General features: G+C 37.2%; 1 protein-coding gene across 1 annotated transcript; it reads left to right on the plus strand.

Annotated features, from left to right (window-relative positions):
* The first annotated feature begins 2,892 nt into the window (after window positions 1-2,892).
* LOC112618488 (phospholipid scramblase 2-like) lies at window positions 2,893-37,250 on the plus strand. The gene is given in 7 exon segments (XM_025375534.1): window positions 2,893-2,968; window positions 26,892-27,127; window positions 28,533-28,575; window positions 31,539-31,759; window positions 32,858-32,990; window positions 32,993-33,018; window positions 37,010-37,250. Coding segments are annotated over 7 exon segments (909 nt in total). The 5' UTR covers window positions 2,893-2,940; the 3' UTR covers window positions 37,232-37,250.
* Window positions 37,251-67,425: the final 30,175 nt, after the last annotated feature.

Consider the following 67,425-nt stretch of genomic DNA (forward strand, 5'->3'; position numbering starts at 1 on the left):
GTTTCTCCATGTTGGTCAGGCTAGTCTCTAACTCCCCACCTCAGGTCTCCCAGGCCGCCTGCCCTGGCCTCCCAAAGTGCTGGGATGACAGGCATGAGCCACTTCACCCAGCTATTATTTTATAAATGTGAGAGGGAACTAGTATTTGAACTTTGAAAAACTGGGTGATTCGAGCTACTGTCTGATTTAAACCCATGAACTCACCAAATGTAATAAAATGTAATAAAATCATATTACACTTTCTTATCTTGCTGAAAATATAGGTATGTTTTATTGAAGCAACTACATTCTTAAGAGAAGGAATTAATTCTTTTCACTGTTAATGTATAGAGTGTCTCAGAACATAAAATAATCTAGGTGTTTCCATGTGGCCAAATTGTAAAACAATATGTTCTAGGATTCTGTCAAGTCATCAGACAGTGTTCCCACATCTCCCATTCAAGATCACAGGATATCAGCTTTAAACAAACAGAACTGTGAAACCCAATTAATCTAAAAGGTGGTCCATTTTTGTTAGTTTCTTGGTTTAGGGCACCATTCTGTTTTATTGTACAGGTCATAAAACTCATGTGAAATCTGTAACTGATCCAGCTTTTCCAATTGAAGAAATAAGTACCCAGTTCACCTCCTTGCCTCTGAACGGCATTTTGAAAATTATTAATCAAACTACTCTTCTAATAATAAATTGATTTCATCCATCTGTAGCAAAAGTAAGTGCTGGATAATTAAATTTGATTATATTATCGACCATAAGAAATAAGTAAAAGTAAATCATTGTTGCTTCTGAAATCCAAATATGACAAGGATTTGATTTCAGGCACCTGAACTTTGTAGCTCAATTTGAACAAAAATATTAATGAAGGTTATCTAAGCTTTGGTTTTCTTACCTCTAAAATTAGGATAATAACTTCTTCATTTTAAAGTTTTTATTAGGATAAAGTAAGCATGTTTCACCATTATTATTCTTATTTTTATTATTAATGCACCATTAATTTTCAGTTCTACTTAGATGACATTATGCTGCAAACCATTTTTTATTAATTTCATATAATGTAGGTAGTACTCTAACTGATGAATAATTTTTTAAAAGAATGTTTATTCATTCTTGCTATTGGATATATCTAATCTAGCCTTCTCCTTCTGAGGCGGTAAGAGCTCTCTTCAACTACTGGTGCATGTTTGTGACATAATTTCAGGTCTTGATATGTAATGAAAAGTATTTATTTGTGTGTATATCTACTTACTTAACAACAGACACATGCTTCAGCTTTGTTTTCCAATTTTAGATTTCCAAATTTTAGTTTTTTTGTTTTGTCTAAAATTGTAAGCTTACAATTTTAATTCAGTTTAATATCTATATATCAAAATATGATCACTTCCTTTAGAATTCAAAAAAAAAAGAGTGTTTGAGATTATATGCACTACCAGGGAATTTTATTACCAGAAGAAACCCTGCAGTATAATTTATAAATACAAAAACTGAAGTTTTAATGTTACTAAGTTAATGTTAAAACTCATTATATTAATATTACTCGTTATATATTCTGGACTTTGAGGTGTCTATATTACCTCATGATTCTGATAAAAACAGAGAACATAGAATATTCTTTTTGGTGACTGAAAAAAGAGAAAAGTAAAAGGGCAGTTTTGGGTGAAGAAGCTTTTGAGGCACTTTCTCTTTAAAAAATCTGAGTATACTAGTTGTGAGAGTGAGACACTGTTGTTTCCATATTTCATTTCATCACTTTTATGTCAGTGTTCTGAAACCTATATCCTAAGTTAGTGGGTACAAGAGGGCCCAGTTCTGGGAGGCTAATTTGCTCTTTACTGATCCAGATAAAGGGGAGGGCTTATGAGACTGCTATTTGCCTGTGATCTATTTGACCTCTCTTGTCTTCTCCATGGGGAAGTTACACAATTTATTTTGGACAGGCTAAGCTCATCTTTCATGAAGTGGCAGCCTTTATCCTTTATTGTTTCCATTGATTAATGCCAGTAGGTTCTTATCTGTCTTGACCAGCTGCTGCTGTGAGGTGCGAAACCTGTGCCCTTATTCACAGGAAATGCAACTCCCCCACCACCACCCTGGGTTTCACTGACATCATGGTCAGTGGAAGAAGTAACTTCATGCCCATGTATCTTCACAGGAGGCCAGATCCCTTCACTTTGTTCAGAGGAGATTACAAACACCCGAGGCTGTTGTGTTGTCCATAGCTAAGCTTGGCAAATGGGCTCACACAAGAGAGTGACTTACCATAGTATCCTTACCACTCTACTTCTAGAGCCTGTAATCGAAATGTATCCAAGTTGTTTCATCTTTCATACATTGTGAATACTTTTCCCTCCTATTTTGAGATACCAAAGAGGTACTTTCCTCTTACTCAAACCCTACTACAAAACATAATGTTCTAATTTACTTTCCACTGAGGCTTTCTCTCTTTCTATATGACTGAGAAGATCTCTCAGTAAGTGTCTTCTTGCACAAAGTGCAAAGTAATGAAACTAGTACAACAGAGGACAATGTACAATGCTCTGAAACCATTTTATACACCATCATATAATTATTTTATTGTTCCATTTATTTTGTTTAACATGTAGTGGTAAAGCCTTAGGTATCAGAAACTTCATGTGGAACTGGCTCCAATTGATCAATTATTGGAATATAGGAGGTGTGACATACTGCTTTGAGGTGTGAATACTGCTTTGAGGTGGCACACTGCTTGCAGGAAGCATGGCCACTGCTTTGAGCCTTTGCTGCCATTCCAAAACCATGGGAGAATTATAAGCTTTATATCCTGGTATGCATACAATTATCCATAGAACTAGTTAGCTTCAAAGTTCTAAATGGAATGTATATTGTTGTGGTTGCTTGTATCTGCCCATGTTAGATTCTTCCTAGCAATAATTTTGAGAGACTATGGATTGTGGGCTGAATGGAGGATGAAGCCTTTTCAAATTCGCCTCCCAGGTAGACAATGACATGTAGTTTCCAGAGACTAACATGCTTCAAATGTTGGTCTCTATAACTACTACGTACTCCCTTTTGTTTATGTATATGTTCCCATTCATGAACTACCTAATAGGGGCCTTAAACTCATACTCGGTATGTTAAACAGTCTGAGCTGCTGTAACAAATACCATAGACTAGGTGACTTATAGTAACATAAACTGGGGGTTTCTGTTTCTGTTTCTCTTGGTTTCTGTACTTCTGGAGGTTGGGAAGCCCAAAATTAAACAGATTCGGTGTTTGATGAGGGTTCACTTCCTCACAGATAACCAACATCTTACTGTAACTTCACAGGGCAGAAACGGGGAGGGATCTTTCTGGGGTCTATTTCTATAAGGGCATTTCTCCCAATTCTGAGAACTCCTCCCTTGTGACCTAATCATCTGCCAAAATCCCTACTTCCTAAAACCACTGGGAGTTAGGACTTTAACATATTAATTTCAGAGACATGTATTCAGTCCTTTGGACTGGGAAACTGTAGTATTCAGAATTTATTACTTTGCTGATGCTTCATTGCTACACATATAATACAAAAGAATATTTTTATGTATTTTTAGAGACATTGCCTAGGACTCCAGGTTTGGGACGAATCTCTAAGCTACCACTCAGTACAAAGTATCCAAAACTAGGAAGAAGACATTCATGTTCCTCTCTAGAGAGAACAAAAACGAATGCCATAGTTGGAGTGTAACAAAGCCTCCAACTTCATCTCACATCTAACTTGAAAATCACCATGTACATGAGATATATCTGACCCTCTTCTCTCCTACTCTAATTGATACCCCTCTTTCCTAATCCATTGTCTATGTCAACTATTCCTGCTATTCCTCTTCTTTAGGATACCTGGATTCACTTTATAGCTCTTCCATGTATAAATCTAATGGATAACACAACATCTCTGAGGCTCATATTTTGATCTGTAAAACCGGGATGAAGGTTAACCTACAAATGATCTGCAGGTTTCTACAGTGAACCCACTAGGAAATACTTCTGGAGAGAGAGTGTTTCATAAGTATGAGACTTCACAATGGAAAGTCTGAATTTTCTTCCCCAAATTAAGACACCTGTATATTTGGATGAAGCATAATGCAAAATGCATTTTCCTTCTGAGACTTCAGGAGAACTCTCCAACTAATATAATTATGTGATTATTACTATTCTTTGAAGATCTGTGATTTAGAAAGTATTTAAACCATGAGTGTTTATAAACAGTGTTTGTATTTTAGGTTCACTGACAGCAATATATTACTTTATCAAATTAAATAGACTTATGAATAATACAACAATGTAACATTGAGATTATTTGGCAAAACAACTAGAAGACCACCTGTTTGTCTAGCATAATTATATATTTTGTCTGGTGACATGTATGTTTAAAAATCAATATAGTTATACTTATTAGCAAGTATTAAAACATGTATACATATATGCACTATATATGCACACATGTAGACAATATGGAAAACAGTAATATAGTTAATAAAACATAAAAATTAATAAATACATATTTGGGATTTTTAAATTAAGTACATTGTCATTCATGTATATGAAATATTTATGTACTTACCAATGTACATAGATTTGACGTAGTTCTTATTTGTTTTCATTTCAAATAATAGTCTCTGTCTATATACAATTTCACATGCACAAAAAAATTCAGAGTAAGGGCTCCAAAAATCTGTGCCTCAAACAAAGCAGTAAGAACCCAGGAAAAAATGGGCAAAATCAAAATTTTAGAACTCTGAACATTAAGCAGTGATCTCAAACAATCTAAAGGTCATTTTGAAAACTGTGAAACTATCAAAAGAACAGTGAGCTGTGGAATTTTAACGTTCTAATTCCATCCCCCAACCCCCAGGTTCACAGAAGACTTGCAAACCAACAGCTTTGTAGTCACAGTAGCCATAATGTAATCAACAGAAAAATTCCACCTAAAGATGTGCATGTCGTATTTCCCAAAACCATAAACATATCATCTTACACATTATCATATATGTCAACATAATGTCTAATTGAATGAATCCAGTGACATATACTTTAGAGACACAATGTTATTAAAGTTTTTACAATTGCCAAAAAAAAAAAATATATATATATATATATGCCACCTTGGACTGAAAGACAAAAACAGAAAGAAGAAATGAAAGAAATTCGCTGGACTACCGAAATTCTGTAAACAGAATATTGCCTAATAAAATTACTCAGCTGAAAATACAGGCTTACTTTTTTTTTTTCAACTTTCATTTTAGGTTCAGGGGGTACATGTGCATGTTTATTACATGGGTAAATTTTATGTTGTTGGAGTTTGGTATGATTTTGTCACTCAGGTAGTGAGTATATTGCCTGATAGGTAGTTTTTCAACTCTCACCCTCCCGCAAGCCTCCCCCTTCAAGTAGGCTCTGGTGTTTGTTGTTCCTGCCTTTGTTTCCATGTATACTCAGTATTTAGCTCCCACTTACATGTGAGAACACACTGTATGTAATTGTCTGTTCCTGCATTAATTCACTTATGATAGTGGCCTCCAGCTCCATCCATGTTACTGCAAAGGACATGATTTTATTCTTTTTTTATGTCTGTAAAGTACTCCATGGTGGGTATGCACCACATCCTCTTTCTCCAGTCCACCATCGATGGACATCCAGGTGGAATCCATGTCTTTGTTCTTGTGACTAGTGCTGTGATGAACATAGGCATGCATGAGTCTTTATGGTAAAATAATTTGCATTCCTGTGGGTATATAACCAGTAATAGGATTGTTGGGTCGAATGGATTTAAGTTCTGTTTTAACTTCTTTTGGAAATATCCAACTGCTTTCCACAGTGGCTAAACTAATTTACATTCCCATTACCAGTGAGTACAGGAACCTCACCAGCATCCATTATTTTTTGACTTTTTAGTAATAGCCATAATGACTGATGTGAGATGGTATCCCGTTGCAGTTTTAATTTGCATTTCTCCGTGGTTAGTGATGTTGAATATTTTTTCATATGCTTGTTGGCTGCGTGTGAGTCTTCTTTTGAGAAGTGTCTGTTCATGTCCTTTGCCCATTTTTAATGGGGTCATTTGTTAATTCCTTGTTGATTTCAGTTTCTTATAGATTCTGAATACTAGACTTTTGTCAGATGCAAGGTAGTTTGTGAATATTTTTGTCCTATGCTATAGGTTGTCTCTTTACTTTGCTGACAGTTTCTTTTGCTGTGCTGTGCAGGAGCTGTTTAATTATGTCCCACTTGTCTATTTTTGTTTTTGTTGAAATTGCTTTTGAAGTATTTGCCATAAAATTTTTGCCAAGGCCTATGTCAAGAATGGTATTTCCTAGGTTTTCCTACAGGGCATGTAGTTTTGGTTTTGCATTGAAGTCTTTAATCCATTTTGAGTTTACTTTTTGATATGGTGAAAGGAAGGGATCCAGTTTCAATCTTCTGCATATGGCTAGCCAGTGGTCCCAGCACCCTATATTGAATAGAAAGTCCTTCCTCATTGCATTTTATTGTTGACTTTGTTGAAGATCAGATGGTTATAAGTGTGCAGCTTTCTTTCTGAGTTCGTTAACCTGGCCCATTGGTCTATGTGCCTGGTTTTGTACCAGTACCATGCTGTTTTGGTTATTATAGCTTTATCATATGGTTTGAAGTAAGATAGCATGATGTCTCCAGGTTTGTTCTTTTCCCTTAGGATTGCTTTGACTATTCAGGCTCTTTTTGGGTTCCATATAAAATTTAGAATAGGTTTTTCTAATTCTGTGAAAAATGACATTGGTAATTTGATAGGAATAGCATTGAATCTATAATTGCTTTGGGCAGTATGGCCATCTTAACAATATTGATTATTCCTAGCTATGAGCATGGAGTGTTTTACCATTTGTTTGTGTCATCTCTGATTTCTTTCAGCAGGGCTTTTTTTATTCTCATTATAGAGATGTTTTCACTTCTGTGGTCAGCTGTATTCTTAGGTATTTTATTCTTTATTAGGATATTTTTAAATGATATTGTGCTCTTGATTTGACTCTCATGTTGGTCATTATTGATGTATAGATATACTACTGATTTTTGTATATCTATTTTGTATCTGGAAACTTTACTGAACTCTTTTTTTATTTTTGGTTTTAGTAGTCTTTGGGCCGATACTATGGCGTTTTATGGGCATAGAATTATATCATCTGCAAAGAGAGATAGTTTGGCTTCCCCTCTTCTTACTGGAATGCCTTTTCTTTCTTTCTCTTGACTAATTGATTTGGCTAGGATTTCCAGTAAAATTTTTATTGTTTTGAGATCAGATTGTTCTCTGTTGTCTAGGCTGGAGTGCAGTGGTGCAATCATGGCTCAATGTAGCCTCAACTTCCCAGGTTCAGATGATTCTCCCACCTCAGCCTCCCAAGTAGCTGAGACTATAGGTGTATGCTACAATACTAGCTAATTTTTGCATTTTCTGTAGAGATGGGGTTTTGCCATGTGGCCCAGGCTGGCCTCAAACTCTTAGGCTCAAGCAATCCCTCAGCTTCCCAAACTGTTGGAATTACACCAATACTATTTTGAACAGGAGTGGTGAGAATGGTCATCCTTGTCTTGTTCTGGTTCTCAAGGGGAATGATTACAGCATTCACTCTTTTGTTAATAGTGGGATGTTGACTGTGGGTTTGTCATAGATGGCTCTTATTATTTTGAAGTATATTCTTTCACTGCCTAGCTGTTGAGGGTTTTTAACACGAAGGAATATTGAATTTTTAGCCAAAGCCTTTTCTATGTCTATTGAAATGATCATGTGGTTTTTGTTCTTAGTTCTGTTTATGTGATGAATCACAAATAGTGAATTGCATATGTTGAACCGATCTTGCACTCCAGGATTAAAGTCTATTCAATCATGGTGGATTCGTTTTTTGATGTGTTGCTAGATTTGGTTTGCTTATTTTGTTGAGGGGCTTTACAACAGGGATATTGGCCTGAAGATTTTCATTTGTAGTGTTTCTGCCAGGTTTTGGTATGAGAATAATGCTGGCCTCCTAAAATGAGTTAGAAGATAGTCCCTCTTCCTCAATTTTTTGCAATAGTTCCAATAGGACTGTTATTATTTCTTATTCATGTATCTTGTGGAAATAGGCTAGTCCAAGGCTTTTTCTTGTTAGTAGGTTTTTTATTACTGACTCAGTTTTGGATCTTGTTTTTGGTCTATTCAGGATTTCAATTTCTTCCTGGTTTAATGTTAGGAGGTCATATATTTCCAGGAATTTATTTATTTCTTCTAGATTTTCTAGTATGTGTACATAGAAGTGTTTGTAACAGTCTTTGAGTTTTTTGTATTTCCATGGGGTCCATAGTAATGTCCCCTTTGTTATTTATGATTAAGTTTATTTGGATTTTCTTTTTTTATCTTTATTCATCTAGCTGGTGGTCTATCAAAGCAAGCTTCATTTTTCTTTTAAAAAACCAAGTTTTGGTCTAAGTTAATCTTTCGTATGGTTTCTCACATCTCATATTCATTCAGTTAGCTCTGGTTTTGGTTATTTCTTTTCTTCTGCTTTTATTTCTCTCTCTCTTTTTTTTTTAAATTCCTTCAGGTGTGTTAGGTTGTTAATTTGAGTACTCTCTTCTTGATGTACGTGTTTGGCACTATAAACTTTCCCCTTAACACTTCTTTAACTGTGTCCCAGAGATTCTGGTGTGTTTTAACTTTGTTTTCATTAGTTTCAATTTTTTTTTTGATCTGGCTTAATTTTATCCTTTACCCAAAAGTCATTCAGGAGCAAGTTGTTTAATTTCCACGTAATTGTAGGGTTTGTATGTATCTCCTTATTATTGATTTATATTTTTATTTCACTGTAGTCCAAGACTGTGGTGAGTATGATTTTTTTTTTTAAATTTGTTGTGAATTGCTTTATGCACAAGTATGTGGTCGATCTTAGAGTATGTGCTGTGTGGAGATGAGAAGAATGTATATTCTCTTGTTATTGGGTGGAGTGTTCTGTAGATTTCTGTGACATCTGTTTGGTCAAGTGTTGAGTTTAAGTCCTGAATAGCTTCATTAGTTTTCTTCAGAGTATTGTTGCCAGCGGACTGGGAACACCTCAGCCTCTCCAATGCAGTCAGTACTTGATCTCAAGGGGCCAGCACATAAAACTAAAGGCCTGTTTCCAGGTCAGTAATGTCAGAACATACAGCTGAGAAGTGCTGATCAGAGCCTTGGCGCCATGTAAGCATTCAGAAATGAAGCCAATTGACTAAACCCAACTTATAACACAGTCAAATCCTTCAGGGCATCAAATCTCATCTAACCTTTTTTCAAGGTTTTAATTAGCTTCCTTGTGATGGGTTAGAACATGCTCCTTTAAGTTGGAGAAGTTTGTTATTATGGACCTTCTGAAGCCTACCTCTGTCAACTCATCGAAGTCATTCTCCATCCAGCTTTGTTCCGTTGCTAGTGAGGAGCTGCAATCCTCTGGAGTAGAAGAGGTGCTCTGACTTTTAGAATTTTCAGCTTTTCTGCTCTGATTTCTCCCCATCTTTGTGTTGGTCTTTGATGTTGGTGACCTGTAGATGTGGTTTCAGTGTAGATGTCCTTTTTGTTGATGTTGATGCTATTCCTTTCTGTTTGTTAGTTTTCCTTCTAGCAGTCAGGTCCCTCAGCTGCAGGTCTGCTGGGGTTTGCTCGAGGTCCACTCCAGACCCTGTTTGGCTGGATATCGCCAGTGGAGACTGCAGAACAGCAAATATTGCAGAACAGCAAATATTGCTGCCTGATCCTTCCTCTGGAAGCCTCGTCCCAGAGGGGCACCTGCCTGTATGAGGTGTGTGTCGGCCCCTACTGGGAGGTGTCTCCCAGTTAGGCTCCACGGGGTTCAGGGACCCACTTGAGAAGGCAGTCTGTCTATTCTCAGAGCTCAAATGCCATGCTGGGAGATCCACAGCTCTCTTCAGAGCTGTCAGACAGGGCATTTAAGTCTGCAAAAGTTTCTGCTATCTTTTGTTCAGCTGTGCCTTGCCCACAGAGGTGGAGTCTATAGAGGCAGTAGGCCTTGCTGAACTGCGGTGGGCTCCGTCCAGTTCAAGCTTCCCGGCCACTTTGTTTACCTAGTCAAGCCTCAGCAGTGGTGGACACCCCTCCCCTAGCCAGGCTGTGGCCTCGCAGGTCGATTTCAGACTGTCGTGCTAGCAGTGAGCAAGGCGCCACGGGTGTGCAACCTGCCAAGCCAGGCACGGGAGAGAATCTCCTAGTCAGCTGGTTGCTAAGACCCTGGGAAAAGTGCAGTATTTGGGAGGAAGTGTCCCTTTTCCCAGATACAGTCTGTCACGGCTTCCCTTGGCAGGAAAGGGAAATCCCCTGACCCTTTGTGCTTCTCAGGTGAGGTGATGGCCCTGACCTGCTTTGGCTCACCCTCCAAGGGCCACACCCACAGTCCAACCAGTCCCAGTGAGATGAACCCGGTACTTTAGTTGGAAATGCAGAAGTCCCCCACCTTCTGCGTCAATCACGCTGAGAGCTGCAGACTGGAGCTGTTCCTATTTGGCCATCTTGGAACGGAACTCCAGGAACACTCTTGTATAAAGTGCCTGGTGACCTCTATTGGTGGTGGTTCTCACCCAGTTGGGAGGCACAGGATCTGAGACCCAGTTAGCAGAGCACTCTGGCTGTCCCTTTGTCAAACAGGTGTGCTCTTCTGGTGGGAATCCCAATCATCTGGGCTGCCTGGATTCCTCAGAGCTAGCAGGGGGAAAGACTAAGTCAGCTGGTCCATGGAGACCATGGCTACTCTTCCCCCTAGGGGCTCAGGCCCAGGGAGACCAGAATTTTGGCCCTAAGTCCCTTGCTGGAGTTGCTGAAGTTTCTGCAGGGAGGCCCCACTCAGTAAGGAAGGATGCGTCAGGGTGTGGCCTAAAGAGGCAGTCTGGCCATGATCTGCCACACACTGTGGGGAATGCCTTTTGAGTCTCCCAGGTACCAGCAGGGGAAATACAGTGGGCTGGAGCTGTAGTGATGGCTGCCACTCTTCCCTCCCAGTAGTTCAGTATCTTAGGCAGCTGGTAGCTGCAGTGACGGCTGCTGTCCTTTTCCTGGGGAGCTCAGTTGTCTTAGGCAGCAGGCAGCTGCAGGGATGAAGGCTTCCCCTCCCCCTGGGAACTCAGCAGTCCTAGGCAGATGCCAACTAAATAGCTGTTGAGAATCTATGCAACTCTGTGATTGAGACCCAAAGCCCTGGTAGCACGGACTCATGAGTGGGATCTTGTGATCCATGGGTTGCACAGATCCATGGAAAAAGCACATATCTGCAGGCTGGGTAGCATGATCACTCACCGCCTGCCTTGTCTGGGGTATGGGAGCTCCCCTTGCCCCATGTGGCTCTCAGGTGAGGCAATGCACCACCCTGCAGTTCCTTGCTCTCTGTGAGTTACACCAACTGCCTAGTCAGTCCTGATAGAACCCGGGGATATCTTGGTTCCCAGTGCAGGATTCACACATTGTCTTGGTTCTTCTTGGTGGGAGCCTTTGATTGCAGCTGCTTCTTGTCAGCCATCTTGGCCCTGCCCTCCCCTACCCCCACTATATAACAGTTTTGGGAAATAATTAGTGATAATTGTTTAACATGACAATTGAGTGAGGCCTTAATAATAGTTGGGGCATAGAAGAAGCTGACCAAAATCTTTTAAAAAGACAATCTGGAGAATGAGATATTAATAGGGGCTTTCACGAGTTCTGACATATTCCTGAAAATTTAGAAGGAAATGTACCTGTACAGAACTGTGCACATACCCAGAAAAGACCTGAAAAAGAAATAATCTCTCTCCTCTGGCTGACCTTAAGTTTCTGTGCCAGCAATGAGAGAAAGCTAAGCCAGTATTGCAAATCATCTATTGGATTTTTGAAATAGTGCCCCCAAACACACAAAAGACCTTTTGGAAAAGGCTGGGAGATACACTTATGCAGCATATTTAAGGAAAACGATATCCATTTATTGAATGACCACTAAGCTAACTGAAGAGATGTCAGTGGTCACACATAATGAAGAATATAGATTAATATAATTAGTTGAGGAAAGTAACCAAACAAATGCACAATAGGAAAGACCCCACCAACAACAAAGCCTGGGGAAGAGGCAAATACAGTTTCCAGAGTTGTCATATTATATTATTCTAAATATACGGTTTTCAACAAGTTATGAAGCATGTAAAGAAGTAGGAATGGAAGATGAATAGGTCCTGAAGTGAACCCCCAGCAAAGTGCAGCAGCCCTACAGAAGAGGGACCTGACACAACAACAAAAATGGCCCCCACAAAAATGGCCCCCACAAATTGGCCCCCACAAAAACCCCATCCAAGGGTCAGCAGCCTCAAAGACTGAAACTAAGCAAACTCATGAAGATGAGAAAGAATCAATGAAAAGATACTGAAAACCCAAAAGACCAGAGTGCTGCTTCTCCCCAAAATGATTGCAACATCTCTCCATCAAGGGCACAAAACTGGACGGAGGATCAGATGGATGAATTGACAGGAGTAGGCTTCAGAAGATGAGTAATAAAAAACTACACTGAGCTAAAGGAGCATGTTCTAACCCAATGCAAAGAAGCTAAGAACCTTGATAAAAGGTTAGAGGAATTGCTAACTAGAATAACCAGTTTAGAGAGGAACAAAAACGACCTGATGGAGCTGAAAAACACAGCATGAGAACTTCATGAAGCATACACACGTATCAATAGTCAAATCAACCAAGCAGAAGAAAGGATATCAGAGTTTGAAATCCACCTTACTGAAATAAGACATGCAAACAAGAATAGAGAAAAAAATGAGTGAAGAGAAATGAACAAAGCCTCCAAGAGATATGGGACTTTACAAAAAGACTGAATCTAAAATTGATTGGAGTACCAGGAGAAGACAGGAAGAATGAAAACAAGCTGGAAAACACACTTCACAATATCATCATCCAGGAGAATTTCCCCAACTTAGCAAAACAAGCCAACATGAAAATTCAAGACATACAGAGAACACCATTAAGATATTCCATGAGAAGATCAACCCCAAGACATATAATCATCAGATTCTCCCAGATTGAAATGAAGGAAAAACTACTAAGGGCAGCCAGAAAGAACAGCCTGGTCTCCTACAACAGGAAGCCCATCAGATAAAAACAGACCTCTAAGCAGAAACTCTACAAGTGAGAAGAGAGTGGGAGCCAATATTCAACATTCTTAAAGAAAAGAATTTCCAACCCAGAATTTTAACTCACATGTTAGAACCATGATGCAAAGTGAAATCGTCCTCTGCTACTGTTTCCCATAAAGCTGTGTTATACCAGTTACCCCCCAGTGCTGTGGAAGTCTTGGAGCTATTGAAAAGAAATAAAACCCTCCATGCAGAAGAGGACAACAGGTAAAAAAAAAAAAAAAAAAAAAAAAAAAAAAGCGTGTTTTGAAATTGTGGAAAGAACAAAAATAAATATCCTCATAGATTCTATAGCCACAAGTCAGTCTTCACATAAGTGTACATATGGGCTGTACATGTACATGTACTTACACACATCACAGATACATATTAATACATTCACATACATATACAAAAGTAAACAGGAAACTCCTAGAAATTCCCAATATGACTCTTCTTTAGTCAAATCTAAGTAATATAACCAAATGCATGCCAATAACAGAGAAAGGAGCTTGGATTCATTATGATTGACAACTAACCAATATTTGTTCTTTGGGTTAGGACATTCCTTTTATGAACACATTGTTCTTCAAGAACTGAACAAAATAGAACACTTAGCAATGGTTCTTAAAGTGAAGTCCCTGGAAAACAATCATCAGCGTCACATGGGAATTTATTCGAAAAGCAAATTCTCAAGCCCCATTTCAAATATATTGAATTAGAAACTCTGAATGTGGGGAACACATATAGAGTTTTAACAAGATTTCCAGGTGAATCTGAGAGATACTAAAATTTGAAAACCACTATTTTACCACATAAGAGCAGATACTGAGTTTTGGTTAGTCAACCAACAGTGTATTTATGTTATACCAAGATGTGTTCTAATTTAAGATAGTATTTTTCAGCCAGGCACGGTGGCTCACACCTGTAATCTCAGCATTTTGGGAGGTCAAGATGAGTGGATCACCTGATGTCAGGAGTTCGAAACCAGCCTGACCAACATGCTGAAACCCCATCTCTACTAAAAATACAAAAATTAATTAGGCATGGTGGCAGGAGCCTGTTATCCCAGCTCTGGGAGGCTAAGGTAGGAGAATTGCTTGAACCCGGGAGGCAGAGGTTGCAGTGAGCCAAAATCGTACCATTGCACTACGGCCTGGATGATAGAGTAAGACACTGTCTTAAAAAAAAAAAAAAAAAAAAAAAAAAAAAAAAAAAAAAGATAGTGCTTTTCTTCAGGATTATAATACAATGAAAGTGATGATAGTCAAAACAAACAAAACCCAAGGCTGTAATAAGCCAAGTATGACAGAAAGATGAGATTGTATAGCAGGACATAAGATTTCAACTAATTTGAGAATATGAAAAAAGGAAGATGTGGCAAATCATTTTGCAAGACACAGAAAGTCACAAAGGGTGTCTAGACAGATATAATAAAGAGATCCAATTTATTTCCACAGTACCCCAGAGAGAAGGAGGGATTGGTGATGCCAAATTAAGGAAAGGTTAAAATTCTATGATGGGATCAGTGTTCTTATAAGGAGAGGAAGAACCAGAGCTCCTCCTCTCTCTGTCATGTGAGGACACAGCAAGAAAGGGACTGTCTACAAGCCAATCGGAGAGCCTTCAACAGATGGTGATTTTACTGGCTCCCTGTCCTTGGACTTCTCAAACTCTAGAACTGTGAGAAATAAATGTCTGTTGTTTAAGTCACCCAGACTATGCTATTTTGCTCTTGCAACAGGAACTAAGACAGATGTTGCTATTGTCTGAATGTTTGTGTCCCCTCAAAATTTATACGTTGAAGCCTAATCACCAATGTGATATATTAGGAGATGGGGCCTTTGTGAGATTAGGTCAAGAGAATGGAACTCTCATAAATGGGATTAATATCCTTAAAAAAAAAAAAAAGAAAGAAAAAACACCTTAGAGAGACCCCTCGTCCCTTCCCCTTTGTGAGGACACGGTGAGAAGATGCCATGTATGTGTCAGAATATAGGCCCTCTGCAGACACTGAATCTCCTGGCACCTTGGTGTTGGATTTGTTAGCCTCCAGGACTATGAGAAATAACTTTCTGTTGTTTATAAGCTACCCAGGCTATAGTATTTTCTTTTAGTTGTCCTAATGAACTACATGAAAAGAAGTCAAAATGTAAATAGATACTTTCTCAATTTTAATACTTCTTTGAATAATTGATAGATCAATCAAGCCAAATATTTAGCTAAAGTAACAGCAAAATTAATAAACTGACCCAGCCCATTAGAACAAAAATACATCACTCATACACAACTGCAGAGTACACCTATTTCTCATATAAAATATTTATAAAAATTGACTGTGTACCAGAAGGTCATAATGTAAGTCTTAAAAATTTCAAATGACTGGAACCATACACAGCATGTGCTTGCACTACAATAAAATTACAAATAATAAAAAGACAACTAGATATTCCCAACTACTTGGAAATAAGGAAATGAACAGACATCAAGGAAGAAATATAAAAATGTCCTGGGTACAGCAGGCAGTTTAAAATAAGATTCAAAGACCAGAAGTCAAAATGAAAAAATAAAAGTAAAAATCACTGAAAATAAAAATTTCTATATGGTGAAAGCAACCTCAAATAAGGTTCAAGCCAGAGACCCAGTGGGCAAATGAATTGTATCTTGGCCAGGCATGGTGGCTCATGCCTGCAATCCCAGCACTTTGGGAGGCCAAGGTGGGTGGATCACCTGAAGTGAGGAGTTTGAGACCAGCCTGGCCAACATGGGGAAATACCATCTCTACTAAAAATACAAAAATTAGCAGGTCATGGTGGCATATGCCTGTAATCCCAGCTACTTGGGAGGCTGAGGCAAGAGAACTTCTTGAACCCAGAGGGTGGAGGGTGCAGTGAGCTGAGATCATGCCACTGCATTCCAGTTGGGGAAACAGAGTGAAACTCTGTCTCAAAAGAAAAAAAAAAAAAAAAAAAGAATTGTATATTATTTCACATACCCACAATATATAAAGAACACTAACAAATCAAAAAGACGGAAAAAAATCCCAATCCAATAACAACAACAAATGAGCATTATATTTCAGACAAATCACAGAATAAAACTATAAAATAATTAGTAATCATATGAAAAAGTCCTCATTCTCATTAACAATCAGAATCAACAAACAAAAAATAATATAATACTTGCCATTCACAGCAGGAAACATTTAGAATTGGTATTTGAGAATTGAAGAGATGTGGAAAAATTATCAATCTCATGACTTATTGGTAAAAGAATAAAATGATATGGTTTTTTGTATTGTATACAGAAAGATATGTGCAAAGATGATGACTACAACATAATTTATAATTGATAAAACTTAGAAACAGCACCTAGATTATTATATCAATGATACAGTTCTGTATTAGAGGGATAGAGATATCCAAGATGCATAGTTAGGTGAAAAACACATCAGAGAAGAGTTGTGTAAAATAATTCTCTTTGTGTAAAAACAAACAAACAAAAAAACACACAAACAAAATACTGTGTAGCTGTGTATATACATATCTGTATGTATATAACATTTACTGAGCGCTTACTCTATGGCAGGCATCATTCTAAATTCTTTATATATTTTAACTTCCTTAATCATCATAAAAATCCTATGTGGTAGACACCATTACTACTCTCATTTTACCTATTAGAAAACAGGCACAAAGATTGTAAAGTAATTTTTCACAAGTCACAGGCACAGGAAGTAAAAAAGGAAGAATTCAAATTCAGGTAGCTTGATTTTCCTTCTTCCCTTTTCTATCTTATTTTCTCAATTTCTTTCTCCACCTTCCTCCCTTCCATTCCCTTTTTTCTTCCCTCCTCCCACCTCTTAGTATGTCTTCAAATGTTTGTGTCAACCTTCGCTAGCAGGGTAATCGGGAGAAAATGGAGAGGAGAGGTTTAATTTTTCTCCATATATGGTGTTATTGTTTGGAAGACCACGTGTTACTTTTTTTTTTTTTTTTTTTTTTTTTTTTTTTTTTTTTTTTTTTTTTTGAGACGAGTCTTGGTCTGTCTCCCAGGCAGGAGTGTAATGGCACGATCTTGGTTTACTGCAACCTCTGCCTTCCGGGTTCAAGCGATTTTTCTCCTGCTTCATCCTCCTGAGTAGCTGGGATTACGGGGGCACACCACCACACCCGGCTCATTTTTGTATTTTTAGTAGAGACGGGGTTTCGCCATGTTGTCCAGACTGGTCTTGAACTCCTGGCCTCAAGTGATACGCCTGCCTTGGCCTCCCAAAATGCTAGAATTACAGGCGTGTAAATAAATTTTTAAAAAATCAGTAAAAACGTCAGAACAATGTGTATTTATTTATTGCATGAGGGTGTGCCAGTTGAAGGCACACCCTGAAAAATCAAAGGCACGCCCTGAAAAATTAAACATTCCACACACCTCATCATTTTCACTTTTAAAACAGATTAAAAATGCCTTTTGATGAAAAGAAAAGGGAAGAGGGTAAAGGCTACAAACAAAATAATCTCGACCGCTCCTCATTTGTAATCTAAGCTCCCTCACCTTGAAAAGCCGCAAGCTTCTGAGGGATGCAGGTCAAGACCAGAGTTAAGGAAGTTCCCGGGGGAGGCCACTCCCTGCCTGCCTGATAATTTTCCAGTTCCAGCTGGTGTCGAGGTCCCAGTTCATCGCTGCTCTTCTGCCCTTAACCACCGGACAAACGTTTCCGGAGCCTCTCCAAAGAGCAAGAAAGGGGACGGGGATGGGGAGGGGGAGACGGGACGGGCTGGACGGCAGCTCCGCGTCGCACACGGGGTGGTGGGTTCAGTCGTACCCCCAGCTCGGCCGCCCTCCAGCAGCAAAGCCGGATCCCGTGTGCCCGCGCAGGGGCCAGGGGAGGGAAGCCTTGTACCCTTGGTATCCAGAAAGCTAAACGAGGGGCTGCTGCAGGTGTAGATTCTGAGGCTGGTCCAGGCCGCTTTCCCGCCGACTTCAGGGAGGATTGTGCAACAGGTGTGCCTGGCAGTCAAGGGGCGGAGGGGAGGAAGCCATGCAAGGACCTCGACTCCCTCAGGGCTGTGCGGGAACAGCTGCAGCCGCGGGTGGTGGTGTGGTAGGGGGGAGGCTTTCTTAGTCGCCTCCTTATGGCACTGGGGTGTGCGCGGCTTGTGGGGACGATGCTCCGCCCCATAACTGTGTTTGCGTCAGAGGGCGAGACAAGGGCCGATGGGCCTCGGGAACCGACACCTGAAGTGGAACCGGAACTCGGCAAGGGGCCTCAGGCGGCCCAGCGGCACCCGGACTCACCCCAGAACCATTCGAATGAAAAGGGGTGTCCTGCCTGAAAACGCCTCGCGGGGCTCGGCTTCCCCTTAGCTACACTGCTTTACAGGCAGAGAGCGGCCGTGAAACCTGGGCAGAGGCTGGGCTCAGGACCATGTGCCAGTATAGTGGGGCTATTAGAAGGGACGGTTAATACAGCCTGCAAGCTGTCATTTATCAGTAAGTATTCACTGAAGTCCGCCTGGAGCCCACATCTATGCTAGGCCCTCTACAATACCAGCTTGGAAAAGATAGCGGTATCTAGCACCGTTGCTAAGACAATTCGGCCTCTACTGGTTCCCATCTGTGGACTGTCAGCCAATTTCTTCATATATGTTCTTTCCATTGCCTCATCTCTGAAACTGTGTAACTGTTAAAAGAGCTACAGAGTATTACATGTGTTAATGTAAAGTTCTGAGAGCAGTGCCTGGCACTACAGAAAGTACTCGGTGAAAGTTAGCTTTTATTATTTTAAATATTTGACAAAGTCTCTGCTTCTGCAAACTGACTCTCTGGTTCCCATGTGGTTTCATTCATTCACTGTTATTTCTGTACGTCTTGCCATGGCCACTTCCCAGTTCCAGGAACAGGCAGTCGTTGTTTCTTCCAGGTTATCACATTGAGATACATGGTTAGTACCAGTGACACTTAGAAGTGTCAGGCGGTTTGGGGGCTCGTTTCTTTCTTGAACTTTTCCTAAGAGCAAACCTTTCTCTTATTGCCACCCTGATGTTTACAGTAGAAGGGTTTTGAGCAATGGACAAGCACAAGGAAATGAAAAACACATACAAAGGAAAATGAGTGGATTGCTGCAGTTGGATAGACAAGTGTAAAATACCTGGGTTTCACTGTACATCAAGCAGCCTTCAGATCTTTAAGGGAACTATTCTTACTGACTGAAAAGAACAAAATAATACTGTCCACTCATTGTTGAATTAACAAACACAGATTAAATGGCCTGTCTTGGACAAGACAAACCAAGCTCTGGCCTTTGAGGGCTTAAAGTGCAGGTGGAGCGACTTTAAATATTTATGAACTGGCCCTTGTGCACCTTTCCATCCTCATCTCTGAGGGTCTCTCCATCTTTTGCTCTGTAATTTCATAAATTTTCATTTCCCGAATGAGCCCTGTTTCCTGCAGCTTAGGACTTCTACCAGTGAATTTCCCTCTCTCTATAAGGCCCTCTCGAGGCCCTACCCCGCACCTCACACATCTCCATGGTCTGGCTGATTCTAGACTTTTTTCAGCTCTCTGCTCTGACTTTCCTGACAATGCCGCCACTACTCCATCTAAATCAATGACTCCATAACCTTTTTATTGCACCATTATTTGTATTCATAGTACTTAATATATTTGTATATATACAAATACATTTGTATTGTTATATATGTGTTATCCATAATATATTTATAATGAATTTAATTAATATGATGTGCTGGAATATATTTAATTGTATTAGCTGCCCGTCTCCTCCATTTTTAGTGCCTGTATACTGCCTTTCATGCTCTATGCCTTTGATTAATATTCCTTGAAAAACAAAATAAGCTTTATGTTAAGTATTTATGTACTTACATATTTATATATGTGTACATATATGTGGATATATGTAGGTACACATATGTGTACCTATACACACGCTCTATAGCACTGCCTTGAACAGTGCTAAATTTAAAAGCCAAAGCACTTATTAATCAGTAGTAACAACTGTGCTTTTCATTTCTCAAATTTTGTTGCTAAAAACTGCTTTTAAAAATTTTTTGCCTATCCTAGTTAAAAACTAATTGGTTGTGAGACTAAATTGAAATTCAACATAGTTCTATCTTACATAAGAAAGATACCTTAAAGATAACCTCTAACAGCTTTCACTGAAATTTGGCACATTGGGAGAATGTGGGGTTTTTTGTTTTCTTTTTATTCAACGAAATGGGAACATGAGTGCAACAGATACGAATCATAAATAATTTCAATTCAGCTAGTTAGTGAGCTGTACAGCATTAAGTAAACACTTTATCTTTATGGGCTTAGTTTTCTCATTTATAAAGAAGAAAGGAAAACTCAGATTTGTGAGGGAGGTCTGCGTTGTAAGGAAAGGTTTTTGAGCAGTAATAAAGCAATCAAATGAGAATAACTGACTTTAAGACTCATTTTTGTTTCTTTTGTCTCCTTGGTTTACTTGTTAGTTTTGTAGAACACTTTACTACTACAGTTTTAGTTGGGTCTAGTTGATATACTATCTACATTTTGATTCAAGGTTTAATATAAAATTCTATAGCCCAGGTGTAGTGGTTCACACCTGTAATCCCAGCATTTTGGGAGGCTGAGGCAGGCAGATAACTTGAGACCAGCCCGGACAACATGGGAAAATCCCATTTCTACTAAGAATACAAAAATTACCCAGGTGTGGGGGTATATGCCTGTAATCTCAGCTATGCCGGTGGTTGCGTCACGAGAATTGCTTGAACCTGGGAGGCAGAAGTTGCAGTGGGCCGAGATCATGCCACTGGACTCCAGCCTAGGCAACAGAGTGAGACTCTGTCTCAATAAAACCAAAAGACAAACAAACAAAACTGTAAAAGGCTATCTTACATCTAAGCATATGTGTTTTGTTTTCTTGAGCCTGAATGCTGAAGTGGATTTTTATGGTAAAACTCCCGGTTACGAGGTACTTTGCATTAATAACTGGCCTCAGTCACCCTACTTCAATCTCATACCTCACAGATATGGTGGGCTTTGTACTCAAAGGCTCACCGTCTTCTTGCCCCACATATTTATATAAATGCATCTGTGCTTGCTCTGCTTTACTTTGACTGAAACCACAATTCAACGGATGAAATGTTTGTCTTCTTAGATGGCAAGCAAATCTTTTAAGTGCATAAAATTTACATGTCATGTAACTGAATGATGTGAAAGCTATTTAATTTGTGACTTACCTCAATAAATGTTGCCTTCTCCCTGGGCTAGTCACAGTTCCCCTCTGGCATAGCATAATGTCTCATTCTTACTTACTGGTAGGAAGTTAGGCACCTAGAATTCTTGTGATCGTTTTCAGAATGGTAGAATTTTACTAAAATCATTCAGAACCTATGTCTCTGCTTGGGGCTTGAGAAGAATGTGAACTGTTTTATATCGTGATTTTTTTTTTTTTTTTGAGGGTGAATGTGGCTGGAGAGAGTTGTTCTTAGGCATAACTAGATGTAGGTTATTAATCTGAATTTATTTGTTAATTGTCTATGTTACAGGCATAGTAATTTTAGGATCTTCCAGAATTAAGTATGATTTCCCTGTGGGTTCCGGGTTTTACTTTAGTTATGTTTGAAAGCAGTAAGACAAAAATTTCAGACCTTAAGAAATGGGTCAAACGGCTTTAGTTGTGTCAAAAGATAAATTACAACAAATTTAAAGATGTAATTAACTTATGTTAGGAATTCGTGAATATGACAGCATCTTATCTAAAAATAGAGAGATGCTACATGGGGCATTGCAGAATAGTCAGTTTTTATAAGGTACCTTGAGCAGCAATGAAGAAATAGCATAATACAAAAAGTGGATTAGTTAACATTAAATTAGTTCAGGTTACTCTCTTTATAAGGGCTAAAGTGTGGGAACTTCTTTATTATGTAAGTTGAAACTGCCCTGTTTGGAGGCTAGACTTTCATTTCTCTCCTGATTTCTTGGAAGGTCAAATAAACAACTTAGTTTCAATTTGCTAATGCGGAACTTTAGCATTAGTTACTCCATTTTGATTTGATCTGTTGAAGCCTAGTGCAGGAGCTCAAACCAAACCGATGTCGTCCTATACAGTTGTTAATATTTAACAACTGTAATACAAATTGTGAAGTCAGAACTGGAAATCCTCTGTGCTGCTTCTCCCTCTCCCTGAGTGCGGAGGTTTATAATTATCAAATAGTCCAGAGCAGACATGATTTCTGATAGAATTACTTTAAAAGAGAGGTACTAATGTGTATATAGTATGTGCTACCTCAATTTACTCCAAATTTATCACTTAACAGAGAGTTAGAAAGAAGTGTGTAGTAATCAGATTGTAACTTGAAGTTCTGTGTTTGTTTTGGAGTAACTATAATTCAAATGGTACAATATATAATATGACTTTATCACGAACATTTATTTTCTTTTAGTACAGCATAAAAATATGATTTTCTTTTACTCTGAAGTTATTTCTGAAATTTACCTTTTAGTAAAAGTGCTGGAAGCAATGATTTAAAGTTATCATGTTAGATTAATTAGCTAATTTATTCAGGACACAGCCCAATCATTTCCTAAACTGAGTTATGTCATTTCTTGGAATAGACTCATCATATTAGTCAGAATTCTCTAAAGAAACAGAACTAGGATGGAGATATATATATACACACACACACACACATATATACACACACACATATATATATACACACACGAAGAGATGTATTATAAAAAATTGGCTCATGCAATTTTGTATGCCGAAAAGTCCCACCACATTAGAAGTCTGTAAACTGGAGACCCAGGAAAGCTACTGGTCCACCCTAGTTAGTCTACCCTAGTTACACATGTTTACTAGCTTATTGTTCACCTTATAGATTAATTGCAGAAAAATATGATTTAATATTTCTACTCTTCTGACTTGATGAGGTCCACAGCATTGATTTCTGACCAGTTAACGCAAACTGGATTCCTATTGTTCTAAGACAATCCAGGAAGTTAAATCAGTAACACAAATACATCTTTTGATTTATTTCAGGGACAAATAAACCCACTTGGAATTATTCAACCTTTGCTGAACTTCTTAGATGTAACTAAGAGGTGACTGTAATTGGAGCATTCTTAAGAGTTTCACTATATTATGAAAATGTGTGCTTAAAGTTGGTAATCATAAAAAATAATTTTGAAATGGCAAGGAAGGAGATGGTTTCTTCTTGAGAACTCTAGATTTTAGTTGAGGATGTGGTGGGATCAGTTGACTTATTTGCCACTTACGATTGCACAGTAGGAGGAGTTGGTGAAAGGGCAGCCAACACCAGAGTGGGCCTGAGAAGTGGGAGGGCAGTTTGCATTAGTGCATATGGGTCAAAGATAAAAATGTTGGGTAATGGAGATTTGCCTGATGTGTTCATTGTAATTAACAGTCATGAAAAGCACTGGGATCTACAGTAGATGGAGAAAATAGTGACTGGATAGTAGTGGGAAAGACTAGGATGGGGTCAAGGCATGAGAAGGCAGAATTACTGAGTAGAATATTTGCTGTCATTTATGTTTCTATAGAAATACCAAGTACAGGCAGGGAGCGGTGGCTCATGCCTGTAATCCCAGCACTTTAGGAGGCCGATGTAGGCAGATCACGAGGTCAGGAGATCAAGACCATCCTGGCTAGCACGGACAAAAACATTAGCCGGGCGTGGTGGCGGGTGCCTGTAGTCCCAGCTACTCCGGAGGCTGTGGCAGCTATAGCTGTGACAACTCCTGAGACTGGGTTCTCTGATTAAAAAAAAAAAAAAAAAAAATACATCTCTTAATGAACAGAGTAATATCGCAACTTCTCAAATTTGCAGGTCAGGATTGGCATGACAGGTTCACAGGACCTGAAATTTTACGAGATAATTGCAGTGGTGTGATCTGATAATTAACCTTTCTTGCTCTTTACCTGGACCATTCCTGGAGCCCAAGTCCAGAGGCTTGGAAATGAACCACACACTTCATTTAGGTTGTGCAGGCCGTGAAGACTGAAGTTTTAGCTCAATTACCCTTTGGGGTCTTAGCTCGCAGCATTTCTTCCTGATTAGACTCTCTTCCTAAAGGCTTCTAGAAAGTGTTCACCATCAGCCAAGTGCAGTGACTCACGACTATAATCCTAGCACTTTGGGAGGCCGCAGTGGGCAGATAACGGGGTCAGAAGTTCGAGACCAGCCTGGCCAACATGGTGAAACCCCGTCTCTACTAAAAAATACAAAAATTAGCTGGGTGTGGTGGCGTGTGCCTGTAATCCCAGCTACTCAGGAGGCTGAGGCACGAGAATCGCTTGAACCCAGGAGGCAGAGATTGCAGTGAGCCGAGATCATGCCAGTACACTCCAGGCTGGTGACAGAGCAAGTCTCCATCTCAAAAAAAAAAAAAAAGAAAAAAAAGAAAGAAAGCGTTCATCATCATGGGCTGACCAACAATTTCTACATTCCTACCGAGGCCACATGCAGCGGTTTATGCCTGTAATCCCAAGACTTTGGGAGGGCGAGACAGGAGGATCACTTGAGTCCAGGAGTTTGAGACCAGCCTGCGCAACATAATGAGACCCTGTCTCTATATAAAATAATAATAAATTCTACTGTGAAAACAGCAAGGGGAATGAGGTCAAGCCCAAAGGATTTAAATGGCCAGATAAGGCTCTACTCAATGAATAAAGAGGAATATCACGTGAATGTGACTGTATTGTTTTAGAATATCTTGTTCCAACAGTTATATTGGACCTACAAATGTATAGACAACATATTAATATTAGGTCTCTTTCAGAACTATTTCAATCCATGAACAATAAAAGTAAGTAAGTTACTAAGTGTTTAATTTCCTCCCTATAATACTAAATGTGTTGTTGACTTGTTCTTTGTCATATTTTTTTTAGCTTATGAAAGGATATTATTTGTAGCTATGTTTTCCTTTGCAAATCCCAGTACTGGGCAATCCTAAAAACTTTGCAAGATATATATGAGATCATGGTTCACTCTTCTGCTTAAATTCCTCCAGTAATTACCAATGACACCTGGGATAAAATCCAAACTCCTTACTAAGGGTCTCCCTAGATGAACTTCTTCCTACTGCTTTGGTGACAGCCATGCATACTCTTCCTTTCTTATGACTCTCCTCTCTCATGAACATGCTAAATTCCTTACAAAGTCAGGGTTTTCACATTTGCTTTTCCTTCCTCCTGTAGCATTTCTCTGCAGGTCTTCACATAAAGCTTTCCCCTTCTCATCTTTTTGATTTCAAGATAAATTATATCCATCTTCCTCTGCCCTTTCTCCCAGGTTTTCCCCATCATACCAATATGAAGTTTTTTAATAAAAAAATTATTTTATTTCCTCCAGAAGTTGACTGTAAGCTCATTGACAGCATATTGACTTTTTGATAGCTGTATCCCTTGATTCCGCAACACAGCCAATCACATCATGCGTCATCTATATTCATTAATTGTAAGAGGAATAAATTATAAAAGCTATATTTACAGTGCATTAGTATTAGGCTAAATCTGTTTGCTAAGCCTTATTTTTATTAGTATATGAGCCTGTCACCAGTGTTCCACTTAAATGTATTGCCTATTCTAAGTATTATATTTTATGTGGCATTAAGTATTCATTTAAAATATTGAGGAACATAGTCCCTTGAAATTATTTTCCATTCCTATGGAATCACTACACTGTGGACTATACAAATAAGCTTATGAAGCATCATTGCAATGTACATTTGCATGTAATATAAAGATTATACTTATTACATTTTTTCCTCTATTCTGCTAAATACTTTAGAATTTTTCGTCTGTTAAATCTTTTGCTTTTCTTTCTCAAAGTCTGTTGATTTTTTTTACTTTTGTTGAATTTTACCAAATTGTGTGTTCTAAAGATCTAAGAGTGACAAATTGTGAAATTTAATTTTGGAACTGCAATATCATAATTGATATTTTAAGAAAATTATCAAGGGAAACAGGAGAGAAATACGCTGTAGATTAAAACTCCTGGTAACCCGTTGGCCCAGACAAGCATCTGAAAACTGCTAGGAGGAATGACATGATTTTACCTCTGTATTAGGGTTTCTCAGCACTGTAGTATTTTGGGATGGATAATTATTTGTTTCCACGGGGATGTTCTGGGCATTTGAGGATGTTTAGCAGCATCCCTGGCTTCCATCAACCAGATGATAATATCAGTCTCTTCTCCAGTTGAGACAACTAAAAATGGATCCAGACCTTGACAAATATCCCTTCATGGGTCAATCCCCCTCCCCATTGACTTCTATATATATAGGATACGTCATTTGTTATAATTCCACAATTATAATTTTTCACAGGGTGCTTTGGGCTCTGGGAATGCTGAAACATAGCCATTATTTTTGGCTTTTTTTTTTTCAAATTTCATCTCTCTTTTCCATGAAGGCATGCCAGAATCTTCATATAGGTCACTTTAGATCGGTGGATTTACTTTCACTTTCACAGGTATAAAAGCATATTTTCTATCTGAGTTTTAAATAGTAAGGATAAAGCTCTAGGCCGACACTATTCACAGCGAACCACCCTCAAAATAGAAGTGAATGTGAAACCACAGATATTTCACTGAAACATATCTGAAGATAAAAACATACCTCAAGCTTCACAGATATAAGACTTCTGAGCTGAGAGGTCAGTTTGTAGATAATTAGGGTTATTCTAAAAAGGATTGATGACAAATTATTTTACTTGCTCCTATTTCAGGACCTCCCAGACATATTGTCTACCCTAAGCACCAGGCTGGACACATTGGGAAACAGGCTGGCCACCTGGGCTCCCAGGCCTTCTACCCAGGACGTCAGCATAGCTACCTAGTCCCACCTGCTGGCGCAGCTGGCATTCCTGTTCAAAATCAGCCAGGTAGACCTGCAGGGGCCCTATGGATGCCAGCACCACCACCACCATTAAACTGTCCACCAGGATTGGAATACTTAAGTCAGGTAATTTCAAATACGTAAAATACTCAGAAAAAATAAAACTGTGCTTCTGGTTTTTGAACCATAGTAATTTTGGTTGAGTGATATTTATTTATTTACTGCTTATTAATAAATTAATGTCAGAAATGGTAAACAACACATTCTGTTAACAAGTTACTGGTTCTTTTGGGTTCGATTCATTGTTAAATCAAAATACGAATGTCACAGGTGATTGTTTTCTAAGATTTTTTATATAATGTGATAATAGTCCAAAGTCAAAATTTATTAAGCACTATTTTCTAGGTTTTGTTTTTACGCATTATACATGTATTACCTCACTTACTCTTTCCAGAATCTCTATGATGTGTAGGCGTTGTAATCATCATCACCCTACACAAGAGGAAACTGAGGTCCAGAGCAGTTACATAACTTACCCAGGATTAAAAACCTAATGAACTGGGGGTGCCCTGTTCATCACCAATCAGGGGCTGGTACCCTGATTCTGGATTCTGTGCTTTTTAATTCCAATACTGAATAATTTTCGTGACATTTAAAAGACATCTAAAGTTTAGAGTTGAGTTTTAGTAAGTAGTACCAAAAATGACTTAATATTGTTGTGTGGGATTTGAGTCATCTTTTTCTTCCAATTAGTAAAATTACATTTTTATGATGCTTTTTTTTTTTTGAAGATCCAATTTTACAAATGTCACCAATAAGGAAAAAAAATCCTGGATTTTGCTGTACTACATGATAGCTTACCTCAGCAAACTGAGGTTTAATATTGGTTTTGTCTTAGAGAACGGATTGGTAAAATAGGAATATAAAGTTTTATATCTCCAATCTATAAACAAATATTTCTGTGATAGTCAATGAGTTTTCAGTAAATGAATTATCTCCCTTTTACTCTTTATAACTTAATTTCCCACAATGTACTTGCACAGTGAATATTATAAGAATGTTTAGTAGTTCATATTTCTCTAAGAAATACCCTAGTTTTTTAAATGAGAGTCTCAAAAATATATAGAAGAAATTGTCACTTACTATAAAATGATTATATGAAGTAGACATAAAATGAGTAACTGAGATTTACAATAAAAACTTATTTAAATCGATAAAAAAGTCTTTATATTCTAAATCCTCATTTAGGAAGAACATTGTTTTCTAACTTTTATAGGGATTCCACTATATTAGTTTATTTTACCTAAGTTTACAATATTAGTAGTGAATGCTTTCAATAAACATACAGCATTTTTAATTAAGAATGTGTTAACTTTAGTTTTACAATAAAAGGTAACAAACTTATTAAGAGTTGATAATGATAAATGTCAATAACTGATTATATGCAGTATTAAACAATAAAAACATGAATAGTAATTGGTTCGCTATAAAATATTTAACATACAACTTAATTTTCTTTTTACTATAATAGATAGATATGATACTAATTCATCAGCAAATTGAACTTCTGGAAGGTATGTATTAATTGTATTGCTTATATATCTAAAAAGAGAAGTTTATGCAAATAAAGATACATCAAAAACTATAAATATAGCATTCCAAGGGATGTGGGTAAACCTGATTATTTACAAATATCTGTCTTAACAATAATGAAATCAGTAGTCTATGAACATTTGAACAATGAAATCAGTTCTGAACATTAGAAGTGAAATGGTAAAATACAGTTGGCCCTTCCTATCCGTGGGTTCCACCTGTGTGAATTCAATCAACCATGGATCAAAACTATATTTTTAGAAATTGTACCTGTACTGAGCATGTGCAGACTTCTTTTTCCTTGTCACTATTTCCTAAGCAGTACAATATAACAACTCTTTACATAGCGTTTACCTTGTATTTGCGTATTATAAGTAATCTAGAGATGATTTAAATAATACAGGAGGAGGTTCATAAGTTATACAGAAACACCAGGCCATTTTATATCAGGGACTTGAGCAGCCTAGGATTTCATTATTCACAGGAGGTCCTGGAACCAATCTCCCACGGATACTGTGGGATGACTGCACTATTACGATAAGCATCTGTCGTAATGTTATAAACTCTAATGTAGAAGGAATACAGCCAAGACTTACTTTTGCTCTCTTGTCTCTCTCCAAATAACTTTAAGGGATTCAATCACTTTACCTGACTTCCACCACTTCAGCTCTTTTCTCTCCAATTTGTGATCACCTTGAGAATGGCACAGAGCCACATCCAATATTTTAGTTACCTTAGTACATTTCCAAGTGAGTAAACTTTTTGAATTTGGATGGGAGTGTTTCGGAAAATTGTTGTTCCTGCCCACAGTTTCTCTTGGGAGTTCAGATGAATCCAGTAGAATCTTTGTTCCATGCACTGTAGATTACTAGCCAGGGTACAGGGGCACTGCAGTGTTGGAGGATGCTGACCAGCAGGCCTCCAGCTTGTCTTCTTAGAAGAGCACTCCTGCTCCTGCTGAATATTCCTGATGCCACCAGATATTTTCTTGGGTCCAGTGCTTCCTAGGTGCAAGAATAAATTCAGTAAGCCTCTACATGCTTCAGAGCGGCCGCTAGGGGAATGAGAGCCTAGGTAGAGTTACGAACCACAGTGTCTTCCCTCTGATATAATAAAGTTACTTCTTCTATGTATTATAAAAACTGCTGGTTTTTAGAAAATATCTGTTAAATAAATTCATTTTTGCATAGCTGCAGTTTCTTTAACTGGTTGAAATTATAACTTGAATTGTACAAGCAGAGTAATGAATTTCATTAACATATACAATTGTTACCTATTACATTTAAACTGCTTTTAAAGTACGTGATTAGATATTTATAATGTTCTTGGTTTTTTGTAGTTTTGCTAAATTAAGTTGGCTCTGGAAAGGAGCACTATGTTCTGCAATAGTTTGTATTCTGAATTATTTAAAATGTTTTATTTTATGGAATATATAATAGAGATTATAAAATCCAAAAGGCCAGACAGTATACATTATACAATATGATGTTTACAATTTTTAGATTTATAAGCTTTATATATATTTGCACAATATATGTGCTTCATTGAAAAATACAAAGTTCCACATTTACCAGTTTTTAATTTTTTAAAAAGACATTTTTAATTTTCTTTTTTCTCAAATTGAAAGTCTATATTGTTTGCTAACATCAAGGCATATAAAAAGATGATTACTCAGTTTATTTTTAGCACCTGAGACTATGACAAATACTTATACCTTACCATGACTGAAAAGTTAATAGATTCTAAAAATATAATTGCTGCAGTCTTTTGTTTTGTCTCCATTTTTCAAGTAACTTGAAGGAAACTTCAAGATTGTGTAACCCCATTGATCTCATTTTATAGATAAACGAGCTTAAGATTTTTGCAAGTAAGTTACGTAATTAAACGATTAGTTGGATAACAGATGCTCACACAGGAATTTTTTTTTTTAATTCGATTTTAAATTTTTTCACAAACTTTTGTCTATGGAAGATGTTGAGGTCAAGTGCAGTTCCTATGTAGGCACAGTCCAGGACCTGTTTGAGTCCCACCATAGATTCTTAAGGAAGTTTATGGTAATAGGACTTGTGAGGAACAATTCTGTGTGATGTCCTTCTTTGGATAGTGGGACAATTCATTGCTCCTTCATGGCTTTAAACAAGGAGAGGTTTCCAATCTGTGGTTCAATATGGAAGTCCTTGGTAAGATACCATGTGAGCGTCAGCATTTTGCGTTCCTCTGTTTCCCCAAGAGGTTAGCCTATCTAAGGTACAGAGTTCACTTAGGATGCTCACGGTCTAGATATTCTGAGTTGAAGCCCTGATTGCCAAGCCCCTTCCCCATTTGTTTAATATTCATCTCTTACTTTCAAATTACTGCAGAGCTAACTAAGGGTACCCTGAGCCCCATGTGATGTTCTAATTTGCCTTCCATTTTTGCCTCTCACTTTTTATGCATGTGCCTTGAGAATTAACCCTCTTATTGCCTTTCATCAAACAGTGCAAATAAACAAGACATAAGTGTGGCTTATAAAATGAAATCTTAAACCAATTGATTTAATATATTTTTTGCAATCATTCTATATTCCTCTCCATAATATATGATAACTATACCGAATAAATGGACGTTTTATCCATACACCTAGCACCACTGTGCTTACCTGCAGCATTGCCCCAACCCTCAGCAGTGAAGTGTCTCTTCTCACAGGAGTCTATGGGATTAGAAAAATATGACTTGCTTTCTTTTCCATGTCTCACAGAAGGACTCAATTTCTCCATGCATTAATAGCCTAGCTTCCTCCTTTCCCTTTGCCTTTTTCCTCTGCCTGATCAACTCTAAATACCATTCCTTTTTATTCTTTCTATGATACTTGCAGCATCATCTAAAACTAGCTAGATATTATAATGTCTTAAGATAGGTTCAATAATTTTAACATAAAGGCAACTGATTTTATTTTCATTTTTAGTCCTATTCAGTTTTGAAAGTAGTAACGTGTATGAAATCAAGAACAGCTTTGGGCAGAGGATTTATTTTGCAGCGGAAGATACTAATTTCTGCACCCGAAATTGCTGTGGGCGGTCTAGACCTTTTACCTTGAGGATTACTGATAATGTGGGTCAAGAAGTCATAACTCTGGAAAGACCACTAAGATGTAACTGTTGTTGTTGCCCCTGCTGCCTTCAGGAGGTATGTGAGCAATTACTAGAGCTTTTCATAAAGTAGTTCAGCAAGGATTTCCACCCTTTCATTGAATCTGTGTAATCAAATGAGATTTAAAGGAATATGGCTCCATGAGCTATATGTTTGGGCTTCTGAATCAATTGTATAAGAAGGGAAGGAAGGCAAGTAAACAACAGGAAATAGTTAGCCTCGTGTCCTGCAGCAGTCTGCCTCATGGGGTTGAGCAACTGCTCAGATATGAGAGTTCTTGATATTCAAGGGAAGGTCAGATAGGGCACCTTTTTCAAATCATTTTTTAGAGATGACTACAAGAGGCATGGTCGAAACCAGCAGAGTTGCACCATTGAAAATATCCTAAAATAGCATTCTAGGATCATGGGGACAAAAGAATGAAGGAAAGAACAGATGTGTTCATTTCATAATTTTGGCCAACCTACTAAGGGACAAACCTAGGACAAAGTCTTATCTCCTATGTTTTTCATTTCTCCTTTTCAAAATAAAAACCTATATATCTGTGTCATCTGCAAAAGGGATATCCTAAATGGGAGTATCTTCAGCTCTGTAAAGACCAGATATCTCTGTTTCATATTGCATGGCAGCCTACTCCTAGAGAATACGATTTCAGGGAAGACACTGGGGTTCAGAGATGTTTTAGGAAAGCTGGCCTTTTCCAGGATCCCACTGGCCCAACACCATATCTGCCTGGGTAACTTAGTCTTGCATACAGATTGCTGTGAGAACATCACACAGATAGAGATACAGGCATAGACTTATCTAAAGTCTAATACTGTACTTATTTTGAGAGGATAATTGAAGTTATTTGTAATGAATTGCTTTGTTTTCCATGCCATTTAGGTTAGGTATAATTATATATTTGTAAGAATATCTATCTGAGGAAGAACTGAGAATTTGATGGGAAATGCTCTATAATTTGAATAGCACATTAAAATATGTTATATTGTTTGATCTTTTTTTTTAAAAAAAGTCCTAGGAAGTCCTCACTTACAATGTCCGGCACTTAGGAAATGCTCAGTAAATTAGAGCTATTATTAGATATTTTTATTATGATGATTTATTACATTCACACATATTTTACTTTTGTAGATAGAAATACAAGCTCCTCCTGGTGTACCAGTAGGTTATGTTACTCAGACCTGGCACCCATTTCTAACAAAGTTTACAATTAAAAATCAGAAAGGAGAGGATGTACTAAAAATTAGTGGTCCATGTATTGTGTGCGCTGTTTTGCAGGTGTTGATTTTGAGGTAAGAGATGTCATAATGTTTATAGAATTTGCTTGTTTAATATAAGAAGAATATAATTTTGCAGAATGTTATGAATGCCTTAAATTAGTATTGTGTACTGATGTCTCAATAGCAAGATAATATTCCCATATATTTAACTGTGATCAGAGTGGAGGTTATTACTGACTAAAGGTCAGTATTGATAATGATAAATGGATGAAAAAAGAAGCAGAGCTCTGTAGTCAAATAAAAATAAGCAAGTCATCTAACACTTAAACATGTTGGTTTCTGTGTGGTGACACTATATATTATCCATTATAAATAAAACTTTAACCTTGTCATCTAATTCTGATTGCCAAAGCATATGGATCCTTCCTTAATCTGAAATATAGGCTGCCAGTGCTCCAGGCCATGTCCAGAAGTTCTGACATCTTTGAGTTCCTACAGAAAGCCCAATCATGCAAAGATAGTTTTGAGAAAGTCAGTGTAATATGTAATACCCAATTATCCTTCTCTGTGGTCTCTTCTCTAACCCTGTATTAAATTAGGTCATTGGAAACCACAATATGTCTCTATATTAAATTCCTGCAGAAATTTCATTACAGCAGTTCTCCAACAGACAGCCTAGCCTTATAATCAAATCATTTAGCTGCAAATATTTAACCATCAGAAGATTTTATAACTTAATCTTGATTTCCTGATTCTCTTGGAAAATCAGAAAATTTGGTCAACTAGGCCCACAATTCCACAGAATGAGGAATAAAAATCCTAAAGTTGAGTAGGGCTACCTCACTTATGATAAAATGTGGGAACTCTAACAGTGTCCCCACATCTTTCTAAGGTTTTGCACTTTCCAGTTTCATTCTGTTGCATCCTTTCTTCTCTAATAATATGATTTTTAATTTCTCTATTAGAATTTAGTTATATAAAAATGAATGCTTCCCCTTTTCAACTTCATAATCTGATGACAGAGATGGGAAATTCTAAGAAAACACATGTGTTGTAGAGATTTAAAATGCTCTTATAAAGGGATACATATATATGTATGTAAAATGTATGATAATATGTGTATATAAAATGTATGATAATATGCATTGGATATATGCATATGTGTGTGGGTGTATATGGGTATGTGGGTATGTGAGTGTGTAATATGTATGTACAGGAAACTTATGTAGGGATATGTATAATAATAGTTCTCTTTTCATGCCCATAAAAATCCAGACAAGTGAAAGATTATTTCTCCTTCTAGGAATGATATTAATAAAAGTCTAATAGGAATATAATTTATTCCTAAGAAATGAGTAAATCACTAACAAATTGTGAAACATTCTTAATACTAAAAATTTAGATTTCATTCAGTAGCTCTTCAATTCTCTATGTCTGCAGACACCAGATTCTAAGAGTAACTAAAAGTCATATGATTTGAGAATGCAGGAAAGTAATGCATATAGTAAATTTTATAGCAATTTTGAGCTTGTAATTTAAAAATACCTTTTCAATAATCTTTCATAAATTATATGTTTTGAATTATATAGCTCCTCTAGTATCTTACACATTATTTTAATATATTATTTTGGTGTTTACCTAGGTTCTATGTGCTAGTGGCCTATTTGTATTTTTTGCATTTATAATTTACATTGCAAATAAATATTTAGTTTTTTTAGACTATCTTTACCAATTATTAGTATTAAATTTACAGATTTATAAATTTCCTGCTAATATAATACACTACAATTCTTTTTTTTACTCATACTTCTGATACCAAATGTGTGGATATTTTTTCCCCATGTCAACCAATTCTCTTTCTCTACAGATATCTACTGGGTTCCCTACAACTCAGGTCAATTCTGACACTCATTCACCTGGAGTTAATGCAGACACCACAGGTTAAGGTCTCAGTCCCACAAAACTGTTCCGTATTTCAAACTCCAACCACAAATGCAAGATCTCCTGTACATCTAACCAACTGGCTATAAATCAGGGTTCTCACAACCTCCTCCATGGGTTTGACAATTTGTTAAAATTATATACAAAATGTAGGAACACATTTTATTTATGTTTGCTGATTTATTATAAAGGATACAGATGGATAGCCAGATGAAGAGGTTAATAGAATGAGTTCTGGAAGAGTCCTGAGCAAAGGGGGATCTGTCCCTGTGGAACTGGGGTAAGCCACTTTCATGGCACGTGAGTTCACCAATCCAGAAAGCCTCTGAACCTGTTGTTTAGAGTTCTTAGGAAGTTGCATTATGTAGGCATAACTGATTTAAACCATTGACTGTTGGTAAATAACGAACTCCAGCCTTACTCTCATCTCTGGATGTTGGGGACAGGACTGAATGGTTCAATCCTCTAAGCATTGCTTGGTTTTTCTGGTGTCCAGCCTAATACTGAAGCTGTCAGGAACCCCAACCAAAAACCACTAGTCATCTTAGTATACAAAAGACTTATTGTTTAGAAGATTCTAAGGATTTTGAAGCTGTGTGTCAGCAATCTGGGACAAAGACCAAATATTAAAGCAAGACTCTCCTATTACCCCTAGTAACTTAGAAAGTTAAGAGAGTTTTAGAAATTCTGTGTCAGGAAGCAGGGATAAAAACTCAATGTAGGCCAGGTGTGGTGGCTTATGTAATCCCAGCACTTTGGGAGGCCGAGGCGGGCGGATCACCTGAAGTCAGGAGTTCGAGACCAGCCTGGCCAATATGGTGAAACCCTGTCTCTACTAAAAATACAAAAATTAGCCGGGCATGGTGGCAGGCACCTGTAATCCCAACTACTTGGGAGGCTGAAGGCAAGAGAATCGCTTAAACCTGGGAGGCGGAGGGTGCAGTGAGTGGAGATAGTGCCATTGCACTCCAGCCTGGGGGACAAGAGCGAGACTTTGTCTAAAAAAATAAATAAAATAAAAACCAAAAATTAAAAAAAAAAAAAACAAAAACAAAACCAAAGAAGAAAAAATTAATGTATAGTTCTTATGATATTATAAATACCAATGTATTATTTCCAGAGGTTGAAGTAATTTTACCTTATTTTCTGTTTTGTTTTTAAAATGTTATACAGAATTTAGCTAAAATTATCTAGACTTTATAACTTTTTTTCATAAAAATTATCTAGACTTTATAATGATCTGCATATGTAGGTCATTATTTATATTTCTGATCCTGTGTTCAAATTTGCAAATGACATTCCTGACTTGGGTTGACATAACTCTTACATGTAGTTTGGTGAATGTTAGCTATATTCAGTCACTACCTGCCCATCTGGTGAGGTGTTTTTGTCTGAGCACACTCTTTTCAACTCTAATGATGACCCCCAGGTTTCCTCAGCAGAATTTTTACAAACTTTATTTTTTTTTCACAAAAATAGAAAAGTTTTACTTTGGAGATCTTTTCTACCTATTTTTTTTTTTTTTTTGGTCTTCACACCCCACTAGTTATCTGGTCTTGCCCACACCCTTGACTTGAGGCATCCCATCAAGTTACTTATTGGTTGCTTCTTCACTCAAACTATCATTCTTCTTTTCTAGGCTCTTAGCACTTTATGTTTTCCTACTGACAGTGGGTGGTAGTGAGGCCTCTCTTCATATTTAAACGTTCAGCTGTGTAAACGCTCTGTGCATCTCTAAAAAGCAGAAGTCTAATAGGAGTTTCATTTATTTCCTTCCTGATGGCTTCTAGAAATTATATCAAAGAAATACTTCAAATTTATATCCTTTTCTGCTTAAATTTTGTTTGGGGTCAATTCAAATAAATAAAACATATGTTAATGTCTATCTTAATATAAAATAGAAAATGTTAAAAATTTCAGTAAAACTACTTTTATGTAAGTTTTCTATAAAATAGAACAGTTTTTTATGTATCTATAAATATACAGGAGTCTATATGCATCTAATGTAACATATTAACTGTATGCTCATAATTATACATGCTTCCTGTTACTCCAACTTTAAAAGTACTTTTGCTATAAGTTTTCTATAAATTTTTAAGATTTTTTTTTTTTTACAATTTAGATTACATCTCTTGATGAACAAATAGTGGTTGGCAGGATTTCTAAGCACTGGTCTGGGCTTTTAAGAGAGGCATTAACAGATGCTGACAACTTTGGAATCCAATTCCCTAGAGACCTTGATGTTAAAATGAAAGCCGTGATGATTGGTGCCTGTTTCCTCATTGTAAGTCTATTCCAGCTAATCTTGGTTACAGATGTCTTCTCTAGAATCATTCTGAAATAATTTAATAAATTATACATTTTAAGATAACCATTTAGAGTATAAAGTTTTTATAAAATGTTCTCATTTAATCCCAGCACTGAAATTCTATTTGATTCTGATTCTCCGGACTTATAGGCAGTTAGTTTATGTCTGAAGAGTCTACACACTTTCAAATGGCAAGAGAATAACTTTATATGCTAAGAAGAAGCTCTGGTTTGGGGGAGGGTTATTAAAAAATCAAATATATTATTAGGAGAAAAATCTGAAGCTAGTCTTACGTGGAATAAAACTCAGTGAAACACAGAAATTTCATCCTGACTCATTAAATTAAAACATCTAACATGGGATTATAAAGTGCAATAAGAGTATACATTCAATCAAGCCTCTAAACCTAACTACCAGTTTACAGGAAATACATAGGGTAAAGCGGTGATTCTGAATGTATATTTATATTAGAATTATCTAGACACTTTTTGAAAGCCCTCACGTACCAGGCCATTCCCCACTTCAACTAAACAAGAAGCTCAGAGTCAGAAGTTTGTGTAGTGCCCCAGATGATACGAACATGCAGCCAAAATTGAGGTTTATGGAAACAGAGCAATGGTCCTCAACTTTAGCTGCACAGTAGAAACACCTTGGTAACTTTCAAACTCCTCATGTCCATCCAAATTTACTAAACTAAAATCTCTGGAGTTAGGATGAAGACGTCAAGCTGTTTAAAAAGCTCCCAGGTGATTCCAATATTCAATCAAGGTTTGAAACGCCAGATAGATCTCTTAAACATTAATTTGGTGATATAATCAGAAAACCTTAACAGAGAACATACAGTAAAAAGGACCCAGCTCCTTCAACAAGTAAATGGCAATGAAAATAATGGGATAAAGTTAAACAGGGGAAGCTGATGAAGATGGCTGAATAGAAGGCTCTGAGAATTATCCCCATTGCAGGAACTCCAAATTGAACAACTGTCCACACAACAGAAAGCAATTTCATAAGAACTAAAAATCAGTCATTTGACTGATCATTGTACCTGGTTTAAAGATCACATTTAAAAAAGGCACTGAGGAGGGTAGGAAAGAGAGTCTTGAATTGCCTAAACCACTCCTCCCACATACCTGGCAGTGGCTATCTGGTGGAGAGACAGAATCCGTGTGTTTGGGGGAGGGAGAACACAGTGATTGTGGGACTTTGCATTGGAACTCTGTGCTTCCCTGTCATAGCAGAAAGTAACATGTGGCATAGCACTCATGGAGACAGCATATAAACCAGCCTTAGCTAGAGGGGCATTGCTCATCCCACCATTCAGAACCTGAGTTCTGACAAATCTTGCTACCATGAGCTAAAGTGCTCTGGGCCTCTAAATAAACTTGAAAGACACTCTAAGCCACAAGGACCACAATACCAGGGCAAGTCCCGGTGCTGTGCTGTGCTGGGCATGGAGCCACTGGACTTACAGTGCCTATAACCTAGTGAGACACCAGCCAGGGCAGCACAAGGAGTGCTTGTATCACCCCTTCCCCAACTCCAGGCAACACAGCTTGCAGTTCCAGTAGAGACTCCTTCCCTCTTCATGAGGAGAGAGGAGGAGAGAATAAAGAGGTCTTTTTCTTGCAACTTGGATCCCACCCCTAGCACCCAGACAATGTTTCTAAACACACTGCAGGCCAGAAGAGAGCCCACTGCCTTGAAGGGAAGGACCCGGTCCTGCTAGGATTTATTGCCTGCTGACTAAAGAGCCCTTGGGTCCTAATGTCTGTCCTGTTGGTAGCCAGGCAGTACTTGCTGTGGGCATTAGGGGAGACTCTAAGACATGCTTACTTCAGGTGTGGCCCAGCACATTCCCAGCTGTGGCAGATATGGGGAGATATGGGAAAGTACATATGGCTGCAGTAACCGAAAACAGATCAAAACACCCAAGTTCTTTTGAATACCTGGAAAGCCTTCCCAAGGACAGGTACAAACAAGCCCAGACTGCAAACACTGCAATAAACACCTAACTCTTCAATGCCGAACCCTCCTACCTGAGGAAAGAAGAAGAAAGAGGACAGAAGATTTTGTCTTGCAGCTTGTATACCACCTTGGCCACGGTGGGAGAGAACACCAAGTGGGCTCTAGTGTCCATGATTCCAGGCCGTGGCTCCTGGATGGCATTTATGGACTTGTGCTGGACCAGAGGGGAGCCTGCTGCCATGAAGGGAGATATTCAGGACTGGCATAATTCACCACAAGGTGACTGAAGAGCCCTTGGGCCTTGAGTGAACATCAGTGGTAGCTAGGTAATACTTAACATCAATGGCAGCTAAACAGTATATATTATGGGCCTGGGGTGGTGGTGGCCAAGGGGAAAGACACTTTTTCTTAAGGAAATGGAAGAAAAGCATGTGAAGATTTTTTCCCTGCAACTTGGGTTGTAGCTCAGCCACAGAATATAGCACCAAGTAGATTCCTAAGGTTCCTGACTCCAGACTCAGGCTCCTGTATAGTATCTCTGGACCTACCCAGGATCAGGAGGGAACCTGATGCCCTGAAAGAAAGGATACAAGCCTGACTGGATTTGACACTTGCCAATGGTAGAGCTCTTGGGACTTGAGTGAACATAGGTGGTAGCCAGGTAGTGGTCATTGCAGGACTTAGGCAAGACCCGGTGCTGTGCTGGCTTTGAGTTTGACCCAGTGCAGTTCCAGTGGTGGTGGTCACAGGGGTTTTTGTGTTACCCTTCCCTCAGATCTAGGCAGCTCAGCACAGAGATGCTCCTTGTTGGGGGAAAGTCAGAGAAGAAAACAAGAGTCTGCTGGTGTCGCAGGGAGTGTTTCTGGATTTTACCCAAGACTGCCAAGGGATTACCTCTATGAGTCTCCAAGAGCCACAGCATTACTAGGTTTGGGGTATCCACAAAAGTACATATGGCTGCAGTAACCAAAACTTAGATCAAAACACCCAAGTTCTTTTGAATACCTGGAAAGCCTTCCCAAGAAGGACAGGTACAAACAAGCCCAGACTGCAAACACTGCAGTAAACACCTAACTCTTCAATGCCCAAACATGAATTAACATCCACAAACATCAAGACCATCTGGGAAAACATGGCCTTACCAAATGAACTAAATAAGGCACCAGGGACCAATCATGGAGAGACAGAGATATGTGAACTTATGGACGGAGAATTCAAAATAGTTGTTTTGAGAACACTCAACAAAATATAAGTTAACACAGAGGAGGAATTCAGAATCTTATCAGATAACTTTAACAAATAGATTGAAATAGCTAAAAAGAAACAAGCAGAAATTCTGGAGTTGAATAATGCAATTGATGTATTGAAGAATGCACCAGAGTCTCCAAACAGTAGAGCTGATGGAGCAGAATAAAGAATGAGTGGGCTTAAAGACAGGATATTTGAAAATACGTAGTCAGAGGAGACAAAAATTAAAAATAAAAAAACAATGAAGCTTGCCTGCAAGATCCAGAAAATAGTCTCAAAAGGGCAAATCTAAGAGTTATTTGTCGTAAAGAGAAGGTAGAGAAAGAGACAAGAGTAGAAAGTGTATTCAAGGGGATAACAGAGAACTTTTCAAACCTAGAGAAAGATATAAATATTCAAATACAAGAAGGTTATAGAACTCCAAGCATGTTTAACCCAAAGAAAACTACCTCAAGGCATTTTATATTCAAACTCCCAAATGTTAATGATAAAGAAAGGATCCTAAAAGCAGCAAGAGAAAAAAAATAAATAAATAACATAAAAGCAAGATCCGATACATGTGGCAGCAGACTTCTCAGGTCAGAAGAGAGTGGCTTGGCATATTTAAAGTGCTGAAGGAAAGAAATGTTTATCATAGAATAGTATATCCAACAAAATTGTCTTTCAAACATGAAGGAGAAATACAGACTTTTCCAGGTAAACAAAAGCTGAGTAATTTCATTAACACCAGACCTGTCCTACAATAAATGCTAAAAGGAGTTCTTCAATCTGAAAGCAGATGTTAACGAGTAACAAGAAATCATCTGAAGGTACAAAACTCACTGGTAATAAATAGTAAGTACACAGATAAACACAGAATATTATAACACTGTGATTGTAGTGTGCAAACTACTCATATGGTAAGTAGAAAGACTAGAATATAAACTATTAAAAATAAAAATTGCAACAACTCTTTAAGACATAGACAGTATAATAACATATGAATAGAAACAACAACAAATTTAAAAATGGGACGATGAAATTAAAGTGTAGATTTTTTTATTACTTTTCTCTTTGTTTGTTCATGCAATCAGTGTTAAGTTTCCATGAGTTTATAATAATGGGTTGTAAGATATTATCTGCCAGCCTCAGAGTAATCTTAAATCAAAAACATAGAAAAGATACATACAGAATCAAAAGCAAGAAATTAAAACAGGCCACCAGAGAAAATCCCTTTCTCTAAAAGGATGACAAGAAGGAAGGAAAGAAGGAAGAGAATATCACAAAAATAACCAGAAAACAAAATAACAAAATGACAGGAATAAGTCCTTACTTATCAATAATGGCATTGAATATAAATGGACTAAACTCTCCAATCAAAAGACATGGAATGATTGAATGGGGAAAAAAAAAAAAACAAGACCCAACCACTTGTTGCCCTCAAGAAACACACTTCACCTCTAAAGGCACACATAGACTGAAAATAAAAAAGATGGAAAAAAATTCCATGAAAATGAAGAGCAGGACTAGTTATACTTAGACAATATAGATTTCAAGAGAAAAACTGTAAAAAGAGGCAACAAAGGCATTATGTAATGATACAGGGGTCAATTTTGCAAGAAGATGTAACAATTGTAAATATATATGCACCCAATACTGGAGCACTCAGATGTAGAAAGCAAATATTATTAGAGGTAAAAGGAGAAATAGACCCCAATACAATAATAGCTGGAGACTGCAACACCCTACTTTCGGCACTGGACAGATCTTCCAGACAGAGAATCAACAAAAAAAAACATCAAATCGAATCTGCACTATAAACCAAATGGACCCAAAAGGTATTTTCAGAACAGTTAATACAATGCCTATAGAATACACATTTGTCTCCTTAGCATATGGCTCATTCTTGAGGATAAACTATATGTTAGGCCACAAAAAAAGTCTTAAAGATTCTTTAAAAAATGAAATTAAATTAAATATCTCCTCTGACCACAATGGAATAAAACTAGAAATCAATAACAAGAAGAACTTGTGGAAATTAACTTGTGGAAATTAAACAACAACAAAAAACATATGGAAATTAAACAATATGCTCCTAAATTACCAGTGGGTAAATGAAGAAACCAAGAAGGAAATTAACAAGTTAATTGAAACAAATGATAATGGAAACAGAACATACCAAACGCTGTGGGATACAGCAAAAGCAGTACCAAGAAGAATGTTTATAGCAAGAAGTTCCCATATCAAAAAAGTAGAAAAAAGTTCAAATAAATAACCTAACAATGAATCTTAAAGGGTAGAAAAGCAAGAGCAAATCAAACTCAAAATTAGTTGAAGAAAATAAATAATTAAGTTCAGAGCAAAAATAAATAAATAAAATTGAAATTTAAAAAAATACAAAAAGATCAACAAAGTAAAAATTGTTTTTTTGGAAAGATAAATAAAATCAACAAAGCTTTAGCCTGAGGAACTAAGAAATCAGAGAGAAGACCCAAATAAATAACATCAGAGATGAAAAAGGAGACACTTTAATTGATACTGCAGAAATGCAAAGAATCATTAAAGACTACTATCAACAACTGTATGCCAATAAGTTGGAAAATCTAAAAGAAATGGATAAATTTCTAGACATATATTATCTACCAAGATTGAACCATGAAAAAATGTAAAACCTGAACAGACAGTAAGTAATAAGATCAAAGCCATAATAAAAAGTCTCCCAGCAAAGAAAAACCCAAGACCCAATGGCTTCGGTGCTGAATTTTACCAAACATTTAAAGAATGAATACCAATCCTACTCAAGCTACTGAGAAATAGAGGGGGAAGGAATACATGCAGACTTATTCTATGAGGCCAGTATTATGCTGATACCAAAACCAAAGACATATTTTAAAAAGAAAACTACAGGTTAATATCCCTGATGAACATTGATCCAAAAATCCTTAACAACATACTAGCAAGTCAAAATCAACAATACATCAAAAAGATCATTTGCCATGATTGAGTGGGATTTATCCCAGATAAGCAAAAATGGTTCAACATACGTTTTGGATATAGCCACTTATCAGATATATGGTTTGCACATATTTTCCCCCAATCCATTGGCTGTCTCCTTCCTATGTTTATTGCTTCCTTTGCTGCACAGAAGCTTGTTAATTTGAGGAAATTCCCTTTGTCTCTTTTTGTTTTTGCTGTCTGTGCTTTTTGGGTCATATCCAAGAAATCATTTCTCAAACCAATTTCATGGAGATTTCCTCCTATATTTTCTTCTAGTTGTTTTACAGTACAGGTTTTACATTTAAGTTTTTAATTCATTTTAATTTTAATTTTGTGTATGGTGTGAAATAAGGGTCGAAATCCATTCTTCTGTATGTATATTTAGTCTTCAAAACACCATTATTTAAGGGTACTGTCCTTTCCTCATTGTGTCATTGTGTGGTGGTGGTACCTTTGTCAAAAATCAGTTGATTATAAATGTTTGGGTTTATTTCTGTGCTTCCTTTCCTGTTTCATTGGTCAGTGTGTCTGTTTCTATGCCAGTATCAAGCTGTTTTGATAACTATATCTTTGTAATGTATTTTGAAATCAGGTAGTGTGATGCCTCCAGTTTTGTTTCTCTTGCTAAAGACTGCTTGGCTATTTGGGGTCTTTTGTGATTCCATACAAATTTTATGATTTTTTTTCTACATCTGTGAAAAATTCATTGGTATTTTGAGAGAGATGACATTGAATCTGTAGTTCCCTTTCAGTAGTATGGACATCTTGGCAATATTAATTATTCCAATCCAGAAACACAGAATATCTTTCTATTTATTTGTGCCTTCTTCAGATTGTCTTATAGTTTTCAGTATATAGAATGTTTGCCTTTTTGGTTAAATGTATTCCTTAGTATTTAATACTTTCTGATGCTGTTGTAAGTGGAATTATTTTCTTAATTTGTTGTACATGGAATGAATTCAAATTACAAGAAGAGTTATATTACTAGAGAAGGACTGCAAAACATTAAACAAGAAAGATTTCAGGAGGATAAAAGTGACACTTACAGAAATTGACATAGGATTAATTAAATTAATGCAGGTGTCAATAAATACATAGGATTATAGGTTTTAATTTCTATTAAAATAGATAGCTGAAGGTAGAGATCTTATACCTGTAGACTTTTCTCCCATTACTTAGTATAGTTAATTTTTCTTATTTAATGGACACTTAACTGTGTTTCATCAGATCCCTTAGCATTTCTGCATCTGATCTCTGGTTTCTGAGAACTCATTTCTGTATTTTTGTTTTTATCTAGGACTACATGTTTTTTGAAAGAACTAGGTAATGACTGGAATGTCAGAGTGTGGGAGTGGATTAATGTAAGTCTCCTCAGAAAATTTGAAGTCTGTATGTTGATTAGGGTTATCTAAAAGAAAAATTCAGTGTTTTTTCTTTTCTTTATTTAAATGACTTACACCTGTGTGAGTTAAGCTGTGATGCTTGTAGCTCTGAGTACATAATTTCACTTTTCAAATTCTAACATATATTTTATCAATGGGTTATAAATGTTTTATATATTTTATTAGATTATTCATTGTATATTTGGGGAAAAGAATATAGGAATTTTTAAATTTAGACACAAACCTCCTTTGAAAGACAACTTGAATTATAGTCTGAGTTTCCATTTTATAAGCAAAAATTAAAGGCTTATTAAAAGAGTTTTAATGTATCATTATATTTTACATTTTAAAGCTAGTTATAATTTATTTTATAGTAAAAATTAATATGCAAATACTGTATACTCAGAAAACAACTTAAAATTGACACAATTTCAGTCTCTTTTACCATGCTAAATATTTAATATGCATATTCTCAAGCAAAAGTAAATGTGAATTTTTTTTTTTTTTTTTTTTTTTTGAGATGGAGTCTAACTCTGTCACCCAGGCTGAAGTATTTTTTAATCTTCAGGAAAGCACACTATATTTAACTTCTCCTATTAGCTAACCTAGTACTATAAATAAGATTTTCATAATGATTACATGATAAATTAACAATTTTTTATGGTTTTCAGTAAATAAAGACAGACATGACTCTATGAGTCTATCCAAAAGATAGACTCATTCTAAAATTTGGTATTGTTATCACTTTTGAAGTTATTTATTATCACATGGCTCCTGTATTCTATCATTCCCAGAATATGTTAGTTACAAGATTAATCAGGTGTAAATGAAATAAAAAATATGTGTATCTTTACAAAGCATATTTCATCAGTGGTCTTAGGTTATTTGATGCCAAAAATCAAATTCCTAAAATAAAATTTATTGATATAATTTTTGCATATTTATTTTTGTTATTAAAAAAACTGGATAATCCATCCAGGTGGCATTTTAGACCATACACACTTACCTCCTTTAAAATCACCTTTAAGGAGGAGGTTCCAAGATGACCAAACAGGAACAGCTCCAGTCTACAGCTCCCAGCATAAGTGACCCAGAAGATGGGTGATTTCTGCATTTCCAACTGAGCAAACAGCACACCAGGAGATTATATCCCACACCTGCCTCAGAGGGTCCCACGCCCATGGAGCCTCACTCACTGCTAGCACAGCAGTCTGAGATCAAACTGCAAGGTGGCAGCAAGGCTAGGGGAGCAGCATCTGCCATTGCTGAGGCTTGAGTAGGTAAACAAAGCGGCCAAGAAGCTCAAACTGGGTGGAGCCCACTGCAGCTCAAGGAGGCCTGCCTGCCTCTGTAGACTCCACCTCTGGAGACAGGGCATAGCTGAACAAAAGGCAGCAGAAACTTTTGCAGGCTTAAATGCCCCTGTCTGACAGCTTTGAAGAGAGTAGTCATTCTCCCAGCACAGAGTTTGAGATCTGAGAATGGACAGACTGCCTCCTCAAGTGGGTCCCTGAACCCTGAGTAGCCTAACTGGGAGGCACCTCCCGGTAGGGGCCAATTGACACCTCATATGGCTGGGGGCCCCTCTGAGATGAAGCTTCCAGAGGAAGGATCAGGCAGCAACATTTGCGTTCTGCAATATTTGCTGTTCTGCAGCTTCCTCTGGTGATACCCAGGCAAACAGCGTCTGGAGTGGACCTCAAGCAAACTCCCAACAGACCTGCAGCTGAGGGTCCTGGCTGTTAGAAGGAAAACTAACAAACAGAAAAGACATCCACACGAAAACCCATCTGTACATCACCATCATCAAAGAACAAAGGTAGATAAAACAACAAAGATGGGGAGAAACCAGAGCAGAAAAGCTGAAAATTCTAGAAATCAGAGTACCTCTTCTCCTCCAAAGGAATGCAGCTCCTCGCCAGCAATGGAACAAAGCTGGATGGAGAATGACTTTGACGAGTTGAGAGAAGAAGGTCTCAGACGATCAGCAATAACAAACCTCTCCGAGATAAAGGAGGATGTTCAGACCCATTGCAAAAAAGCTAAAAATTTGAAAAAGATTAGATGAATGGCTAACTAGAATAAACAGCATAGAGAAGACCTTAAACTACCTAATGGGGCTGAAAACCGTGGCATGAGAACTACTTGATGCATGCACAAGCTTCAGTAGCTGATTTGATCAAGTGGAAGAAAGGGTATCAGTGATTGAAGATCAAATTAATGAAATGGAGTGAGAGGAGAAGTTTAGAGAAAAAAGAGTAAAAAAACAAAAACAAACAAACAAACAAACAAACAAAAAAAAAACGAACAAAGCCTCCAAGAAATATGGGGCTATGTGAACAGACCAAATCTACATCTGATTGGTGTACCTGAAAGTGATGGGGAGAATGGAACCAAGTTGGAAAACATTCTGCAGGATATTATCCAGGAGAACTTCCCCAACCTAGCAAGTCAGGTCAACATTCAAATTAAGGAAATAAAGAGAATGCCACAAAGATACTCCTCGAGAGGAGCAACTCCAGGACACATAATTCTTGGATTCACCAAAGTTGAAATTAAGGAAAAAATGTTAAGGGCAGCCAGAGAGAAAGGATGGGCTACCCACAAAGGGAAGCCCATTAGACTAACAGTGCATCTCTTGGCAGAAACTCTACAAGCCAGAAGAGAGTGGGGGCCAATATTCAACATTCTTAAATAAAAGAATTTTCAACCCAGAATATCATATCCAGCCAAACTAAGCCTCATAATTGAAGGAGAAATGAAATCCTTTACAGATAAGCAAATATTGAGACATTTTGTCACCACCAGGCCTACCCTACAAGAGCTCCTGAAGGAAGCACTAAACATGGAAAGGAACAACCAGACCAGCCACTGCAAAAACATGCCAAATTGTAAAGACCATCGATGCTAAGAAGAAACTGGATCGACTAATGAGCAAAATAACCAGCTAACATCATAATGACAGGATCATTCACACATAACAATATTAATCTCCTCAAGCTCATAAGCAGCTTCAGCAAAGTCTCAGGATACAAAATTAATGTGCAAAAATCACAAGCATTCCTATGCAACAATAACAGACAAACAGAGAGCCTAATCATGAGTGAACTCCCATTCACAATTGCTTCAAAGAGAATAACATACCTGGGAATCCAACTTAAAGAGATGTGAAGGACCTCTTCCAGGAAAACTGCAAACCACTGCTCAGCGAAATAAGAGAGGACACAAACAAATGGAAGAACATTCCATGCTCTTGGATAGGAAGAATCAATACTGTGAAAATGGCCATACTGTCCAAGGTAATTTATAGATTCAATGCCATCCCCATCAAGCTACCAATGACTTCCTTCACAGAATTGGAAAAAACTACTTTAAAGTTCATATGGAACCAAAAAAGAGCCCGCATTGCCAAGACAATCCTAAACAAAAAGAACAAAATTGGAGGCATCATACTACCTGACTTCAAACTATACTACAAGACTACAGTAACCAAAACAGCATGGTACTGGTATCAAAACAGAGATAGAGACCAATGGAACAGAACAGAGCCCTCAGAAATAATACCTCACATCTACAACCATCTGATCTTTGACAAACCTGACAAAAACAAGAAATGGGAAAAGGATTCCCTATTTAATAAATGATGCTGGAAAAAGTGGCTAGTCATATATAGAAAGCTGAAACTGGATCCCTCCCTTACACCTTATACAGAAATTAATTCAAGGTGGATTAAAGATTTAAATGTTAGACCTAAAACCATAAAAACCCTAGAAGAAAACCTAGGCAATACCATTCAGGACGTAGGCATGGGCAAGTACTTCATGACTGAAACACCAAAAGCAACAGCAACAAAAGTCAAAATTGACAAATGGGATCTAATGAAACTAAAGAGCTTCTGCACAGCAAAAGAAACTACCATCACAGTGAACAAGCAACCTACAGAATGGGAGAAAATTTTTACACTCTACCTATCTGACAAAAGGCTAATATCCAGAATCTACAAATACCTTAAACAAATTCACAAGAAAAAAATCAATCGACCCCATCAAAAAGTGGGCAAAGGATATGAACAGACACTTCTTAAAAGAAGACATTTATGCAGCCAACAGACACATGAAAAAATGCTCATTATCACTGGCCATCAGAGAAATGCAAATCAAAACCACAATGAGATACCATCTCACACCAGTTAGAATGGTGATCATTAAAAAGTCAGGAAGCAACAGATGCTGGAGAGGATGTAAAGAAATAGGAACACTTTTACACTGTTGGTGGGTCTGTAAACTAGCTCAACCATTGTGGAAGACAGTGTGGCGATTCCTCAAGGATCTAGAACTAGAAATACCATTTGACCCAGCCGTCCCATTACTGGGGATATACCCAAAGGATTATAAATCATGCTGCTATAAAGACACATGCACACTTACGTTTATTGCGGCACTATTCACAATAGCAAAGACTTGGAACCAACCCAAATGTCCATCAATGACAGACTGAATTAAGAAAACATGACACATATACACCATGGAATACTATGCAGCCATAAAAAAGGATGAGTTCATGTCCTTTGTAGGAACATGGATGAAGCTGGAAACCATCATTCTGAGCAAACTATAGCAAGGACAGAAAACCAAACACCACATGTTCTCACTCATAGGTGGGAATTGAACATTGAGAACAAATGAGAACACTTGGACACAGGATGGGGAACGTCACACACCGGGGCCTGTCGTGGGGTGGAGGGAGGGGGAAGGGATAACATTAGGAGATATACCTAATGTAAATGACGAGTTAATGGGTGCAGCACACCAACATGGCTCATGTATACCTATGTAACAAATCTGCATGTTGTGCACATATACCCTAGAACTTAAAATATAATAATAAATAAATAAATAAAATCACCTTTAAAAAGAGCAGCAAAAGAAAAATTTAATCACTAAATCACTATTGAAAATAAAAGAAAATGAAATGACTTTCTTGTAAAAATAAATAAAATCATTTGTTTCCATTTGTTCTTAATTTTTAGGAATTGAATTTTCTCTTCTAATTTTATTTTTGTATATATTAAGGACCTATAAATTTTCAGGGCAAAGTTATATTGTAAGATACATATAAAATTCTACATAAGTACATAGAGATGTTTTCATTCCTTTTACTAGTTGCATAGTATCTCATTAAGTGGCTATGTCAGTTTCTTCAAACAATTCCCTACAATTGGACTTTCACTTTCTTTGAAATTTTTTACTATTCCAAGTAAGCTTTCATGAATAAACAGGCATACATATTTTATATTTTTCCTAGTGCATATTTGGAAGTGATTTGAAAAGTGGAATATCTGTTCAAATTATCCTCCATAGAATTGTTTTCTCTGTGAATTCCCATCAGCAATTTAGAACAGTGTTCAGTTGCCTTGAGCCATTGGGTATATATTATTATATTTTTGTGTGGTTTCCAATACAGTGAGGTATGTTATCCTGACATAGTTTAAATTTTTTATTATCTCACTTTCAATAAAGTTCAGCATTAAAAATGAAAGGGAAGACTTATAATATTTTGTAGTAAAATCTGTACCAGTGTTGGAAACTAGGATTTCCAGCTGTCAGAAACTTAAAGGCATTTGTAATTTGTTTTGTGGAAAGATTGAATTGAGAGAGGGGACGGCCAACCCACAATTTACTTCATGCAAAGGAAAAGTGTGCTTAGGAAATAAGGGTATCCCTTTCATCTTCAGCAAACTCTTCCAACAGCCACTCTCCCCATAAGTGTTACCTACCACCAGCAGAACTCTACCAAGGCCAATAACCCCAAATGGCAAATGATGGATGAGAACATTGGTATGGCAGTGGAGCTACAGAAAAAGCAATGTCTAGATGACCTCCCAGCAGCCTAAATAATTCATCAGATGCCAGATTCCAATGATGAAGGGTACCCAGGGCACTCACTCATCTCTAGCATATGCTTAGTATAGACAGTATGCCAAGTCAAGTTGAGGTATTTGTATGTGGCTTTAGTTGTGCCAGTTAGAGAAGGGGAGGACTTGCAAATATGGCAGTCAAATGCAAAACCAACCCAAAATGAGGATTAGAAGTACTAACATTATCTCTTTTACAACCATATCTTACTTTCCTTTCTTCTCTCTCTGCATAGGATTCCGGATCTTTGGCTAGGCAAAATGAAACTATAACTGATCTAAACGGTTTCTTCCTTCTTCTACTGCGCAAGGAAGACATAAGGAAAAACTCGCACACTATCTGTGGAACTCATTTAAATTCAAATACTAGATAAACATTTTTACATTGAATATTTACATGGAGAAAAATCATCAAACATCAACAATTATCAAGTCAATTAATAAAAATACTAGGAATTGCAAAAAAGGCTTAATTTGAATCTTAGTGAGATTTGACAGAATGGTGTGTATTTGTTTCTGAAACAGGCATAGAGAAAAAAGAACATTCTGATGTGCCAAATTTTAATAAAATTGAAAAATATGATGACCATATTTTAAAGTATGATGGAGGCACTAGAACAACAGTTTGCATAAAGTAGATAGCTAACACAATAAATGAAAAATAGGTTTTGGAAACTCTGCCAGAAGTAAGATTAAACACTAAATATAAAGAAAAAAAGTTAAGACCTAGCAAACAAATATGTCAATTTCAATTCATGCACAATAAGAATTCCAGAAGCAGAAATCAGATGGAGGCAAGAGAATATATTTTTAATGTAAAAAAATGTATTTGCAGTAAAGACATACTGTAGTCTTTAAATAAATAGATTTACCATAAAGCAGACAAAAATGAATGAAAATGACATACTTATGATTATTTTTCAAAAAACAATTATTACATAGCTGGTATATGGAAGACATTGTTAGGTAGTAATAGAATGGTTTCCGTGGCTTAACTTCCATGATATACCCACATTCTAGTTTATTATTTTTTCTACCTCACCAGCAATGTTTAATCAAATTTAACACACTTTAATAGCAGGCATTTAAAAGAACCAAAGGATTTAGAACAAAAAGGTAGATTCTGTAAAAGTACTTTTGTCCTTGCCCCCCATTTTCCCATACCTGCCTTTGATACCTTACCACTGCAGGAATGTTTTCCTTCAGCATGCTGTGACTTATACAGATATGGTGTCTTAGGCTCATTTCCAGCAGTGGTTCACTTTGCCCATCTTTCTTACCTTGAAAAAGCAAAGGAAATGCATCACATATCAGGCCACCATTTTGCCCACCAAGTCCTAAATCTTGGCTTCTAGATACTATTTTCCACTCAAATCAGCTGGGCTTGTTTTGAGAATGGTTGATCCCAGGATTTTGGTAGGGGAAGGTACAAGACAAACTTTGTACAACTTGTGGAAAATCAAGAAGATGCTCAAGTAATGATGCTGACATGTCAAAAGGATAAAGGAAGGAACTTGAAAGGGCTCTCCCAGACAAAATTTAGAATATTCTTACTTCCTGAATAAAATTGGACATGGTAAGTTCATACACATATTCTTATAAGTTAATTAAAGGTTTGATGAAGAACATGATATACAAGGTTTCAATTTATTTTCCCTCAAATTCTTTCAATTTCAGAGGGAAAATGAGTAACATTTTAGTGAATGTCTAGCAGCCAACTCCATTAAGGTAAATTTAAAGCAAAATGATTAAAGTAAACATCAGTAACGGGATCAATTAAAATCAAGTACCACCTAATAGGATGCACTAGGACACAGCATTACATGGATCTTGATGTGTACATGAAAGAAGATAATAAAGTCTTTTTTTTTTTTAATGCTTGATGAGCTTGTCTGTCCTTGTGGTAAACCTTTTGGCCTGCGAATTGTGTTTATGCAGTCCATAGCTTGACTTAGTTTCAAGTATGTTGTATAGTTAACCTTTGTTGCACCCCAGCCTTCATATTCTTTTAGTGATAACTTTTATTCAAGATGTAGGCTACTTTGCCAGAGGGTTTTACCGCATGTTTGCTCCTCGGAGATAATCTGTATCTTGTGTTATTCTTAGCTGTAATTCACTGTTCTTTCCACTTAATTATTGTTAGTTAGTTAGCTGGTGGTGGGAGATGGGGGACAGAATATTCCCTGATGTTTTGGTTTAAGCCTTCCTCTTAAGCAGGCACACTCCAATTCAATGTAATCCTGAAGTCAGAGACTGTAGGGTCTTGGCCAACTTGCTGCTTTAATCGTGTCATCATGCAGCAAGCATTCACTAAGAGGCCAGTGCTGGCTAAAAATTTGAGTTGTATCTGGGTATGTTTATGTGAAGGGAGTTGTGGAATGGAGAAGAGAAAGTTGATAAAACTTTCAGGCAAAAGATAACAAGCAGGCAGATGTAGTGATTTGGGGTAGAAAAAACTAGAGTAAAAAAGTTCTGAGAAAGCTCCTTTTCATGGCCCCTTCCCTTAAGTGGTTTAGTGGGGAGAAACTGCTTAGAGTATTGTCTCTACTATTATCCTAGGACAGAAAGTGCCTCCTTTACACAGCCCTTCCTTCTCTCACCCCTCTTTGCTCCCACCCCTTCCCCGGAAGTCAAGCATCCTTGACCTGAGGGGGAAGGCAATGAGTGAGACGTTTCTTTTCTTGTTCCATGAAGGTCTAACACCCAGGAGAAAAGTTTGGGTGCTTGCCTCATGCTAGGACCTGTGTCACTGTGGGGTGGTTGTAACAGTGAGTGGAAGGTCAGTGGGTATCCCTGACTAGGAGTAACATTGAGGAGGAGGAGTTGTGATGGCTGGGGGATGGAGCTGTGTTTTGTCTTGGGAAGGAATTTCTGGGGACATGGATCAGTGGGGAAAGGGGAGAATAAAGAGGTGGGAAAGGACAAGGCTAAGAGATGTGACTGCCTGACCTGAGTACCTCTTGGAGGAGACTTGGGGGTCGAGGAAAGTGAAAGTGTAGACTGGAGACAAGACTGAGAACAGGAACAAAAAAGAATATATAGGCAGTTAAATTGCCGAAAATCACTGTGTGGACTCCTGGTATTAAGTTAATTAGCATCTCTCTACAGCTTAGGTGTTAAAGTTTTAGCTGAGTTTGGGCCCAAAAGGAGCTACTGTAACATTAGTGTAATTAGAAAAAACTCAATAGAGAATTACTGCTATCATTTAAGGATGGAATGATTTAAAATGGCTCTGGGCACAATTAAGTGCTACTGATGCTATGAAGTGCCAGAAGAATGCACAGAAGTTCTCTCCAAGTCCTGCCCTACCCCTGCCCTTGTTATTACCCACCATGCAATAGCAGCCTGACTTTCCTAGAACCTTCCTGCACCTGGTCCTATCTCTTTCAAGCTCTGTGTTTCTCCCTGTGCCTTAATTACCTGAGGCTGGGTAATTTATAAAGAAAAAAAGGTTTATTTGGCTTCCATTTAGTCATGCTAATCTATCTAGCAAGTGGTGGCTCTACAGCCCTCTTTTATTCCTCTTCTGAAAATGCTTTTTCCTTCTTTCTACATGGCTATACTTCAAATTTTTATGCTTTGCCTCCCTTTTAAATATAAATTCTGGCTGGGCACAGTGGCTCACGCCTGTAATCCCAGGACTTTGGGAGGATGAGGCGGGCAGATCATGAGGTCAGGAGATCGAGACCATCCTGGCTAACACGGTGAAACCCCGTCTCTACTAAAAATACAAAAACTTAGTCGGGCATGGTGATGGGCACCTGTAGTCTTAGCTACTTGGGAGGCTGAGGCAGGAGAATGGCATGAAACAGGCAGGCAGAGCTTGCAGTGAGCCAAGATCATGCCACTGCACTCCATCCTGGGCGACAGAGGGAGGTTTCATCAAAAAATAAAAATAAATAAATAAATTCCAATTTTAAGTCATTTCTTTGCTCCCACATCTGTGTAGGCTATTAGAAGCAGCCAGGGTAAATCTTGAATGCTTTGCTGCTTAGAAATTTCTTCCACTAGATACCCTCAGTCATCACTCCTAAGTTCAACCTTCCACAAGTTCCAAGGACATGGACACCATGCAGCTAAGTTCTTTTTTCTAAGGCATAACAAGGGTGACCTTTGCTCCAGTTCCCAATAAATTCCTCATTTCCTTCTGAGACCTTGTCAGCCTGGCCTTCGCTGTTTGTATTTTCGTCAGCATTTTGGTCACAGCCACTTAGCAAGTCCCTAAGGAGTTCCAAATTTTCCCTTGTCTTCTTGTCTTCTTCTGAGCCCTCCAAACTCTTGCCCCCTTCATTTCCATGTGACATGCTGGTTCCCTTCACCTTTCATCTTGATTGTAAGCTTCCTGAGGCCTCACCAGAAGCTGATGCTGGCACTATGCTTAATGTGCAGCCTGCGGAACCATGAGCCAAACAAACCTCTTTTCTTTATAAATTACTCAGCCTCAGGTATTCTTTTAAAGCAATGCAAAATGGATTAATACACTACCTCATAAGGTCAGTGTGAAGATTTAGTGATCTAATACGGGTTTAGGGACGTGAGAAGGTTCCTGCGGCAGAACAAACATAGAAAATAAAAAGGACTGTGTGTTGGTAAAGATCAACAGTTTTTAAAACACAGGGAGGTGACTCAAAGTCAATGTGGAATATTTGGGCTACATTAAATTTCTGTTTTGCAACTTTTAATGAATACAAAACCATTCTGAACCCTACAATGAATATTGATTATCCTCTCAGAAGAGAAAATAAGTCTTTATGCAAGATGCCAAACTAAGGAATGATTCTCATCTCACGAAAGTGTAGACTAGCATCTGGGCTAGAGACTGTTTTTTGTTAGCCTCATAGTATCAAAATGCAGAAGCCATTGTCTGAGGGTAGTAACAATCTCATACCCTAAAGCCAGATGAAACATAACTGAACAATATAGGGTTTGAACTCGAGATTTACAAGGTGGGAGGGCTATAGAATGATAAACAATACACAGAGCTCTGAACTTACTATTCCCACAAACCAAGCACTGAAGTCAAATTTTAATCTAACATTATCACTTCTGTGGCTGAAAATATCCTATTAATGACAGGTTATAAATTTATCTAATTTGGAAATGAACTAGATTTGGAAAACTGATACTTGAAATCTACTTGCCTACTAATGGCAATTTGTTTCTGCCTGTGGATTCTGGTCTCTTGTCATTAATATATTGAGGTTATTTCTGTCTGGCAGAGATAGGAAACAAACATTGGTTTATTTCTTCCTAAAACTGCATTTTCTTTTGAGAATCAGTTGCTAAGAAACATTTCAACTTTAATCAAATATTGCCAAGAGACAGTAGTAATTCAGAGATAATCCAGAGAAATTATGTTTCAGATACCCTTTACAGAGTAAGTTGGATCTACCATGTACCTTCTAAGTACATTTCTTATAAATTGTACTGCCAGAATTTTCTCACCATTGTTGCTAATCACCAGCAGAAGTGGATTTATTTGCAAAATCCTTTGTTTTGCAGATCTAATTTTTGTGTGTATGTGAAAAGATAGTCACTCATATAAATGCATTTGTGGCATTTATTCCATGAGAACTGAGGGGGAAACCAATATAAAAATATAAAATTGATAGATTTAAAGGAGATAAAGTTGATTATCAGTCAATTAATAAATATATACAAAGATATTGCTCTGGGCTGCTGGTTTTGTTAGGTATATTGGCCTCAATAATGAACCAAAATTATCCTCAAGGTACTTAAGTACAGGCATACATGTGAAAAGTGTTATGATCGAGCTAAAACTATATAGAAACTAAGTATTAGGAATGCTGAACTCAATTTTAATGAAATTCTTCCTGTGGGTGGTGACTTTTAAATTAAGACAGAATTGTGACTTTTAAACTAAGACAGAAAGTTTGCTCAGCACAAGTGAATTGGGGAGAATATAATTTTAGACAGAGGAAAGAACTTGGACAGAATTCACATCGGCCCTCTGCAATGTGGCTGGACCAATAGCTTTGTATTCTTGTGTGCATTGCAGGTGCTAGACAGGGAGGGAGGTGGGACATGTGAAGGAAGGCTAGATTATGCAGTGCCTTGTTAGCCATGTTAAGAAGTTCATCCATCTTATTCATGCTCTTTCTCTTGACTGCTGACTTTCCTAGATCTTCCAACCATTCCTGAAAGATCAAATCAAGTGTTTCCTCCTCCATGTAGCTCTCTTTCAGTCTCTAGGAATCTTGATGGTGGGCTTGTCTGAAATTGTACCTTTTTCTTTAGCACCATGGCTTGACTAATTGTTCTCTAGGAACTAGTATAGATTCTAGAGTTAGAGAAGTTCTTTTTGAACATGCTAAAACTGGATACACAGTATATGGCCTAAAATTGTTGAATTATCCATCTTTCAAATTTATAGGGTGAATTGATTTGTATTGCAAATCTTGAAATTTCTCAAAGTTGTCAAAGTCCATTTATGTGAAAATATTGAGATAAGCACTTGTTTAAATAAAATATCAATAAAAAGTGAAGAATAATATTTTTAAATGCATGCATTCTTTTAAATAAATTGAGGGTGAAGTTTACTACTACTACTATTATTATTCTTTTTATATCATTTATTTATTTTCTAGTCTTTGGATGTAGGACCAAAGGCCAAGTGTGGACCTGCTGTTCTACCTTGTCTTTCTTCCATAAAGATACATGTTTTATTTTTGTATAAATGGAACCAGAATTTAAAGACACATAATACTAGATTTTTACTACCATTTTCTAGTGTTTCATATCAACTTTAGCAACTAGCTTTAATAAGTGTTTTCAAAGACTTCAGGTTAGTTCTTGTAGAAAATATTTTAAAATTAATCTTTAATTAAAGTACTAAATAATATTTATCTGCTTTCTGTAATATTAATGAATATGTTTTGCATAAACTGGTTTAAGAAAAAATACAAATCACTCTTTGTAGGTGTAGAACTCAACTTGTTAGGGCAGATGTACCCTCACAATTAGAGAATGAAAGGGACAAATTTCATGTACTAGTCACACACATTCAGTGTAATTTGGGCATCATGGGTAGGTTTTATAAAGAGTTTAAAAAGTCAACCCATAATTTGGGTAAGTAAAGATCAGTTATGGGAACGCCTATCTTGACTTCCTCTGAAGTTCTTTGTTTGACAATAAAAGCAATATTCACCAGCAGTCGAATAGGTAGAATAATCAGACACTTTCGTGTATGATTTTGATGGAAAGAGGGAAGGAAGGAAGGAAGGAAGGAAGGAAGGAAGGAAGGAAGGAAGGAAGGAAGGAAGGAAGGAAGGAAGGAAGGGAGGGAGGCAGGGAGGGAGGCAGGGAGGGAGGGAGGGAAGGAGGGAAGGAAGGAAGGAAGGAAGGAAGGAAATAAAGGGGGGAGACAGAGAGGGGAGGAATAGGGAAAAAAATAGAATGCTCCTTTGTTTGCAGAAAAGCTAATTAGAAGTAGAAGAAATGATTGAATTCAAAAAATTCTCTGTTGGCAATCATGACAACAATTTCATTCTAGCAATAAATCATAAATGGCTTCTATAATCAGTGGTGGAAAGTTCGAGGAGTAAAAGTGTATTTACATTGTCTTAAAGCAGCACTCAATAAGATACTTGTTAATTTACAAAGAATAAAGTAATAACTTTAATGCAGCACAAAATTTAGCTCATCTTTCTGCCATTATATAACAAAAATCCACTTTTCTCCAGTTTCATATAATAGGTTCTTCATCTTTATCTGAGCCTGTACCCCTTCCATGCCTTTAGCTCCGTATTTCTATCATCAGTCTGCTCATGATGACATATTATTTAAAATAGTACTTATTTTATTTTCATGAACCTCACTTCTTCCAAGTACTGACCAGCAGTCATTAACATCATATTTATATGAGATATCTGTTTAAGCCATCTTTACTTTTTCTATCATACTCCCCAGAATCCTTTCAGCCTGGCCCATTGCCAAATTCCAAAGCTACTTCGACATTTTTAGATATTTGTTAAATGCAGCACCCCACTTCCAGATACAGTTGCCACCCTCTTGTCTGCAGGAAACCCAAGCCACACCCATGGTGGAAACCCCAAATAGTGGATAGTACCAAACTCTACATATGGCTTGCCACATAGGACCAGAGTTAATATGTCCTTTCATGGTTTATGTCCTGGTACCTTTTTTGCACTTTTATGAATGTAGTTTCTTTCAGGCATCTTCTTCCAGAAGAGCCACATTTGGATGGTATACTTTCCCCTTAACTTCTTTAACTCCTCCAGAAATGTGGTAGCAGCTTCTTAATGGGCAGATGCAGCCTCTTACTTGCAATAAATGACTTGATGTCATTCATTTCAGGGGGTCCCTTGCTGGAGTCTTCAATGCTTTCTGGTGCAACACATTTAATGTCTTTTCTATCTTAACTAAGCACTTATCATGCACTATGGCTGTAACTTCTACAGTTTGTGGTGCAGCAGTGAAACAAACACAAATTTATTTTTCCTTCCTTATAATTTCATGGATAGAAGATTTGTTCTTAGTGTATATATATACTGAGGTTCTTTATATATATATATACACGCACACAGATATGTGTGTATACATATATATACCCACATATACATTATTTCTTAAGTTGAGAACTTTCACCTGTTCACTTATAGGAAGCACTTTATGTCTTCCCTTTATCATATCTGTATTGCCAGCATCATTACTCTTGCACTTTAGGGCCTTTATTAATTAAAACAGGGGTTATTTGAAAACAACCACTGTGCTACATGGCAGTCAAACTGATAATGAAAATGTCTTATGGGAGGATGGTGGAGATAGTGTGGATCTGCTGGACAGAGAGATTATTTACATCCCACAAGGACAGCTCAAGATTTTCACACACTACTCAGACTGGCATATAATTTAAAACTTATGAATTGTTTATGTCTGGAATTTTTCATTTAATATATTTGGACCTCAGTTGATCGTGCTGGTAACTGAAACTATAGAAAGCAAAACAGCAGAAAAGCTGGAATTCCTGTACCAAGATTTATATTAGGATTTTATTGCTGGCATAACCATCTACCACAAACTTGGTGGCTTTAAATAAAACAAATGTATTGTCTTATGATTTCTGAGGTCAAAAGTCTAAAATGAGTCTTACATGGTGTAATGGACGAAATGTCTGTGCTCCCTCAAAATTCAGATGTTGAAGCCCAATCCGCCAATGTGACTGTATTTGCAGATGGAGCCTATAAGGAAGTAAGTAAGATTAAATGAGGTCATAAGGATGGGACCCTGATCCCAAAGGGTTACTGTCCTTATAAGAAGAGTCACCAGAGAGCTCTGTCACTTCCTGGGCACAAGCACCGAGGAAAGACCAAGAGAGGACATAGTGAGAAGGTGGCCATGTATAAATCAAGAAGTGAGATCTCACCAGAAACTTACCATGCTGATACCTTGATCTTTTTTTATATATATACTTTAAGTTCTGGGTTACATGTACAGAATGTACAGTTTCGTTACATAGGCATACACATGCCGTGGTGGTTTGCTGTACCCATCAACCTGTCACCTACATTAGGATACCTTGATCTTGAACTTCCAATGTCCAGATCTGTGAGAAAATAAACTTCTATGTTTAAGCTCTCTGGTCTGTGGTAATTTATTTGGGCAGCCTGAGAAGATTAATATATTGGGTTAACATCAACTTATTGGAAGAGTTTCATTATTTCTGGAAGCACTAGAGAAGAATCTGTTTCCTTATCTTTTCAACTTTTAGAGGCCACCTCTATTTCTTGATCCTCCTTCCATCTTCAAAACCAGCAAATGCTTCCACTGCAACATTTCTGTTCCCTGACTTCAATTCTTCTACTTTCCTCTCCCACATTCAGAGGAAGCTTGGAATTACATTGGTCCACCTGAATGATGCAGGATAATCTACCTACTTTAAGAGTATCTGATTAGAATTATCTAAAATATTTTAAGGTACACAAATCATATTATAAGTCATTGGATATTAAAGCTCTTTACTAGAAAATAATGATGGAAAGCATATGTTTTAAGTGTGAAGTTTGAATATTTTTTTTGTGTGGATCAAATGAATGACTACTTTATGTGACTTTTAGAATAATCTTTATTTTACAGTCATACCTAACATTAGTGGAGCCTAAATAAGTAATGTGTTATAGATAGTACTGAGGCAAATGAAATAACTGATATTGAACAGAAGTAGAAAAAGTTATCAATTTTACTTGCAAGTTAAAATACTGTTAACTAAGTAGAGTTAGTATTAAGTTTCTTGTGAGAATCTAACCAGAGAGAGAGAGAGGCACAACAAGGAGAGGAAAGAGACAGAACCAAAGAATCAAGAATGTTTGCATTCTTGAGCCCACAATAGTGTAAGGACATAAGAATCCAGTGGGAGTCTAGCCAATCTGGGCTTAGGTCTCAGTCACAGCTAAATATATGCAAACTTCATTCCCACAGACCCTCCAAATAGGATGCCCACACACACTGCTGACATCCTAATAAGCAAAAGATTACAATATCGTAGCATTATAAATACTATAAGAAATATAGACCTCTGATTTATCTAAAGGGTGGTCCATTTTTATTTTCGGCTTCATTCGTGGCAGTGTCCTGCTGTATTTCACAGATCACAAACCTGTTATTATACCAGGTCTACCCCTATGCTTCTAGGTTTTGGGATTTAATATTTGGAGACTTATATGCACTGAAGTGAAGAGCAATTTTGAGTTACAGCCACATGTGGACTTACTTGTGTTCCGTTGGAGGAAGGTCTTAGGAGAAATTTGCTCTACAAATGAAGAAAGAGAATAAATAATTTGAAACATGTCAAGTGCATTGACCGGCTTGCTCACTAAGAATCTCAGTCTTCTTTTTTCTCTTGCTGGCTCAAGTCAGAACCAATGTAGCTTATAAATTATGCAGTGCATAGCTGTTCCAACTTGGTCTGCTGAGTGGAACCATGTATAACCAGTTCCATCAATGGGAAACCCGGAAACTGGAATGATGAAAGTTTATTTTCTGATGACTGTGATAACACCAGTCATAGCAGTCTTCACTTAGGTTGCTGTCCCTGTCCTCTCTATTTACCAGGAATTTCAGCCACCTGCAGGCTGGGTGGGTGGAGAAAAAGGAGTCACAATTTATATAAATAAGAAAGAAAAAAAACACAAAAACACTTTGTGTGGGATTTGGATCAGCTACATTCATTGGCCAGTTTTCTAATCTGTGACTCAAAATCTAAAATATGGGGGACACTTGAATTCTCAAGCAATTACTACAGATTCCTATTGGTTTTCTTGTTTAATATTACCCATGCCAGATCACACTCTGACTTCTAGGCATGAATGATGTGAACGAGATTCTCTCAGAGAAACTCCTCATGGAGGTGCCAGCCAGAATGGGTAGAACAAGGTAACCCTGATGCCAATAGAAGATTAAAGACAATATCTTAAATCTGCGCACTTGTATGTCTCTGAGAGCTTTGTTTTATGACTCATATTGACCAGAACTGAATCTGTTAGCCAGGGCTCATGACTCAGCTGCCTGCTGGGGCCAGGCAAATAAGATAAATACACGATACTGTAGATGTCTTAAAAGACAGACAAGAATAACAAAGGTAGGACACTGAAAGTGCAGCTCAGCTAATGTCCCTCAAATTAAAAACAAAGACACAAAACTATTTTTCTGGCTAAGCCCTCACCTGTTCTGGCCTGATTTGACCCAAAGGTCCCCATGTGCACTGACCTACCAATTGTGTTGTCCCACCCATTCACTAATTTCAGGAGCAAATGACTTAAAAACACATGCAAGTATTCATAGAACTAATTACCTTCAAAATTCTGAATGGAATGTTTATTGTTGTGGTTGCTTGGATCGGCCCATCTTAGACTCTTCCTAACAGCAACTTTGAGAGACAGTGGGTTGTGGGCCAGGCAGAGGACCAACGCGTTTCAACTTACCTGTCAGGTACCCAATTCCACATGTAGTTTCCAGAAACTATTCTGTTTCAAATGTTGATGTCCATAACCGACAACTACCCTGTGTTTACGTCTATAGTCCTTTTCATTGCTGATCTAATTGAGATTTTATATAACTCGCACCAAGAAATAGTAGTCTTCAGGCTAAAGAATCTATAACCTTTCTGATGCTTCATTGCTGCTGATCTAATATGAGATAAAATCCTGCTCTTTTTTTGTAGAATATGCCTAGGTTTCTGGGTTTAATATACTATAAATATGAGACACCCACATATATCTTTGGTATACAAAGTAGGATGCAGACATTTATGTTTGTATCTAGGGAACACAGAAATAAACAACATAGATGCAGAGTAAAAAACCCTTCAAACCCATCTTTCTTCTGATTTATGATTAAACATTTGTGTAAAATATATATGTACAGGCCTCTTTTCTCCTGCCTTGATACATTTTCTCCATCTATACTCCCCACTCTTCTTCCATGACCCATCACAGCTGCTTCTGCTGTTTCTCTTCGGGATATCTGAGTTCTCTTTTTAGCTCTTCCATTAATAAATCTAAGTGACCACACAATATATCTAAGGGTTATGTTTTTGATCTATTAAACTGAGATGAGAGTTGAACTAGGAATAATCTATAAGGTCCCACACTGAACCAACTACAAATCTTGTTTGTATGTATGAGATTTCATGAATTCAGCCAGAATTTTCTTCTAGAATTAACAAACCTATAATTTGGCTGAAGCGTAATACAATATGCCTATTCTCTCTAAGGATTCAGGTAAATTATCCATTTTATATAATTATGTGATCATCATTGTTGTTTGAAGATCCATGGCATAGAAAGTATTTAAATCATGACAATGTTTAATAATTGTTTGTATTTAATGTTCACCAGCAGCAATATATCGCTTTATTAAACTAGAGATAATCAATACTAGAGCAACAATTTAAAGTTGAGATTCTTTGAGAAACCATTTGAAAGATAACCAATTTATCAGCATGATTGCTTTATATCTTTTTGCTTGGTTACGAGTGTTAAAAAAATCAACACAGCATTACTTAGCAAACATTAAAAACACATATATTTATATGTACATATACAACTATATATATACACAATATTATACTGTATGAAACCAATACATTTATTGAAAATATAGAAAAATTAATAAGTGGGTAATTGAAAATTTTTAGAAGTGTATTTGTCGTTTATATATTTGTATATTAACCAGTGCACACAGATGCTATATTTTGATTTGTTTCCTAGTAATAGTCTCCCTACATATGTTGATTATTTTACACAAATTTAGAGTGAGGGTATCTGAAAATCTGCTCCTCAATAAAAGCAATCAGAACACTGGTAAAACTTGTCAACATCAATTTTCAGAACTTGGAAAATTAACCAAAGGCTTGCAACAATCTGAAGAAGATTTATTCAAGAAAAATGGGAAAATCTCAGTAAGAAGAGTGAGCTTTGTGACATTTTGATTTACCTTATTTCCATCACCTTCTCCTCAGCATTACAGAAGCCTTGAAAATCAACTACCTTGAAGTCACAGTAGCCAAGATGTGACTGATAGAATAATGGTCCCCAATGATGTGCATATCGCAATCCCCCAAAGCTATAATTACTTTGTCCTAAATGACAAAAGTAACTGTGCATGTGTGATTAAGTTAAGGCTCCTAATATGGAGAAATTATCTTGTATTATCTATGAGGCCTTGATATAATCACAGGTATCCTTACAGGATGAAGGCAGAAAGTAAAAGAGGGAAGGAGACACTATGCTGCTGACTGTGAAGATGGAGGAAGGGGGCCACAACCAAGGGATGCAGGCAGTCTCTGGAAGATGGATAAGGCCACAAAACAAAACAAAACAAAACCTGCAACAAAACATAGTTTTTATTTCCTTAGAGGCCCTAGAAAGAACAGAGTCCTGCTGATTCAATTTAGATTTCTTAACTTCATAACTGTAATATCATACCTGTGTTGTTTTAAGCCACCAAGTATGTAGTGTAGTGATGTGTTATAGCAGCAATAGGAAATGAATACAGGTTTTGTTACCTGGAAGTGGGACATTGTTTGCTGTAGCAAGTACCTAAAAATACAGAAGTCGCTTTGTAATTGTGTAACGGGTTAAAGCTGGAAGAACTTTGAGGAGCATAATGGAACATTCCTGGATTACTTTACAAGACTGTTAGTGGAAATACATTTATTAACAGTATTGTATGTGAGAGATCAGAAGGAAGTTACAGGAAACATGAACAAACTGTATTCTTCTCATATAATGATAGAATGCTTAGCTGAACTGTGTCATAATGTTATTTTGAAAGATAAATTTGATTTTTAGTTGGAATTCCAAGCAAAGTGTTGAAATTGTGGTTTGGTTTCTTCCTTTTGCTTATAGCACAATGTGGGGGATAAAAAAAGAAGAGAGAGAAAAAAATCTTGAGAGAATATTAAGCAAAAAGGAATCAGGACTTGATGATTTAGAAGATTTTCATCTTATCCAGATTGCACACGATACTAAAATGAGCACATTCAATGTCAGGAAACTGTGCTCTGGAGAGAAGGCAAAGGGAGTGGCTGGACAATCTTCTGCTAGTGCTTCTGAAGTAGCAATATTTCAGAGTATTCAATCACACAAAGGACTCTTTGAAGAGTTTAGGTGCATGACTTTTGGATCTAAGCAGAAACCAGGAAGGGAGTTGGCATTATGAAGGAAATATCAATGGAGGAGCAAATGACAGGGAAAGGAAGAAATAAAATAAATTCACTAGAATCGCAAATGAAAACTGCCTAATAATATTACTCAGCTGAAAACACATGCTTCCCCTTAAGAAAAATGAAGAATGATTCTGAGAGCAGAGCTGCAGGACAAGAGGGCAGAATCCTGAAGCCAAAAGGTGACACTGACAGCCACAGAGGATTATTTCAAGTCCTCAAAACCTAATAGAACCTCACATGCTGGATTTCAAAATTATTTGGGTTAATGATTCCTTTTTTCATTCTATATTCTCCCTCTTTGAACAGAAATACCTCTAACAGGGAAACTATGCCTGTCCTACCAGTGTGTTATGAAAAGAGTAACATGTGTTCTTGTTTTACAAGTCAAAGTATGAAGATAAATTTTTACCCATAATGGATCATACCCACAGTCACAACTGATACAAGATTTACATGGTGAGATTTTGGATGTTTAAGCTGATGAGGTTTATTTGAGATTTTGGACTTAAGTAGATACTGGAAAGTGTTGAGATTTTGGAGATTTGATATGGTGTTTGTATGCTTTGCATGTGGGATAACTGTTCTTTGGGGGAACTGAAAGAGAACTATTGTAGATGAAACAATGGTTCCCCAACATACCTATATCATAATCCAGAGAGCCAATAGATATATTACCTAGATGAAAAAAGGTATTTTTCAAACATAATTACATTAAGGATCTTAAGATCTTTTAACACAGGGCAAATTATCCTGTGTTATCTGAGTGGATCAAATGTCATTACAAGGCTCCTAATGAGAGAATACAAGATCAGAAGGTAAAACTAGAAAAGAGAAAGAAAAATATAATTCCTACAGCCTCCAGAACAAAGGCAACCCTGAGGACCCATCACAGACTTCTGACCACCAGAAATTGTAAAGCAATACATTTGTGCTGATTTTTTAAAATTGATACTTAATATTTTACATATTTAGGTGGTACATGTGAGTATTTGTTAAATGCGGAGAATGTGCAATGATAAAGTTCAGGGTATTTGGAATTATCCATCACCCTGAATATTTATCATTTCTTTATGTAGAAAATATTTCAAATCCTCTCTTCTAACTACTTTGAAATATACAACCCATGTTGCTGACTAAAGTCAGCCAGCTTTCCTTTTGAACATTAGAACCTGTAAAATGGAGTAGCCACTTTGGAAAACATTTAGCAGTTTCTCATAAATTTAAACATACAGTTGCTATCTGACCCATCTAAAATAATAACAATAGTAACTCTTAAGTTTGTATCATCCTCTCTTTTGCTAGGATTCTTTCTTTACTCCTCTTTACCTCACCTCTTATTTCATAGTCAATATTTTTGGAATGCAAACCTGCTATTTAAAATTTACTCTTGTTTTTGGCAGTAAACATTTTTCAAAAGTATGTTTTCTTCTTTGTCATTATTTATATTTGTCTCTTGTCTACATGTTGTGGCCTCAGTTAAAAGTTCAATTTTTTTTCTCATATCTATTTGAGAGTAGCTCATACAATATTTGCCATAAAATAATGTAAGTTCTGCAATATTTTCAATGTATTTATAGGCACTGTTAAAATCCTCCCCTTAAATTTTGAGCTGGAAACAGGGTTTGTAGATGGATTTATTTTATAAGTTTTATTCTGAGCAATCTAAGGAAAACACAGAGAATAACAAAATCCTAATTAGGGCCAATTAGAAAATTTGGCTCCTTAGAGATTCGTTCTAATTTTGTTAGAATCGTGGTGCTAGAGACAGAGATCTACTCAAACCTCATTTTAAGATGATTTATCTTGTCTTTACTTGGGACAAAATGTTTTCATGTTCACCAATGCTCATTCTTCAAGATTGGTGTGGGTAAAATCCAGTCATTTTCAAAAGATTCTGAAACATAAAGATTTAATTTTGTTTAAATAGATTAAAGTCACATGGGAATATCAATTTGCACTCAGTTTATCATGACTGTATTAACTGGTACTTGTACTCCTAAAATTCCTTTTTGGTACTTGATAAGAGACAGACTTCATA

The sequence above is a fragment of the Theropithecus gelada genome, chromosome 2 (genome assembly GCF_003255815.1).
Source record: "Theropithecus gelada isolate Dixy chromosome 2, Tgel_1.0, whole genome shotgun sequence".
NCBI classification, from domain to species: domain Eukaryota; kingdom Metazoa; phylum Chordata; class Mammalia; order Primates; family Cercopithecidae; genus Theropithecus; species Theropithecus gelada.